This window comes from Mytilus trossulus, unplaced genomic scaffold, assembly GCF_036588685.1.
Source record: "Mytilus trossulus isolate FHL-02 unplaced genomic scaffold, PNRI_Mtr1.1.1.hap1 h1tg000103l__unscaffolded, whole genome shotgun sequence".
In the NCBI taxonomy this organism is placed as follows: Eukaryota; Metazoa; Mollusca; class Bivalvia; order Mytilida; family Mytilidae; genus Mytilus; species Mytilus trossulus.
In genome coordinates this window covers 3,480,472-3,545,137 of record NW_026963296.1, presented here as the reverse complement: position 1 = coordinate 3,545,137, position 64,666 = coordinate 3,480,472, and the positions used below count along the sequence as shown (strand labels likewise).

The following is a 64,666-nucleotide window of genomic DNA, read 5'->3' as shown; positions in this document are numbered from 1 at the left end:
TTTTAAAGGGGAATACAAGTGGTGGGTTAAACCTGGTTTTGTGGCATGCCAAACCTCGCACTTTAATGGCAAAGTTAAATATAACATTGAGATGACAACATAATATTACAGGACTACAATACAAATAAATAGGAGAACATATTAGACAAAGAAAAACATGATTAATAGATAACAAAAAGCATCAGGTTTAAAATTCAATACGCCAAAAACGCGCCTTGTCCACACAAAAATCAACAGTGACAACCAGATATAAAAGATCGAAAGTGAAAAAGGACAAAGTTGTACAGCACTGAAGATCAAAAGTTGAAAAGGTTTCGCCAAATACGGCATTGTTTTTATGCCCCGGATAAAAACATTCTTATTATATAGAACAATTCATGCTATTGCAAACAGTAAATTTGATCAAATGTATATGAAAGAGTTAACATAAAGAAACTGAGGTATTAACTAATTACAGAAAACTAAACCCGAATACATAACGCCAAGATATAAAAGATCGAAAGTGAAAAAGGTACAAAGTTGTACAGCACTGAAGATCAAAAGTTGAAAAGGTTTCGCCAAATACGGCATTGTTTTTATGCCCCGGATAAAAACATTCTTATTATATAGAACAATTCATGCTATTGCAAACAGTAAATTTGATCAAATGTATATGAAAGAGTTAACATAAAGAAACTGAGGTATTAACTAATTACAGAAAACTAAACCCGAATACATAACGCCAAGATATAAAAGATCGAAAGTGAAAAAGGTACAAAGTTGTACAGCACTGAAGATTAAAAGTTGAAAAGGTTTTGCCAAATACGGCATTGTTGGTTGGTTATAAACAAATGAAAATAGAAAGTGAAAGGGTATCCCTCTTGTTTTGGCTTTAATATATATGATTAAAGCCAAGTGTACAGTACAAAACAGTTCGAAGAGCACCTTTTCTGACATTAATGATGTATATTATTTCTTTTATTGAAGTGGTATTTTTTTTATTTTGTTTGTTGAGTGTTGTAAATGGTGATTCTTAAGATGATCGGAGCCTTTAACACGTTACGTGTTGCTGTTTTCTTTAACTTAGCATTTACAACACCTGTTTTCATCCTAAAATCAAAATGTTTTAATTTCCTGTTTCAACAACTCTTTTCTTTCTTTTGTTTTTGCTGACAAAGCTTTATTTCTGGTTTCTTTATCGATGCTGATATGTCTTAATTTGGAATCGAGTTAAAATGTAAATACACGAGTAGTTGACGGAAGTCAAGTTGGTTCAGAATTCAACATTCAACATTCAACATTCATTTTTTTTCTTGCATCCATTTTCAACATTTAACATTCGATTTCAATATTCAACATTCAACATTCATTTTTTTTAGCTCACCTGGCCCGAAGGGCCAAGTGAGCTTTTCTCATCACTCGGCGTCCGTCGTCATTAACGTTTACAAAAATCTCTCCTCTGAAACTACTGGGCCAAATTAAACCAAACTTGACCACAATCATCATTGGGGTATCTAGTTTAAAAAATGTGTGGCGTGACCTGGCCAACCAACCAAGATGGCCGCCATGACTAAAAATAGAACATAGGGGTAAAATGCCATTTTTGGCTTATAACTCAAAACCAAAGCATTTAGAGCAAATCTAACAATGGGGGTAAAATTGTTTATCAGGTCAAGATCTATCTGCCCTGAAATTTTTCGATAAATCCGACAACCCGTTTTTGGGTTGCTGCCCCTGAATTGGTAATTTTAGGGAATTTTGCTGTTTTTGGTTATTACCTTGAATATTATTATAGATAGAGATAAACTGTTAACAGCAATAATGTTCAGCAAAGTAAGATTTACAAATAAGTTAACATGACCAAAATGGTCAGTTGACCCCTTTAGGAGTCATTGCCCTTTATAGTAAATTTTTAACCATTTTTCGTAAATCTTAGTAATCTTTTATAAAAATCTTCTCCTCTGAAACTACTCGGCCAAATTAATCCAAACTTAGCCACAATCATCTTTGGGGTATCTAGTTTGAAAAATGTGTGGCGTGACTTGGCCAACCAACCAAGATGGCCGCATGTTAGGTTGCTGCCCCTGAATTGGTAATTTTAAGGAAATTTTGCCGTTTTTTTGTTATTATTTTGAATATTATTATAGTAAGAGATAAACTGTAATTAGCAATAATAAAGAGCAAAGTAAGACCTAAAAATAAGTCAACATGACCAAAATGGTCAATTGACCCCCTAAGGAGTTATTGCCCTTAATAGTCAATTTTTAACAATTTTCATAAAATTTGTTAATTTTCACTAACATTTTCCACTGAAACTACTGGGCCAAGTTCATTATATATAGAGATAATTGTAAGCAGCAAGAATGTTAAGTAAAGTAAGATCTACAAAGACATCACTATCAATAAAACACAATTTTGTCATGTGTCCTTTAATATTCACATACACCAAGGTGAGCGACACAGGCTCTTTAGGGCCTCTAGTTTTTCTTGTATTCATTTTCAACATTCAACATTCGATTTCAACATTCAACATTCGATTTCAACATTCAACATTCGTTTTCAACATTCGATTTTCAAATTTCAACATTCGTTTTCAACATTCAACATTCGTTTTCAACATTCAACACTCTATTTCAACACTCAATATTCGATTTCAACATTCAACATTCGTTTTTAACATTGGATTTTCAACATTCAACATTCGTTTTCAACATTCAACATTCGATTTTTTAACATTCAAAAGTAAAATCACAAAATTACTGAACTCCAAGGATAATTCAAAAAGGAAAGTCTCCAATCAAATGGCACAATCAAAAGTTCAAACACATCAAACGAATGGATAACAACTGTCATATTCCTGACTTGGTACAGGCATTTTCATATGTAGAAAATGGTGGATTGAACCTGGTTTTAAAGCTAGCTAAACCTCTCACTTGTATGACAGTCGCAATCAAATTCCATTTCAACATTCGTTTTCAACATTCGATTTTCAACATTCAACATTCGTTTTCAACATTCAACATTCTACATTCGTTTTCAACATTCGATTTTCAACTTTCAACATTCGTTTTCAACATTCAACATTCGTTTTCAGCAATCAACATTCGTTTTCAACATATGATTTTCAACTTTCAACATTCGTTTTCAGCATTCAACATTCGATTTTCAACATTCAACATTCGTTTTCAACATTCAACAGTCGTTTTCAACTTTCAACATTCGTTTTCAACATTCGATTTTTAACTTTTATCATTCTACATTCGTTTTCAACATTCAACATTCGTTTTCAAAAGTCAACATGCGTTTTCAACATTTGATTTTCAACTTTCAACATTCGTTTTCAACATTCAACATTCGATTTTCAACATTCAACATTCGTTTTCAACATTGAACAGTCGTTTTCAACATTCAACATTCGTTTTCAACATTTGATTTTCAACTTTTAACATTCGTTTTCAACATTTGATTTTCAACTTCATTATACGTTTTCAGCATTCAACATTCAACTTTCGTTTTCAACATTCGATTTTCAACTTTCAACATTCGTTTTGAACATTCGATTTTCAACTTTCATCATTCGTTTTGAACATTGAACATTCATTTTTAACATTCAACATTCGATTTTCAACTTTCAACATTCGTTTTCAACATTCGATTTCGACATTCAACATTCGTTTTCAACATTCAACATTCAACATTCGATTTCATTATATAATATTCGTTTTCAACATTCGATTTTCAACATTCAATATTCATTTTCAACATTCGTTTTCATGATTCGATTTCGACATTCAACATTCAATATTTGTTTTCAACATTCAACAATCGTTTTCAACATTCGATTTTCAAATTTCAACATTCGTTTTCAACATTCAACATTCGTTTTCAACATTCAACACTCTTTCTCAACACTCAATATTCGATTTCAACATTCAACATTCGTTTTTAACATTGGATTTTCAACTTTCAACATTCGTTTTCAACATTCGATTTTCAACTTTCAACATTCGTTTTTTAACATTCAACATTCGTTTTTTAACATTCAACATTCCTTTTTAACATTCAACATTCGTTTTCATCATTCGATTTTCAACTATTAGTTTTCAGCATTCAATTTTGGTTGTCAACATTCAACATTCATTTTTAACATAGATCATTAGTTTTCAACTCTCGATTTCCAACTTTCAACATTCGTTTTCATCATTCAACATTTGTTTTCAACCTTCGATTTTCAACTTTAAACATTCGTGATCAACACTCAACATTGGTTTAACATTCAACATTCGTTTTCAACATAGAATATTCGTTTTCAACATTCGATTTTCAACTTTCAACATTCGATTTTCAACTTTCAACATTCGTTTTTCAACATTCAACATTCCTTTTTGACATTCAACATTCGTTTTCATCATTCGATTTTCAACTTTTAGTTTTCAGCATTCAACATTCGTTTTTAACATAGATCATTAGTGTTCAACACTCGATTTCCAACTTTCAACATTCGTTTTCATCATTCAACATTCGATTTTTAACTTCCAACGTTGGTTTTCAACATCGAACATTCATTTTCAACATTCAACATCCGTTTTCAACATTCAACATTCGTTTTCAATATTCAAAAAAGTATTACTTAGTCCAAGTAACTGTCATTTTCAAAATATATTTGAAAGAAATCATTATCCTGTGACCATGCAAACCTTCATTATGCATGTGTCTGAACATCCTCTAAGCTGCAGTAGAAGGTTGCTTGACAAACAATGTATCCTTGCCCGGACAAACGGTGGACAGAAGGACGGACGCAATGGGGTAAATTAGTATGCCCCACGACATTCATGCGGGGGCATAACACACAATCTAATCTTGCGGAAGCAAGTTATGATGTTTTAGATCTGAAACGTTCGTTAAAGAAACTTGTAGTAGGCCTGTACACTAGTGTATAACAGAGTAAAAGGTAGAAAAATCGTCGAATTCAACCAAATAGAGATCGGGTATTTGTCAAGTTTGTCTGGGATACAATATAGTATTAGTGGTTTTGATCGGAAAGCGATCAGAAATTGGTAGAGTTAATCTGGATCACAGATCAAACAAGATTTCGATGATCGGTTACCGATCGGATTAGTCGAGCAAAGGTCGAAATAATCGAAAAATGATCGGTAAAATATTTTCATTCCGACCAAACTCGACCTCTACAAGATCCTTTTTCGATCAATTCGATCGCTACTCAACGAATTCCAGATCTCTTTTCGAGTGACTTGCTTCTCGAAACTTTCTAGATTTTTTTATACGACCGCTAACAATTGTGGTCGTTTATTGGTATCACTTCGTCGTCGTCGTCGTCGTCCGGACACTTAGTTTCCGGACAATATCTTTAGTTTAAATGAATGAATATCTTTGAAATTAAAACACAAGGTTTGAAACCACAAAAGGAAGGTTGTGATTGATTTTTGGGTTATAGTATCCGAAAAGATTGCATATCATAAAGGGAATGATGGGATTGAGTTTGGGACCCTGAAGGTTCAGAAATTAAGGGCTTAAAAGTGGCAAAAATCAAGCAATTTTCCAGTTTCCAGACAATAATTTGTGAAGTGTATGGGTCCCTCTAAAATTGTAATGCAAGTTATCCCAACACAAAGGGAAGGTTGGAATTGAATTTTTGGGGGTAAGTGCCCCAAACTTTCAGGAATGAGGGGTCAAAACAAGCATTAATACTGATATGACTCAGGAGATACACGCCAAATATTATGTGTAAATTATTATATAAAGTATTGTGCAATAGCAGGAAATCTTCAATTGCATAGTATTGCGCTATAGGGCAGTATTGCTCATAAGCAATAACTCTCTCAACTGCACAGTATTGTGTGATAGCACAATATTTGCACAAAAGCAAGATGTCTTTAATTGCACAGTATTGCGCAATAGCAATAAATCTTCAATTGAAAATTGATACAAATATTTTAACCCATTTTACAATTTTTTAGACCTTTCACCACATTCGTTTTGTGTCAGAATCCTAAACTACATGTATGTCAAAATTAATCACAATCCAAATGTCTTATCCTAAGCGGATATAACCACTAAAAAATTGAAAATAAAAAAGCGTAAACGTCCCAACACGGACCAACTTTTAGAGTCAGAAAACAATATTTCTTTAACCAATTGATATACTTGCAACTAGTTGAAGTATGTTATTAATTAATAAGAACAGACATTAATGCTTTCATTTTGTTTTTCAAAAATTCTAAATATCTAAATAAGTAGATTTCAAAATAAAACTACTGTATATTCAGTAATTATTGCGTGCATTTATCATTGCGATTTTGTCATTTTAGACTAAAATGCAATTCTAATTTTTAGGATATTGAGAAAAATCCTGTTGAATTCATATTAAAATTTCAAAATGCGAGTTAAATTATTGCGATTATGACCTGTCGTTTTTTCGCAATGATAAAAACATCGCAATAATTTCTGAGTTTACAGTACCTACAGTAGCGTAACTTTTTGTAAGTAAAAGTATATGTGTATCTGTAATGCTTAATGTATCCCTCATGTATATATAATTGCATGTGTACGCATTTGTTTTTAGCTTAGTCAGAAACCTGTAATTCAGTGGTTGTCGATTGTAACATAAAATTGAAAATGGCAATACGGAACATGTCAAAAAGACAACAACCCGACCAAAGAGCGGAAAACAGCCGAAGGCCACCAACGGGTCTTTTCTGCAGCGAGAAACTCTCTCTTCCGCAGGCATTCTTCACCTGGTCATAAACAGAAATGTATACTAGTTTAGTGATAATGGACGTTATAATACACTCCGAAATATATACAAGAATCGTACAAGTCTAACAAAGGCCGGAGGCTCCTGACTTGGGACAGCCGCAAAAATGCTGCGGGGTAAAACATGTTTTTTAGATCTCAACTCTCCACCTTAACATCTAGCACATGTAGGAAAACTAACACACAACAATACATATTTGCTTTTCGTTTATTATTTTCTACATAAATTTAAAGGGTTAGTTTTATCACTTTGATTGTTTTACATTTGTCATTTCGGGATCTTTTATAGCTGACTATGCGGTATGGACTTTCCTCATTGTAGAAGGCCATACCGTGACGTATAGTTGTTGATTTCAGATTCATTTGTTATTCTGTGAAGAATTGCCTCAATGACAATCATACCACATTTTTTTATACTTAAAGGGTTGCTACCTTCAGTTTAAATAAGCATTCTTCGTGTGTATATCGTATGACAATGTTGGGCTTAATCGTGACTGCGCTGACATACAGTAAATTCAGAAATTATTGCGAGGTTTTTATTATTAAGATAAATGCGACAGAGTTGTAACCGTAATAATTTAAACTCGCATTTTAAAATATTTAATATGAATTAAATAGGGACGCTATTTTTACTCAATTGTTCGATCACCTCAGTCTGTTAAGGGAGTTTGCTTCTCAGTTTCAAAATAATAAGCTTTTCAAAACACAAGTTAACATTGATAGATGATAAATAAAGGAATCAAAAGAGCATATATGGTCAATGTGCTTATCTTCGAGATATAAGCTGTTGACATTTTTGCGGGAAAATGTTCTTTCTTAACTTTTCATAGCCTTATCATTGACAAGTTTAAGTTCTCAAAAAGTATTAAAAAATGAATAAAATTTTACGAGCTTTTTACAGATGGCTTATGTAACAATTTTACACTATAAAAAGAAAAATTGCGGTCAATGGGCTAATAGATAAAACTGAATTTTCGGCTCTCCCTTGACACCATTTTCCAATATGGTCCTGAGGAAACGATGATAGTCCGTTGGAGAGGACGACAAATGGCTGACCCATTTAAAGAGAGAGCCATATGTTTTGCACGTTAAAGACACCATTGCAGATTTCGAACAAGATCAGGCTACAAGGCAGCACTCGCACCTGCAAAGTGGGAAGAGAGTAATATAAGTTGTAAAACTTGTTTCCCAATCCACTGTAAATAAATATGTTTAAACTAGATAAAACCAGAGGATTCCGTAAAATCTGACAAAAATGCCATAACATGACAAGCGAACATCTTAGCTATTATATATCTCATTATATCAACTTAAGGAGGCTCGGGGATACAAAAGTTTCAGCAAAAAATTAAACATTTTTTTTCATCATTACAAATTTTATTTACTATGCTATTACTTGTTACTGTATGATATGGTACAAAAATCAACCAACAAAATTGATACGTTTTGGCCCCAGATGAATTTTTAAATGTTTATATCATTTAAAAAGCTCTAAATTATCTGCATTTGGTATTGGAATTGAAGTATCTTTTTTTTTACTCATCGGGTACATATATTTTCTTTATTTATTTAAGCTTAACAATAATGACAAATTTAAGCATTTTCTGTAATTTAGTTCTTTGTAATCTCGATATTACCGCTACTTCTCCTATTAGTTCAACAGATGAAAGAACAAACATGCATGCTCCGTAGACAGCATGGATTGTGAGCTTCAATGAACGGTGACCCCATTTTTTTCTTTTCTTTAATAATAATAATAATAAGTATAATTATGATAAAGTTCATTAATAGAAAAATATACCGAAATCCTACATCTAAAAAAAGGATTTTGTTCTGGAACATTTTTACATGCTTTCCGTAGATACTTTTTATGTGATTATCTTCCTTAATCAACACAACTCGTGTATGCTCACTTGAGAACATTGGATCAATTTTTGTCGTGTTATTGTCAACCACACTGCAAGTTGTGCTATTTTTGTATTATTATGTATATTTTGATATGTTCCGTTGGTTCCATAATGATTTCTATGACGATTTGAAGTAATTTCACGTGAAAGCTTTTGCAAAAATTAGATTTTGATTATCTTACATTGTATCAGTTTTGGGACATTCGCGATTGAATGAGCATGATGTCCAGTTCAAACTGTAATTAAGCCGATTAGGTTCTATTCTCAATCTTTATTTGTATGCTAAATCAAAACTTATGAAGGACGGACAAATAGACTAATATTGCTATAAAGCACTTAGTCGTTGCGGTACTATCAGATCTAATGGATTAAATGAACGATAATAGCCCTATTCACCCCAAAAAAAACCTGAATGGATCATTTTATTAAATGTAATAGAAATGTCGAGTAGCAGTCTGCCTTTTGTAGTTTTGTAAAAAATAAGTTTACTTTTCAACCTTGATTTTTCTTGAATTATTTATCATAATGTTTAACCTTTTGGCAGCCTTTTTTTTTCTTTCTATTATATTAGTTATTGACGTAGCAAATGTCATTTCGATAAGATTTCACCGCAAGATCATATACCAGAGCTTTCACGATACCTGACTACCGTTAGTATGTATAAAAAAAGAAGATGTGGTAAGACAGCCAATGAGACAACACTCCTCAAGAGACCAAATGACACAGAAATTAAAAACTATAGGTCACCGTACGGCTTTCAACGATGAGCAGAGTCCATACAGCATAGTCAACTTAAAAAGGCCACGAAATGACAAATGTAAAAAATATCGAACGAGAAAACTAACGGCCTTATTTCTGCAAAACAAATTAACGAAAACAATAGGTAATACATCAACAAACGACAACAAGTGACTTACAGACCCCTGACTTGGGCAGGCACATACATGTGTTCAATAATGAAAACGAACGTTGGAATTTGAAAATCAAGTGTTGAACGTTCAAAACGAATGTTGAATGTCGAAAACTAATGTTGAAAGTTGAAAATCGAATGCTGAAAACGAATGTTGAATGTTGAAAACGAATGTTGAATGATGAAAACGAATGTTGAATGTTGAAAGTCGAAAATCGAATGTTGAAAACAAATGTTGAATATTGAAAACGAATGTTGAATATTGAAAACGAATGCTGAATGATGAAAACGAATGTTTAGTTGAAAATAGAATATTGAAAACAAATGTTGAATGATGAAAACGAATGTTGAAAGTTGAAAATTGAATGTTGAAAACGAATGTTGAAAGTTGAAAATCGAATGATGAAAACGAATGTTGAATGTTAAAAACGAATGTTGAATGTTGAACACAAAACGAATGATAAATGTTGAAAATCGAATGTTGAAAACGTATGTTGAATGTTTAAAACGAATGTTGAATGTTGAAAACGAATGTTAAAAGTTGAAAATCAAATGTTGTAAACGATTGTTGAAAGTTAAAAATCGAATGTTGTAAATGAACGTTGAAAGTTGAAAATCGAATAATGAAAACGAGAGTTGAATGTTGAAATCGAATGTTGAATGTTGAAAACGAATGTTAAATGTTAAAACAAATGTTAAAAGATGAAAATCGAATGTTGAAAACGAATGTTGAATGTTGAAAGTTGAAAAATCGAATGTTGAAAACGAATGTTGAATGTTGAAAACGAATGTTAAATGTTGAAATGGATGCAAGAAAAAAAAATAATGTTGAATGTTGAATATTGAAAATGGATACAAGAAAACAATAAAAATTTGAATTTTGAATGTTGAAAATGGATACAAGGAAAAAAAAATGAATGTTGAATGTTGAATATTGAAATCGAATGTTGAATACTGAAATCGAATGTTGAATGTTGAAAATGGATACAAGGGGAAATTTAAAAAAAAAAAATGAATGTTGAATGTTGAATATTGAAATCGAATGCGGAATGTTGAAATTGAATGTTAAATATTGAAAATGGATAAAGGAAAAAAAAAATAATTGAATGTTGAATGTTGAATATTGAAATCGAACGTTGACTGTTAAAATCGAATTTTGAATGTTGAAAATGGATACAAGAAAATCTTTTTAAAAAATTTGAATGTTGAATTGTTGGTCCTCAATGCTCTTCAACTTCGTACTTTATTTGGACTTTTTAACTTTTTTGGATTCGAGCGTCACTGATGAGTCTTTTGAAGACGAAACGCGCGTCTGGCGTACATACAAATTTAGTCCTGGTATCTATGATGAGTTTATTGAATATTGAAATCGAATGCTGAATGTTGAAATCGAATGTTGAATGTTGAAAACGAATGTGGAAAGTTGAAAATAGAATATTGAAAAAAAATGTTGAAAGTTGAAAACGAATGTTGAATGATGAAAACGAATGTTGAAAGTTGAAAATTGAATGTTGAAAACGAATGTTGAATGTAAAAAGAATGTTGAATGTTGAAAACGAATGTTGAAAGTTGAAAATCGAATGTTGAAAACAAATGTTGCATGTTAAAAACAAATGTTGAATGTTGAAAACAAAACGAATATTGAATGTTGAAAATCGAATGTTCAAAACGTATGTTGAATGTTCAAAACTAATGTTCAATGTTCAAAACGAATGTTGAATATTCAAAACGATTGAACATTGAACAATAACACAATGACAAGGCGTATAAATATAGAGCCACGTCAAATGAATATCACCAAAACAGACTGAACAGTAAGAGTAATAATCATAAAGACAAATAAACTAATATAAAACAACGTCAATACCCAAAATTTATATGTTAACCATCCTGTATTATTTGTGAAGTTGATACGGAATATTTATCGACATGATCTTGGTACCTTCTGATGAAGCTTTTTAGAAAAAGGACGAGAGAATTTCTTTGACGTAGCCTTGCTTCCTCAATTTCTGCTCAGACAGTGCTCAGGAGTGTCAAGCTCTTGACATCCGAACACAATGGGTAACATATATTTTATATGAAGTTGAAGATGTACTATGCTACTAAGTTATGGGGGAACTTCATAATTTCAAAATTAAAATCGTCTCATTCGTCATAAGTACTGGTACTGAGATGACCGTGTTTGTCAAATTCAAGATGTAAGTCTAAAACGAGGTGGACAAAGCCGTGTCTGCTGTTTCTTTAATTTCTAGTTCTAGGGTTAAATTAATGTAACCCAATCAGAAAAGGTTGCATAGTTAATTGAAAGAACATCATCATTATATCTGAATGTGAAATAAGATGGACGGGCTCCTTTGAATTTCTTGTTTTTTGACAAGAAGTTGAAGAAACTTTGATTTACTAGTATGTGAAAGTAATAATTGTTCGACAAGGAGATGTATGGAATACATTTATAGCGTATGCTACCATTTTTATATTGAATAACATTGTGGATTATTTCTTTTAGACGATTTTCTATTTCATATCGAGACAGCAGGTATACAGGGATAAAAAATCAAAAACTCGGACTTGATATCTCAGTTCTCGCTTATCATTTACGAGATGGTCCCTCAATTATGGTATAAACAGGTTTAAATCCTCGACTCTCATGCAAATATTATTTATGAGATGGTTCCTCTTTCATGTTATTTACAGGTTTAAACCCTCGACTTTCAAACATACGCAAGTAAAACAATTTTGTCGTTAAAAGTATTTGCAAGTTTATAATAGAACAATAACATAATGACATATAATAGAATAATAACATAAAGGCGGTTCTTTAAAAGTACAGAATCACGTCATATGGACCAAATGAACACAAAAATTTACACGTACAAAACACGTGCACCAACAAAAATTAAGATAAAGTCAATACAATCGCATTGACGGGATGTCTAAGTACCGAGCCACGTCAAATGGATATCACCGAAAACAGATCAAACAGTAAACGTAATATTTTAATGGAACAACGACAAATAAAAGAACAATTTATTATAATCCTGGTACTTTTGATAACTATTAACACGTTGTTAAGATGATAAACAACGTCTGTACGCAGAATCTTCGCATCAAGACCACTATGTATTATTTGTAAAGTTGATATGGAATATGTATCAACAAGGTCTTGATACCAACAATATTTTGATATGAGCGTCACTGATGAGTCTTATGTAGACGAAACGCGCGTCTGGCGTACTAAATTATAATTCTGGTACCTTTGATAACTATTTACATCACTGGGTCGATGCCACTGCCGGTGAACGTTTCGTCCCCGAGGGTATCACCAGCCCAGTAGTCAATACTTCGGTGTTGACATGAATATCAATAACGTGCAGGTCATCATCTTGACAAATTTCCTGTTTTCAAAACTTTAAATATTTCGAAAAAGTAAGGATGTCCTTATCCCAGGCATAGATTACCTTAGCCGTATTTGGCACAACTTTGGGGAATTTTGGATCCTCAATACTCTTCAATTTTGTTCTTATTTGGCTTTATAAATATTTTGATATGAGCGTCACTGATGAGTCTTATGTAGACGAAACGCGCGTCTGGCGTACTAAATTATAATCCTGGTACCTTTGATAACTATACTTCATATGAACTTTTGTTAGAAAAATGACGAGTCTTTATTTGACTTATCCCTAGTTCATTAACTTTCTGATCAGTCACATGGTGACGTTTACACAGTCTAAGTAGGAGCTACATGCTCTTTGATATCGAATAAGTTCGGAAATGTATATCCCATAAGCAGTTGATGTTGTTATATGCTACTTACGTGGGAGAAATGCATAATTACAAAATTACTATCGTCTCAATTTTAAACCCGATACCTTTTGTTGGCTATAATACGTGTTTCTCTGTCCTATATCGTTCCCCGTTTATTTGTATTGTAGTCCTGTCATGTAATGTTGTCATTTTAAAGTTATATTTAACATTGCCATTATAGTGGGAGGTTTGGAAAGCCACAAAACCAGGTCCAACCTACCATTTTTCTTCCTAAAATGTCTTTTATCATTTCAAGAAAATTGCCATTGTTACATTATAGTTCGTTTCTGTGTGTGTTACATTGTAATGTTGTGTTTCTGTTGTGTCGTAGTTTTCCTCTTATATTTGATACATTTCCCTCAGTTCTAGTTTGTATCCCGGATTTGTTTTGTTTTTTCTCAATTGATTCATGAATTTCGAACAGCGGTATACTACTGTTGCTTTTATTTGTCATAGCATCTGGTACTGAGATGACTGTATGTCAAATTCGAGGTATCAGTTTAAAAATGAGGCGGAGGAAGCCGTGTATGTTGTTTCTTAAATTTCTAGATCTTTGTGATATATTAATGGAACCCAACCTGAAAAGTTCGAATTGTGTATGGAACGAACATCATCAATATCTCTGACATTCATATGAAATAAGCTGGCTTCTTTGATCTTCTTGTCTTTGACAAGTGTCTGAAGGAACTCCGATTCGTATGAAAATGAGAAAATGACGGCTAGGAGAGGCACATAGTTCGGTCCAATAGGAATGTCGACAATTTGCTATAAAAGTTTACATACAAATTCAACAAATATGTTGTCGATAAAAAAACTCAAGCATTCTGATCACTTGTTCCTCTATGTAGCATGTTTTACCCTTTTGTTCACTATTAAAAAAATATGCCTTAAGCTATCCAAAAGTAATACATTCAGAGCGTATGCTACCATTTTATATAAAAAGACATTGTGGTGATTATTTCTTTTAGACGAATTTTTAATTTCACATGGGGAATGGTGGTTTACAGGGTTGAAAAATCTAAAGTTTTCATGAAACTAATTTCAGAAAAATACCGAGATTTAAAATTATCTAAAAAAATTTTAAATCCACATAATAGATAATACCACTACGCAAGTTAACAGTTTCACAGTATTTTTGACGAACCTCTTTCACTGCGGACAGGCTTTTAGTTTATCTAATGGGCGATTCTGTAGTGGAACATGAAGATGACCCGGCAATGATCCGGTTCTTGTACAGAATTTTGAAGCTTAGGTATCCAATACAAACAAGGATAGTCCTTCGATTTGTAGTTCAATGTATTGTTCATTGAAGCCATGAAGGACTAATGATTTGCTAAAATGTCATCCTTGTCAAATGATATGTCTTTGTCATGTTTGTATGCTTGTGTTACCTGAGTGCTCATTTATTTTTAATTCCTTGACAAGACATTCGTAGTAATACGATTTACATACAACGACACTATTATTTGAAGCTTTGTCCGCAAGAACAACAACATACTTATCATAAAGAAATTATATACATTTCACGACCTCTTTGTCCCTAAACACAGACTTCGATCGATCATTCACATTTCAAATTATGAATGCGACGTTTTATCAAAGACCTAATAGTTTTGATCTATTCTTACAAAGTGTTCAGTTCAACTTCTCATTTAGCCCATACTTGGGCGTATATGTAGTCCTCAATGGAATCCAAAAGTAATTTGAAGTTATGGTTCCAATTGATGTGTTAGGGTTTTTAAGCTTAGAACCATAATTAATCACCTTTTTGAAGATTCTCATTCTGAATTATGTTTAGATCTCCAGTCATTACATGACCAAATGCCTGTTATTATAAGGCAAGTGGGAACAGTCATATTTCAGAAGGTTTTGTATGTATTGTTCCAAGTCAATGTCCTGCAATGCTTGTTTATAGTAAAATACGTTGGGTGCAATGGTTTTGCAAGTGTATCTGTAGGATACAATAATAGAATCATTTTGAAAATAAACAGGAATTTCAGATTTCCTTGTGATATAGAACGTTGCAAATGTTGATTGCATCAATTCCTCTATTGGTAAAAGGAACAAGAAGGAATTTCATCTTTTCCTTATGTAAAGGTGCAAATCTTACTAGTTTGAAAAGACGAAAAAGAGCTACATCACAAATTATCGGTCGTCCCTCTGTCTATATCACTCTGTTCAGCTCTTAATATTATTCCGTATCATGTCTTTGTAACGTCAAATACGTTGACCCGGCCTTAATAACTTTGACCCGGACTTATCAGCGATGTCATAATGTTTGAACCGACGTTAATAACTTTGACCTGAACTTATCAAGTCATCTTTTGTGTGCTGGCGAAACTGGCGAAACAAAGCAAACACTTCCGAAACACGCAAATATAGCCCGATAAATCGATAATCAGATTATCTGCATATTGATATTGTAAAATATCAGCTGCTTGGCATTATATGAAGGCTTTTTGATCTCGTTCGCTACGCTCACTCGACAAAAAGCTTCATATCATGTCTCGCAGCTGATATTTTACGATATCAACATGCAGATAACCTGATAATCGGTACTTATACTGACAAGTCTGTATATTGAAGACACTGTATCGATGCATCATTTGTAAAGTGCATTAGTCCTGGGTTGTACTTGTACCTCTGTTTGGAGAGATTTTTAATTACAGTTGAATGCAAACATTCGAATCGTATTCTTATTTTTTTTAAATTGATTAATTTATAATAGCAAAGATCGGTTGAACTAATAATAGATTACAAAGCTATTTTTAGAATGACATCACAGGTAAAGTTCCCGGATGTCATGCAAGCCATTGTAAACAACGCTTTGCATGAGGCAAATTTCATTGATATATTTTTCTTCTTTCCGACTAATTAAATGGATGAATTACCGCAGCAATCAAAATCTGAAGGAAATAAACATTGTTGCTATGGAACATGTAATAGTGATACTAGGTACAGACATCGAGAAGAAATGAAATATGTGTTTTTTATCCCTTTCCCTAAACCGACGACTCGTAGGGAAACCTGTCTAAAATGGATCAAAGCTTGTGGTCGACCCGGTAATGATTTCAACGTGGATAAAATCAAACGTTCCACATATATATGCAGCAAGCATTTTGTAGGAGAAAGTGGTCCTACGGCTGAAAATCCTGATCCAATCCCAGCACTTTTACACACAGATGAACAGGTTAGTTTTACATCCCCCTTTTCTTCAACATACATGTTCTTTTTATATGGAAAGCTTTTGAAATTATAAGATTCACTCAAAATTAATTCAGATTAAGCTATTCACTGCAAATTTAGCTTATTCATAACAGTGAATGATTCTTTTCCTGTTTATTGTTTAAATTGAATTTAAACCAAAAATATATTTACACTCTAGATCTTTATATTCTACACAGGTTGAAAGGTTTGAACGCAAAAGGAAAGCGCCTACACCAAGGAGAAAGCCAATAAAAATTTCAAAGAAGGATATTAAATCTGCTGCTGAAGGTTTACTTGACCTGTCCAATGATTTAAATAACTTTCCTGAGACAACACATGTACATGTAAGTATTTAGATGTTTTATTGAGCCAGTTGACAGAAAAAAATCATTGAAACACAATCCCTTAAAAACTCAAAATAATTCATGAATTAAGTTTGATTTATTTAAAATGTTTATTACAATAGTGCACGTAATCTTAGAAATGGTAAAATCTCTCCTCTGCACACACTTGTGGCTAGAATTTTGTTTTAAATTAGTTACATACATTGTAATATATTACATGTTAATATCTACATGTGCAAATTAGTGCTTCTCCTTATATTATTGTTTCAATTCCAGTTAACAACAATTATTACAGGAAAATCAGTTATTAAATAAAGCATATAAAATAGTAGGAAATATTTTTTTTCATATACATGTACAATTTTGTAAATTAATTATATATACAAATGTAGAATATTATATTTCAGGAAACATCATTGCTAGTACTTTGCCCTGCTACAGATGCATCGTCACAAACTGTTGATGTACAGACAAATGACAAAGAAGTGCAAACAATATACGAAAAAGAAGTTTTAAACGCCAAAATTGAAAACATGATTTTAAAAAACCAAATGCGAAATTGTGAAAGTAGACAGAATGATCAGCCAAATGAACAAAATGACACCACCCTATCATTAAAGGCAATTAAAGACAATGATGTGAAAACGAAATTATTCACAGGATTAACATATGCTCAGTTTTGCATTCTATTTAACTTTCTTGGCACTAGTGTTTACAATTTAACATACTGGGATGGGAAAAATGATGCAAAAGAAAGTTCAAGGAAAGGAAACAGAAAACTTGAACCGAAAGATGAGTTATTTCTGACTTTAGTAAGAATAAGAAGGGGTTACAGCATCGATACTATTTCACACTTTTTCGGAATTGCATCTTCTACAGTTAGCATAGTTTTTACAACATGGATTCAGCTACTGTATTGTCATTTTAATGAGTTGAGACATGACATGTTTCCAGAACGACAGCATTTTAAAGTTGGATTACCAAAAGTATTTAAAACTTTTAAAAATATACGTTGCACAATAGATTGCACTGAATTCTTTGTACAAATGCCAAGAGATTTCAAGAGACAAGGCAATTTATATTCCTCGTACAAGAACCATCATACCTATAAATGTTTGATTGGTATAGCACCTAACGGATCAATTGTTTATGTCTCAGACTTATTTGAGGGCTCAATAAGTGACCGAGCAATTATTGAGCAAAGTGGTTTTTTAGACTATATCAACCCAGGTGATTTGGTTCTTGCAGATAGGGGATTTACAATAAAGGAGCTGCTTCTCAAACGCCAAGCCTTCTTGAATATACCACCATTTCTAGGAAAAAGAACAAAGTTTACTGCTCAAGAAGAGTTAACTACAAGACGAATAGCCAAAGCTCGTAAACATGTTGAACGTGTCATAGAACGTGTGAAAAAAATTAAGTTATTGAGTGGAAATATACCTTTGTCATTGTCTCCAATTGCCAATCAATTAGTATTTGTTGCAAGTAGCCTAGTTAACTTTCAAGAACCTTTAGTTAAATGATAAAAATACATTGAACACTTTTTACATGTGCATGAGTGTATCCATATAAAATATATAATATAACATAAATAATCTATTTATTGACTTGAAGTATTACTGGTGTATTAATGTCTTTTAAAATAATAGGAAACAGTTTCCTAGGAACCCTCATTTCAAACAGCTCAGGGGCAATAACTCGTCGCCAAAGGGTTGTTATATTTCCTATCATACTAGTTATAAGCTGCTGGTCTCGTCTTATTCTCTCTACATTTGGCTTACCAAGAGATGACCATAACACAAAGTCACACCATTCAAGTCCTGTAACTGCAAGCTGGAGTTGAATTTGATAATAGTATGCATGGTGAGTTTTAAGTTCCAAAGAAGCATTCTCAGAGGTTGGGCGAGAGAAACACGCTGAATATAACTCGCTATTCAATATTTTTTTATCTTTCAGAGCCATAAATAAATCAGAAGGTGCCACTTTGCGAAATAGTTTTGGACATTTTAATTCAAGTAAACCATATTTCATATTTTCTTCTGGATCAAAAACAAGACCATCAGGTGAACATCCTATTTCTGGCCATAGTTTATTTATCCAGAAGCCTGTTTTTATGACTCTGAAATCTTGTATTTTTCCTGCCATATATTTTAAATAATCAGCTCTGGCTTGCTCTTCACTTTCAATACCATATACAGTGTCTGGTGTAGAAAATGTATGTAAAGCCCAGATGTTATATGAAATAAAGTTGAATAGTTTGCGTTTGGTAGAATCGCAATACTGGGTTTCAGTGTTTAAGATATTTCCAAGATTGCTTGCTTGTTTTGATGTTGAGGCAGTGATCCGGAACCATCTATTGGATTTCCAAGTATCAGATTCTGATTGTTGTTCAGTATTTTGTATCATGTAGGCAGCTGTAGGGTACTGTTTACCTTCATCACGTAGATTATCAAACATGATCCAAAATAAACTTTCAAGCTGATCTACTCGTTCTTCTTCTAAACTATAATCTTCATATTGAGAGGAGAGCAAGGTTCCCCACATAGAGGGCTTGCTAGTTCTTAGAGAATTATATTGCATTTCTATTATAAAAGAATTTTTTGTCTCTTTGCTAATGTTTCTTTGGTTCTGTGGCCTAGGATCAAAAGTGCTCAGCTTTGTTGGTCTAGATTTATAGTATGAATATGCTGCTTCTGTTATTTTTGAAGGATTCTTGTTTGATTTTTTCCCCTGGTTCCATTCACATGGCTTACTTGTACACGCAGTTGCATCATAGCCTGATTCTTTACAGTGCTTATTCAACATTAACAGCAGTGCTGCTACATGGTTGCATCGTCCTAGGCAAGATGCTGGACAGGTACAACTTGCATCTAAAACAGCTCCACTAATTGATGACAATGTTATGTGCACAATTCTGTGCTCTTTTCTCATAGATGCATCAACTTTCCCCTTTATAAAATATAAGTCTGAACCCTTTGAATTGTCCATTATATTTGTCACACTTCCACTTTTGACATATTGTTCTCCTTTTGTGAGAGGCTTGGAAGTCATGTGTGACAAGTCCGTATCCTCCTGCTTCCCGTCTTCTCCTAAAAGGACAACGCTCTCCAGTAAATAATGGTATATGTGCCCATAATTAAAATTGACCGGTATGGGTCTAGACGGAAAAGTTTTCCATCCTAATACTGGTGGGATAGCAGGTTGATTTTTTTTTACACTTTCTGGTTTGACCTTTCCAAGTTTTATATCGTACCACTTCCCTTGATCAATGTTGATATCAATTTGATCTACCCTGCCGGAATTGATTACATCATTGCATCTGAAAACAAATAATTTACAATTTGAACCGTTTTATTTATATCAAACATGTCAAAGATAGAAAACAAATATTCTATTGATAGCTCGGCTTAAAATAGCTCACTTCATTCGGGGAAAAAAACATTTGTAAATAAAATTATAATGGGCGTAAATAACTTCTTGTCAATATTATTAGTCCTCCAATGAAATTTGATACACAAAAACGTTTGTCACCCGGTGAATCAATCATAAACTGTCATTGGCTCAGGTAAAGTGGTTTGTCAAATGACAAAAGAAATAGGCGTTGTTATTGAGGTCACTCACCTTTTAAGTAGTTCAGTTCGGTTTCCTGATGATTTAATACCTCTGCATTCTAACCATCGTTTAAGCTGCATATTGCTATAATCTTCTAATTTATTTATGTCAAGTTTAGCCCCTGGAATATCTTCAGCAGTCAGATAATTTTTTATAAGATCTCGTGTAGAAGCCATTATTATTGTTGATTGTTTGCATGAGCATCGACCACGTGACAGATATATACATATTCATTACCAATTAGTGACGTAGCGCACGATCTTTGCTATTTCCCGGGAGGTGCTCTCAATAATTGATTGTAAGAAAGCAACAACTTTCTATCAGGAAACCGATTAGTCGAGTATCATTGTGGTTATCAATACTCGGTACTACCGAGCGATACTCGAGTACTTGTTGACATCCCTAAATAGAATTATCACTACAAATGATAAAACATATAACAATATCCGACCAGAATTATAAATACAGCATCACATCTTAATACATGAATGTCAGATACACAAACACTGTGACACGGCTTATAGCAATGTGTATTCACATTCAGCAAAACAGTCATATTCGGGAAAAGGTCATGTTCGGTACTTAATAGACCACAAATTTACGACGTGGTAAAAATTTCTCTAGTAAGTTTAGACACTTCGTATGAATCAACCAATTCGTGATGATGTCCATTTTTATATTAAGTGATAATATATGCATCATCAATGTATCTGAAAGTAAAATTGAAGAATTTCACAAGGTGCTTTTTTGTTTTGTCGTTTAGAAGGTTCAAAGACATTGGACTAAATATAAAACGGAAAGAAGACATGGTAGGATTGCCAATGAGTCAACTCTTTACCAGAAGGAAAACTACGTAAAAACGCCAACCATAGGCCACCTTACGGCCTTCAAATATTAGTAAAGCCCATACCACATAATCAGCTATAAAAAGCGCAGAAATGACAAATGGCAGTTAATACAAAATATGTACAAAGACAATAATCGACAAAAAAATATGTAACGCAGTAACAAACAAAAAAGTTATCAAAGGTACAATGATTATAATTTAGTACGTCAGACGCGCGTTTCGTCTTCATGAGACTCATCAGTGACCCTCATATCAAAATAGCATATCATAACAAACGAGAATCAAAGAATTACAGACTCCTGAATTTGGAAGGTCACATACATACAGATTGTGGCGGACTACGCCTTGCTTTTTATAAATACAGTTGAAAGTAACTGAAAACCAGAACCAATATACCTATAAATATAAATATATGTCGACAATACGTTACTTATTCAAATGTAACAGACATAGGTGTTTATTGAATTACAAACAGGAATATACTGAAACAAAAAACTATGGATTTTCATTTCAAGCTGATAAGATAACGGGAAGTTCTTCCTTTGATATACTTTGATACAAGTGCGACTCAACAAAGATTACAAAATAGATAAAGGTGTGTTGTTGCACAACTGATCCAGGTGATGAGAGGGTAATACATATTCATGTGTAACCAAACCACATTAGTGTGTAATTGTGTCAATACGTCAGGAGCTTTTTTTTCAAATGTTATACTTGGTTGTTGATGGCTTATTTATTTTTCGTTTGTAATTTAATTAATCATTCATGCAGTTTATTTCTCGTATGAATTATGTCAAATTATTATTTTGTCATGCGTTAGTGTCTTTTACGGCTTACAAAAGATATCACACATCTCTAGCTGTTAAAATTCTATGTATAAATTAAAATAACAAAAACACTAAACTCCGAGGAAAATTAAGAAAAACGGAAAATCCCTTTTCAGAGTATGTTTCAGATTTAAGTGTGGCGTTTATTTCCTTGAACTATTTTACATTATTGTATAATGACAAGCTAAATTCCGCTTCCCATGTACAGGATTTTCTAGCTGTATCATAGACCCATTACATGTAGGTGGCCTTATGTCGATTTCTGCTATTTGGTCGGTATGTTGTTTCTATAACATATTCAACTTTTTCATGCTCTTTTATTTGTTGTTTTTTTTTGGTGAAAATTTGTCTTACTATATCCATACTTCACCTCATATTGTGTACATGTATACATTTTCTGCTAATCTAGAAGTAAAATAAAATGTTGAATCAATCTAAAGTCTCGGATTTTCTTCCCCAAATGCACGAACTGCATTTGCCTTATTATGCTTATTAAACACAACTTCTCTGGGTTTTTTTGTTTTGTTGATATGCTTTAATTTCGAATTTACGTTGACCCTTTAATCGGTTTGATGCGGCACAAAATTGCAAATGTGGAAGCTTAATATTTTCGATGAGTTGACATTTTCAATTTGGGTTGGGAATATATTTGATAATCTTAAAAAGCGACAATTAATAATCTCTAAATACTGGACATTTAAAATTTAGCTTCAATGCTCTATTTTCAAAGCAAAAGTCCAAATAAAGGGGGTGGATATTTATCATGAAAATCAAAAATAACTGGAAAACTAAACTTTTTATTGTTATAAAAGGACATCTATAATTTTGTGCTGGTTACTTGATAAAATAGTTATATTCCAAATGGACTTGAAAGACAAGGGACGATAATTCACTCAATATTTGTTTATTTACCTGACATGAACCGGTCTACATACACATGAAAAATGTTGACAAAACACACCGACGAAAAGATTTCTGCATGCTTGGAACATAAGTATATTTAATGTTGGCTGAAGATATTAAGGAATAAAAGATCTACTGATTAAACAAGTAGCATAGTCGAATATAATGTAGGTAGAGATAACTTTATATAATTTACATTTGATGAAAGTACAATACACTATTCATTTGCCAAAACACAATGAGATTAAATGATTATAGTAATATCAAAAACAAACAATTAAACAATTGCATAATAATAATGCAGTGACACTGTCTTTCCTATTTAAATTAAAATACAATAAAAATGGATGACTGCAAAATAAAAGTGCATTCTTAAATTATCATTTATGTCAATGAACAAACATGCAACCATTATTGCCATTAAGGTTGATGTCCTTGAATTCAGGCAATCATTCACATATTTTTATAATGGAGAATCGCTGCTCAACAAAGTGTACAATACCCTCAATAATATTGAATGTAATCTGACACATTTTAAATGTATGTTTATTTTCTAAAGATAGGTTTCCCTACAAAGGTTATTTAATATATACTAATGTGTATTTTTCGTGTTCAGTAGTGTATAACACAGTTTGTGAAATTATACTGATAGAACATTAATTTATTATACTGAGTGCCAATGAAAACGCAACGCTTGGTTTTTCAAAAATAAAATTGTATCAGAAATGATAATCTTTCAAAATAAATTGTTCTTGAAGATTAACAATTTTAATAATAGATCAATATCAAACAAAAATGTGTCCTTGTCATCTTTCGTGCGCAATAGGTAAACGAAACATGCAATGTCGAATCATCAACTCACAGTGGTAACAAAATATGTTACAACTCCGTGGTGTAGCGCAATCTCGACAGCGCCATGGAATTGATCACCCCAGACGTTTAATGTGATCCCGATGAATGTTATTCCACTTGTCTCTCAAAGCAAACTCAAGCTGACTTTATGATATTGGTGGTGGTTTTCATCGTCTAAACAATCTCAAAATTGATGCAAAAATGTTCTCGATCGGTCAAAATCCGGGGAAAAGCATGACTTTTGGCCAAGGCAGGTGTCAAATGTCTATGTAACCACCACCGACGGTTTTTGTTACAAAATGAATCCTTTTTGGTTTAAAGAATTCGATGTTTACGCCAAACGGCCCTTTAGATGTCACTAAGGAAAGACTGTGGTGCTCTTCGACAATTTATGCGCAAATGGAGCTTACTGAAATTGCTCCAAAAGTTCTCCCACGATCACCATTGAACTCTCGTGACCTTTGGACAGCCATCAGAGTCGATTTTGAATATGTGAAAGACCAAATGTATCGGTCTTGCTGAGCATTTCTTGCGTTTTGTACCCAAGGATGTGGCTTATCATTAAATGATCCATTTTGGTTGAATTTGTGGATGATTTGAGTTATTGTAGATGCTACAACTTCAGTCTTTTCGTAATTGTATGCAGTGAAAGGCTTCATTGAATCATGCCAAAAACTGCATTTCGCTGGTTGTCAGAAAGTGCTGACATTTTCCTAGATGTTAATTGCAGGTTCTTCACAATAAGGGCGGGAAAATTCATGACATTACCTCAGGTTCAAATGACAAAATCGTAAAAATGGTGCGTATGTTCAAAAGCTGTGAACTCGGTTTATGGCAGTTCAAAATTCCTTACTTCGCATTTGTTCCAAAAAAATCACTCAACCGTAAAGTTGTCGAAAATTGTCTTAAAAGTCATTTTTATACAACTATACAAAGTTTTAATATAAATGAAATAAAAATAAAATTTTTTTTTTGAAAAAAACAAAAGTGTTGCGTTTTTATTGGCACTCAGTATATATTCACTTAAACAGACATGTGCGATAATATCCAGCCTTTTAGACCAACAAAACTGAAGATCTGACATTATGGTTATAATTATGGTCTGATTTATAATTGTTTATTTTGTAACAACAATTCTAAAATGCCTGTATCAAGTCAGGAATATGACAGTTGTCGTTTGATATTTTTTGTCATATGCAATTTCGATTAGGGACTTTCCTTTTTGAATTTTCCACGAAGATCATTATTTTTGTGATTTTACCTTTTTGTGTATATTAAATTGACCACAAGGCTAGACGAGTATATTGTTAGTGTTTGATGCTTGATATTACCATTTACATAGTATTGATAGATATAAGGGAAGACAATCAGTCAATATATGAGTTAACAAACCTCTAATTCAAGGTACAAGGTTTTGTATTGATATCAAGTAATGTCGATATTTGTTATTTGATAGGTTTTCATAATATATAAACCACAAATCATTTTAACTGCTATTTAAACATTGTTGTGACGTAATTATATTGATGTACCCGTTCTTTTTGTCAGTGATTGGACTATCATTTCGCTGTAAGAAACCATTATGTTACCTTAAACCGTCCAATATTTTGAAGAGAATAACTGCTCTTTCTTATAAATATTGGACAGCTGAAGCTTAAGATAGCATAACAGGTAAATGATAGTCGAATCACTTGGAAAAAAAAACTATCAATTCCGCCAATTGTTTTCGACATGTTTAAAAAAAGTACAACCAAAAAAAACCAAATGACAATTTCAAAAAACATTTGATTAAAGTCACCTTCCAATACAATAATTTTTGTCACTCATTAAAACGGTTTCTTGAAAAAGAAATCACTTTCAAATTGTGTAACACTGCCAATAATAACATCACAGCCATTTTTCTCATGTTTTGGGATTTTTCCTTTAGCAATGATCAATCGGTTGATAATGCTCGTTTTAAGTATTGTTTGTGTTGCTTTTATGCATTTCGTTTTTCAAAAGAGTTATCCTCGTCCGTCTTTTGATATCAAAATTGACCTCTGTTGTTTCTCTTATTTCTAAAAGAGGGACGACAAATACCAAAGGGACAGTCAAACTCATAACTCTAAAATAAACTGAAAACGCCATGGCTAAAAATGAAAAGACAAACAGACAAACAATAGTACACATGCAACAATATAGAATACTAAAGAATAAACAACACGAACCCCACCAAAAACTAGGGGTTATCTGAGCTCGAGGTGCCCCTAACATTATACAGATTATGCCGCAATACAAGGGCCATACACAACATAAACTTCACCCTGTGTACAAAGTGCAAATTTTTTCAAGTCTGATAGTATTGCTTGATTATGAATATAATACAACACTTCGCTGATAAACGACAATGAATATAGGAAGTAGAATAATGGAGGCCATTACCGAATGTTATCTGTGAAAAAATTACAGCCGTGTGTCCGAGTCGCATTTTGTTCGTAGTGATATGTTTTATGTTAAAAGAAAATAAGAAAGATGGTTTTTGTCGAGCCAGCAACTTTTGTTGCAGAAAGCACGACATAGGGATAGTGATCCGGCGGCGGCGGTGGCGTTAGCTTACTTCTTAAAATTTGTATATATTTTAAAAAGTTGAAGACCTGAATGCTTCATACTTTGTATATAGATGCCTCATGATACGAACTTTCCGTCAGTAACATGTCCAATGTCCTTGACCTCTTTTTTATGGTTGAGTGACCACTTGAAAAATATTTCTTGTAATGTTGAATTATTATAAGTAGTATAATAACTATATAGGTATGTGCGTACCTTGAAAGGTCCTCATGCCCGTCAGACAGTTTTCACTTGACCTCGACCTAATTTCATGGATCATTGAACAAGGTTAAGTTTTGGTGGTCACGTCCATATCTCAGATACTATAAGCAGTAGGGCTAGTATATTTGGTCTATGGAAGGACCGTAAGGTGTCCATGTCAAACTGACAGGTGTCATCTGACCTTGACCTCATTTTCATGATTCAGTGGTTATAGTTAAGTTTTTGTGTTTTGGTCTGTTTTTCTTATACTTTATGCAAAAAGTAAAAACACAAAAATACCGAACTCCGAGGAAAATTCAAAAAGGAAAATCAAAAATCAAAAAAGCAAAATCAAAAGTCAAAACACATCAAACGAATGGATAACAACTGTCATATTCCTGACTTGGTACAGGCATTTTCTAATGTAGAAAATGGTGGATTGAACCTGGTTTTATAGCTAGCTTAACCTCTCACTTGTATGACAGTCGAATGAAATTCCATTACATTGTCAACGATCTATGAACAAAACAAACATACTCAAAGAGTAAAAATGTATGACGTGGTTATCTAGTATATGTGTTGTATGGAATCATTGTTAGGTGTACATGTCTAGCGGGCAGATGTCATCTGACCTTGACCTCATTTTCATGTTAGTGGTCAAATTAATTTTTTTATTTAATACTATATGCCATAGGTCAACTATATTTGGTGTATGGAAATATTTTATGATCTATATGTAAGTCGCTCAGGTTTTATTTGACCTTGACCTCGTTTTCACGGTTCATTGCTCAGTGTTAAAATTTCGGTTTTTGTCGGTTTTTCTTAAGCTATAAGCAATAGGTCAACTAATTTGTTGTATGGAAGAATTGTTAGCTGTACATGCCTGCGTGATATGACCTCATTTTCATGGTTCATTGGTCAATGTTTAGTTTTGTTGGTTACTGTTAAATTTATGAGACAGTTGTACTAAAGTTTTTAATTTAGGACTTTCAACATAATATCAATGATAAAGAAGGCGAGTCATTTCAGCGTTTGCACTCTTGTTTTTGCAATAGAATTGCGAGATAAAAAATTATGTTTCTGTAACATTAAAAAAACCACAAGGGACATCAATACACAAACTGCAAGGAAAAAAAACAGAGAAAGGGGAGTATATTGAGTTGGTACAGTTTTGGTAAACAATAACAGTCAGTCGAAAATTCAGATGAACAACAACAGAATTCAAAATGATTGCAAGTTGTTATCCCTTCATTTGTGCATATTAATTTTATATTTGAAATTAAAAAAAAAAACTGCGGTGCACTCGGTATGGTTTAAACGTGAAACAATGTGTAAAGTAAGATATAAGCCTCTAACAGTCCATTTTGTAAAATATTAAACAGGTATTCGGTCTGCTGCCTCAAACCTGTCCAATATTTTAACGAAATGGACAGTTATCGGCTTATATCCTTTACCTACATAAATAAATGCAACAGTAGTATGACGAAAAGCACAAAAAACTAAACTATGGGTAAAATTTTAAACGGAAAGTCCCTAATCAGATGGCAAAATCATAAGCCCAAATACATCAAACGAATTGATAACAACTGGCTCTTCCGGACTTTGTAGAGCGTTTTCTTAGTTTACCGCTGTTCAAGAGATCATAGGACGATCATATATATATATAAAAAAAAAACAATTGTAGTAACATCTAATGGTTGGCCTGATTCTGTAACCATTAACTGATATTTGATTCATGTTCAGATGGACGAATCTTCAATGATGACACAAATGTTGATATCATACACATGTAAGCGAATTATTTTCATATAATCATCCAGAAGGATCGCTCACTTAGTTAAAAAAAGTTTTAAAAAAAAAAAATTGATAGAGGACTTATGATTTCTGTTCTATTCATTTTTTAGGTTGTTACAAATTTGTTATGTTTTAAACAAAAAAATAAACTTAAGTCAAATTTGATAACTGAATATTTTCTGCTTGTTTGATTTTTTTTTAATGATTCCAATCTCGTTAAAAATATTATCGTCGAAAATAACATGAGATGATTAAGCTTCATCAGAATTATAAAATAATGAGGACACATTGTAAAAAAAGAAAAGCTAAACATGAATGAATACTGAATTATAAAACAAAAATGTGCCAATATGCATATAACACACAATAGCTTTTTGTTTATTTTTTTTTCAGATTGAAGTGATTCCTTTATCTTTGTATGATGAAATCAGCAGTACTACTTTGGTTTCTTCAAGTAAGTACATTTCAGTGTTTTATCAAATAAGTACATTTTTATTATGTGGAATACGTACACTTTTGTTCACACCTCACCGGAGTTTTGACCTTGTAGAACTGGATTGTGCAGATTGATACTCAAAATTGATCAACTGAAGACTTAATTTGAAAATAAGGAGATTTGATGTAATGTGGTTGTAAATGATATAAGAGGACCACACAAAAATATATGCGGACTACGGCTCAGACACAACTATAACTATTTGCAAAATATATAAAACTGCAAGGCAAGAGACTAGCTGAAAGATATTTTCCAATCCGACCAGCATTTGTAAGGACTGTTGTTGTACACATCTGAATATCGCTAAGACTATTGTTATACTCTTTGTAGTATCTGTTGCCTCTATCTTACCATTCGTTGACCGATTCACCGAACTTTTAATATTTTCAAGGTTATTGCTGTTACGTTTGTATATGAGTTAAAATGTCCAGCGCCAGGACATTGGCGTCTCAGAGCAAGAAAGTTTTATTGCGGTCAAAGCTATGTGTGTTTGTTGCGTTCTCCAGAGAATTCGTATCGAGAGACATGTGATGGACTGGATTATAGTAGCACAGGTAATACTGTAAAATGAAATATTTGATATATTCCCCCTATCGTGACGGACTTTTCAATGAAACAAAATTCTGCCTTGATCAATTGCTTCCTGTTTCGATTTTAAGTAACCAAGCCAATAAATTTAGTCATACGGAGGGGGAAAGTAATACTGTATCTTTCATATTTTTTTTACAATTTTTTCCAGCAATATTACCAATATATAAAAAATGGGACAATATCAAACACATTCCACATTAGTAGTCATTTTATAGTTACCTCTGATAATTTCCTTTAGTTTGGACAGGCACATGCAAATGTCGCGAGGCTAGGTATTTATAGATATAATGCATCAACCCTTTCAAACCGCAGCAGTCAACAAAATAGGGCAAACGATACCACAGGAATAGTCAATCTCATGAATCGAAAAAACAGACATTGCCATGGCTAAAAAAGAAAAGACAAACCACAATATAGAAAACTTAAGATTAGCAACACAAATCCCTTCAAGAATGGGTGCTCCGGAAAGATAATCAGACCCTGCTCCACATGTGGCATCGGTAAGAAGACAGTAAATGTTTATTTAAATCAAAAGTCTGTACTCATTCAATACTCCTATAGATAGAGGAGGAAAGTTATAGTGTAGAAGATATTTACTTGGCTGGTAAGCCGGAGTCTGGGGTATCCCTGTCCGACTTATTGTTTTTTTGCAGGGTGCTAAAACGATTTGAAAATAATATTGTATTGGCCAATGCATTTACATAGAATTACATAGATATTAACACTATTACAAATTTAAAGTTTTTCCCCTTTTCGTTGACAGTTGTGTTCATTTGACTTCTGCGTTCGATGCTTAAATTTATCACCTGATTTGTGATATTGTTGTTTTTTAAAAGTATATACAACATAAACATAGTTTACACAATTACAATCTTAGTATCTTACGGAGTTTATATATCTCAACTTGTACGATTCGCTCGTGTTTGTAACAATGTTTTAGATTTCAACGAGAGAAATTTATGTATTACTGAAAAATTATTACACCAGGGTTTTCGATATCACAAACTAGTCAAAACTTTTACTAAATTTTATCATCGGTATAAAGACATCATTCGTAAATATAGCTCAACATGCAGACTTTTTATACGTTCAGGTATTTCACATCCAATTTTGTATGGGAAATATTCTTTATAAAGCACAAAGGTGTCAGTATTCACATCAGAAACTTACAAAACCTTCAAATAGACTGATCAAGAAGGGATATAATTACGATACTGTTGTCAAGTCATTAAAGATTGCATATTTTGGCGTTAACATTGAGTCACTGATAAGGTCTTTGCGTCGGAACTAAAGACATTTATTCTAAAAACAGTTGTTGGCACGACACGGGTTATGTTCTTCTCATATATGTTATGATGGTATGATACTAAACCCCTAACGGAACGGGAAGGATTGTGCCTGATGTTCATATGATGAAATCATAATCTTTCAGTCAGTTTAATTGAAGTCTGGAGCTGGCATGTCAGTTAACTGCTAGTAGTCTGTTGTTATTTATGTATTTTTGTCATTTTGTTTATTTTCTTTGGTTACATCTTCTGCCATCAGACTCGGACTTCTCTTGAACTGAATTTTAATGTGCGTATTGTTATGCGTTAATTTTTCTACATTGGTTAGAGGTATAGGGGGAGGATTGAGATCTCACAAACATGTTTAACCCCGCCGCATTTTTGCGCCTGTCCCAAGTCAGGAGCCTCTGGCCTTTGTTAGTCTTGCATTATTTTTATATTAGTTTCTTGTGTACAATTTGGAAATTAGTATGGCGTTCATTATCACTGAACTAGTATATATTTGTTTAGGGGCCAGCTGAAGGACGCCTCCGGGTGCGGGAATTGCTCGCTACATTGAAGACCTGTTGGTGACCTTCTGCTATTGTTTTTTATTTGGTCGGGTTGTTGTCTCTTTGACACATTCCCCATTTCCATTCTCAATTTTATCTATGATGATTTTATCTACCAGTAAGTAAGATTTTGCTACAATAATTAACCGCGCTATATTACAACATATTCCTCTTCTCATTTCTTTTATATCAACTATAGGCAGCAAACTTATATTTGAACCGTATTTCAACAAAGCAGGATGCAGCTCTAAAAGATATCAGCCTTTCCCATTTTCAACAGATGGCAACAATAAGTGTGTGTATCAAACGTCTTTTTGTAATGAAGAGGGTCAAATCGTCCACCGTGAAGGAAGTATGATAAATGATACAACATGTGGATGTGATTCTTCACAAGGGTACACATTTATAACCACGCCAAAACACATCTGCTATTGTATTCCCTCAGAGGAAGACTGTTCATGTTACAAACTCATTTGTGACAATGAAGGTAAATGTGAGCAAACATTTTACTTAACACCAATAATGTATACCCTTATAGAATAATGATGTAAAAATTAAATAACAAAACTACAGAACTCAAGGAAAATTAAATACGCAAAGTCCCTTATCAAGTTGAAAATCAAAAGCTGAAACGATTGAAATGAATGGCAAATAACTGTCATATTCCTGACTTTGTACATTATACTTAATGCTAATGCTACTGATGTATCTGTATTGATTTCCTTTTTTTGAAAAATAAAAATAAAAAAACTGAATATTTTGGTTAAACTCAAGAACAAACCGATGTTGATAATTTTCCTTTACATTTTAGTTGATTACTGTGTATGCACTTGTTAGTCTGCATCTAGCTATATTATGGAACAGTTGGGTATTATAATTCATGAAAAACAAAAACCCTTATGCCAATGATAAACTATAGCCGAAAACAAAGAGAATATTTTTTACTGATATTTGTCTTGTGGAAAATAATATATTTACATTCATTACCGACACCCATGTAATCCTATCAACATTTTAATATAACATCTTAACTTTCTATTAACGAAATTGTTGCTTAATCTTAGTTGATTTCACTATCGTATGGTATATATGAATGTGCATGTCAATTATTAAAAAAACTTAAAACAATCAACTGATGTTACTTGTGTCATTACAGATAACCCGTGTCCCTTTAATCATGTTATTGGTACTGCTGTTCGGAATAAATCATGTCAAGAAATTATCGTCAGACCGTAAGTAATTTGCCACTTTGAAACTCTTTCAGTTTTCTTAACAACCCTATCGACTTCAGTACGACTTCTGTTTTATTGAAAGAAAGTTATGAAAGATGTACATTGTATGTTGTCATTCTGCTGTTTAAAGGATGTAATGCAATGCACTGTAATATTATATTATTTATCAATGCGTTTCCTGTACTTGTTCGTGTGATTGTTTGTACTATTTTCCTGTTATATAGTGTTGTCATTTTTTGGCTTTAATAATATTTTGATATGAGAGTCACTGATGAGTCTTATGTAGACGAAACGCGCGTCTGGCGTGCTAAATTATAATTCTGGTACTTTTGATAACTATTACCGTTATTTTTTAGCGGGAGGTTTGGCTAGCCCTAGCCACAAAACCAGGTTTAACCTACCATTTTTTCTTAAAAATGTCATATACATAGTCAGGAACATGGTCATTGTTATATCATAGTTCGTTTCTGTGTGTGTTACAAGTAAGTAATCTGATGTACAGTAGTTGTCGTTTGTTTATGTAATATATACGTGTTTCTCGTTTCTCGTTTTGTTTATATAGATTAGACCGTTGGTTTTCCCGTTTGAATGGTTTTACACTAGTAATTTTGGGGCCCTTTATAGCTTGTTGTTCGGTGTGAGCCAAGGCTCCGTGTTGAAGGCCGTACTTTAACCTATAATGGTTTAATTTTTAAATTGTTATTTGGATGGAGAGTTGTCTCATTGGCACTCACACCACATCTTCCTATATCTATTGTATTTTTGTTGTTTCCTAGTTTTCCCCTTATATTTGATGTATTTCCTCAGTTTAAGTTGTAACCCAGATGTGTTTTTTTCTCGATCGATTTATGAATTTCGAACAGCGGTATACTACTGTTGCCCGTTGTATGATTACCTTATAAGCTGGAGGTAAGGCTAGACATAATACAAGGTTCAATCCACAAGTTTTTCTTGTACCATGTCAGAATTTGCAGGTGTAATCAAATAGTTCGCATTTTTGCGTTTGTTTTTCTTTTCCGTTGTTTTCCTCTTATAGTTGGTGACTTTAGTTTAAGAAATCAATCTGGATTTATTTTTCTCAATCGATCAATGACCTCTCGAACAACACTTCTGTTTTTCTACCTCAGAAATAGATTAACTAAGCTGTAATTTTTAGGAACCTTTGGTTCTCAATGCTGTTCAACTTTTTCTTTGTTTGGCATTTTTACTTTTCTATGATTCGAGCGTAACTGATGAGTCTAACATGTATGTAGACGAAACGTGCATCTTGTGAGAATATGAAATTTGTAACTCTGGTAAGAGTGTCGAGTTCTTACATGTTAGATACTACTGTTGCACACATAAATGACAGCAATGCTTAACAATTAGCTAAAATAGTTTAGAGCATAAACATAAAGTTTGAAAATAGAAATATCTGGAAATCGTTTTGTTTGCAGGTAGTTTTTATAAGCAAGACATGAAGTGCTCAGTTCTGTTGGCAAATTTCAAAATGTGATATTATTTTTACAACTTGAAATATTTTTTTAACACTATTAACGTTATGATCAGTTGTGCGGATCTATGAAAAGTTACCCATTATGTAATGTGTCTGCTAATTCATACGGTAAATAACGTATTGCTGTACGTACTGTGATGGCAAAACAAGGAAATATGTCGCATAAACTTCGATCTGATTCACCTTAATTCGAAACACAAAATAAAATGTTTAAAGAGTTTAATGGTTAAGACACAAGGATCAAAAGCCTGTTTGTGACATTTCGGGAGCCTTAAACTACTGACACAAAGTTAGTTGTCGGACTTTTCTCTGAATATATTATTATATTATAAACATGTTGATGTAATAGCTCAATACATGAAATATGTTTCTACTTATCATTAATACCTCACTGTTGCTGACATGCGTAATATGCATCACTCTTAACTAACTACCAGTATTTATCTATTAAGGCTTCCGAGTTCATTACGTGTCAAGATATAATGTAGAAATATCAAACTAGACTCTTAGAATTTATGGTTGTTAAGTTAAGAAACCATCAGATTTCCCGTAATTTTTTACTGTGTTGGCTCTTAAGAATGCAACGGTTTTATTGTCAGATTAAACAGATTATCACTAGTACAAGTCTATATGGGAAGACTCATCTATCTGCATCTTAATAAAACGTTCTGTTCATTATTGCCTGTATGATTGGAAGCTATTTATACTTTTTAAATGGTCATTCATTTGTGTATCCTGTTGAATTCGTAATTGTCTTGTTGATATATTTTTTAATATCCTATACAGGTCACAACATATAAACTTCTCCTCGCTATTTGAACATAGATTTAAAGACGTAAGAAATGATTATATCGAAGGTATGTTTGCATTTGTGAAGAAAGTATCATATGTTAGCCTCCAAAAAAATAAAACAAAGATACCACATTAATTCAAATTAAACGAAAAACCAGGAAATAACTATCATATTTCTCCTAATTTAAATCTTAAAAACTGATTACTGCTAAATGAGAGCAACATATATCGAAGGGACATTCAAACACATAAATTGAAAAAAGCTGACAACGCCATGGCGTAAAAAGAAAAAAAAACCCAGAGAATACAATCAATGAACCAACAACAGCTGGAACAATTTCATGAACTCGACAACCGGGATTGTCAGTGTAAGCAGCTAATGCTATACATGCTCCACTCATCCTGTGCGTTCAATGAAGGAAACACACATATCATTTCCATCAGAAGACAAGAATAATCTTCCAGCGAACACTTTTAAAAAAATAAGTGTACGATCAGCAGTGTACTGTTGTTTTATTTAAGTTTTGCTGAATATGTTTTGTATTTGCTTGGGTAAGGTATAGCTTAGATTTAGCAAAATCATCTAACTGTGTTAACTGAACATTGTACACATAAAGCATAATATAAAAAAATATAAGGGTATTGATTAAAATTGAGAAAGGAATCCATGATGAAATCTTTTAATTTTATAGAAGAGAAATACGTGTGTCTGAAATAATTTAGTTTTATCTGGAAACACTACATTTCTCATGCAAGTATTTAATTCAAAAATGAAAAGTTCAACTATATGTCAGTGAAATCTTTACCCGTCCTAAGAGGATAAATGTGTTACTATCATTATATAACCCTTCCACCAACAGTGAGATATAATCCCCAAGTTTGCCCAAACCATCAAGATGAATGAGCTAGGAAACGAAGAAGTCTGTTACAAATTAGTTACTAGTGTATAGAGTTTTCAGTTGGTCGGTAGGGAAAAATATATTTTACAAGACATAAATATGTGCAAATCATATTCAAGCTTCGTTTATTATATGGTTCAAATGATTTTCTCGTTTGATTATTTTACAATTTTTCAATTCGATGATTTCCATCATCTTTCGCTGTGGTATTGGTTTTGCTCATTATTAAAGACCTATGTTGGCCTATAACATGTATAATTGTTAACCTCTACGTCATTTGGTTTATGGTAGAGAGTTGTCTCATTGAAAATCATATCATATTTTGTTATTTTTATATCGTGTACTGTTTAACTTAAACATACATTTCTGTTTACAGGTAGAACTAACAAATTAAACTGTATTTACTTTGCCGTAGCAGTGGTGATTGTTTTGGCCATATGTTTACCATCATACGGTAGGTGTACAAATAAAGTCAGATGAAAACTAGATGTCATGCAATCACCAGTTATTCTTATTCTTTAGTTTTCTATTTTGTGTCGTGTGTACTATTGCTTGTCATTATCAGCCATGCCGTTGTCAGTTGATTTTCCATTTATGAGTTTGACTGTCCCTCTGGTATCTTTCGTCCCTCTTTTAGAAAGTGACACACGTAACAAAAAAACAAGTTATCTTGCTTGAAACATGCACAATCTGCCTTCCTAAAATTGATACGAAAGTTCCCAAACGGACATTCAAACTTGTAAGTTGTTTAAAATACAGACTAAGCCATGTCAAACACTAAAACATGATCAAAGACAAACAACAAAATAACACAAGCCTCAACAGAACCAGGATGAAGGCAAGGTGCTCCAGATGGGTACTCGCTTACTTTTCCCCGTGAAGTATGCCCTCCTGTCCAATGTAGTTTTATTGATCATGTTGATAGTAATGTTATTGCAAAACAGTTTTATCACCCAAAATGTATTAAAGTTATCATCAATATGATATTACACTCTATCTATTTAAAGCCTTTTTGGTTATACACGTTACCGAAGAAATTTCTGTAAAATTTACATGCTTGATTTTTGATAAAATATATTGCACTGTTTTTCGAGTTTAATGCATCAACATTTAAATAATGGTGACGGCATAATCTAGCGAACAAAACAATATCTAACTGTCACTCATTTCCTTCTAAATCTTGAACGAATCTAGAAAATATAACATCTCACAATAAAAAATAGTAATGTGTGTACTCATATTCAACAAAGGCATACATTAGACAAATAAACACACCCACATTTAACATACATGTAAGTGGTCAAGTCTCTTGCCTATATATTGTATACTGTCTGGTCCAGACATGTTTGACAGTGTATTCTGAACACTTTAAGAATAGAAATACAAATTGAAAGTACATACATAAAAGGATAAATAGCAACATGAAAATTATATTTTACGTTCAGTCATTTTTGTGTTCCTTCTTGTTATTTTTAAAATTCAATAACTCGGTTAGCTATGTATGTTTTTTGTCTTTCCGTTATTCGATTCGATGATATAAACAGTGATTTTTCTGCTGACGTGAAACCTGTTTTTTATGTGATATTATGATTGTGATAAATGATTAAGACAAAACTGAGAATGGAAATGGGGAATGTTCCAAAGAGACAACAACCCGACCATAGAAAAACACAACAGCAGAAGGTCACTAATAGGTCTTCAATGAAGCGAGAAATTCCCGCACCCGAAGGCGTCCTTCGGCTGGCCCCTTAACAAATATATACTAGTTCAGTGATAATGAACGCCATACTAATTTCCAAATTGTACACAAGAAACTAAAATTAAAATAATAAAAGATTAATAATGTATTCTTGTAGCTTTATCACAGTGGCCTGATTCAGTCTACGAAGTTCGTTCGTTTGAATGTATAGTAGATCACCTAAAGTTTATTAAAGTGTTGACAGATGATGAAAGTGCTGAGATTCAAATTCTGACATCAGATAAGGAAAAGAACAGGAAACTAATGGAAATACTTTTGAGTGGAGGAGAAGACCTTTATAATAAATTCCTCGATGCCTTAAACGCATTTAAAAAATACAAAGACCTCGCAAAACGAATAAAAAACACTGGAGTTACACCTGATGATAAAAAATGCTTTCAAAATTGCATAGAAAGTAGTGATAAAAACGTGTCGAAGGTCAATACAAACAAATGACCAGTAACACAGATTGAAAAGTACATGTATATCGAATTAATTAAAAATACAAAAATTAACTAGTAGCCTGACACCCTCATCTGAAAATTGTTTCTTCAAAAGTGTTTTATGTTTCAAATCTTGCAGAGTCTTATCATAGAACAGTTGTCTTTGGTCGTAGGGTTTTATTCTACTTATTGTGTTAGACTGTATATTCCTCTCTTGATGTCTAAAACATCTGTACTATGTCAGAAATTTGACAGTTATTATCCATTTATTTGATATGTTTGAGCTTTTTAGTTTTGCCATTTGTTAAGGACTTCCCGTTTTGAGTTTTGCTTAAAGTTCTTTATTTCTATAATTGCACATTTAGAATATTTTTGTTTATATTCCTTTCATACTATTTATGCAAAAACAATCAATCATGATGTACAAAAATTACTAAATATCCACTCTTTTTTTTGGGGGGGGGGGGTTCATCGTATATCCAGATAACATTTAGTTATACGAATATGAAAGGAATACGATGACGTAGATAGAGAAGATAAACTGCTTTCATTAACATATTATTTCGCATGTACATGCAATATTATGTCAAAGTGTAATATCGTCTTTTAATTTGTGTTAATACAAAACGAACCAAAAGATCAAACTTAAAATAAATGATACTTAGTTGACATCAATGAGAGGAGACTCCGATCAAATAGACGTCATACTGAACGTCAGTTAGAGGATTGAATCATTGGACATAAATCGGAGAAAAAAGCCCCACATTGGATCTTGATTTAAGGAACAGACGTGGATCCAAGAACAACATGTAAATTATAAGTAAAAAGATCAGGATTCAAATTTTTTTTTTGTGTAAGCGTAGTATGAATCAATTTGTAATTAATAAAAACAAATAAAGCAGGTTTTAAAATGTTTGATCTCTTCGAACACACGTAGAGCTCATTTTGATTAGGGACTGACATTGATGAAGACCAATGATTGTGCCGAAATAGGAATTGTCGGTCAGAACAAGTTAATTTTATCTTGTTTCTATATTGTTATCTTAAATAAGTATCGTTGAATAAATCTGAAACCACATGATTTTGTTAGTGTGTTAACTGTTTTGGTTTTGTTAAGACTACTCGTTGTGTTTTAACTTTGCTTCTTTAGACGTTGTATTTAAGCATATGTGTACATTGATAAATAAATGTGTGTTTATCAATCTATTTTCATTAAATTGATCTTATATATCTTCCTTCTTCTTTCGATTTATTGCCTGTATATTCATACAATTAATCTGATATCCTCTTTCTTTGTTCGATATATTGCATGTTGAAATCGATCTGATGCTTGGTTCATTAGACAGTGTAAAACAAATCGAGTACGCTTTCGTGCAACTTAACTGTACTCAAGTGTACTCGACTTTTACTAATTGAGTCTGATTGTGTAGTTAATGATATTGGTATAGTCTGAAATTGGGATCGACTAAGTCTCGACCAGACTTGATTAGTGTTGACAAGTCTCGACTTTGAGATTAAGTCGTGACTTGTATGAGTCAGCCAATCTATTTCAATTATATAGGTATAGGAAGAAATGGTTTGAGTGCCAATGAGAGAACTCTCCATCCAAATAACATTTTTAAAAGTAAACAATTATAGGTCAAGGTACGGCCTTCAACACTTAGCCTTGTCTCACACTAAAAAACAAGCTATAAAGGGCCTCAACATTACAAGTGGAAAACTTTTCAATCGGGAAAAACTACTGTCTAATAATATATATACAAAAATGAGAAATATTTACAAAATTGCATTCGGTAGCTTGATTCGTTGCTGTCAAAGGACAAGATGTGAAAAGGCCCGTTTTGCCCCCCCCCCCTCTATTTTCTCATTTACATTCTTAATTTTGTTTTGGAAAGCTACTTATTACGTTAAAATATTCCATTAGGTTTGCAGTTTGTTAGGGCGAACTTGAAAATCATAAATTTCAGAAAATAAGTGATGTAAGGGATAAAAGGGCACACAAAATGCCAAAAGAAGTAAACATTACTTATTTTTGGCCTTTGTTTCTTCAAATTTCATAGCGTGCGCCTACCTGACCCAGGGGAAATTATGGCGATTTAGACAGCAAAAACAGTTTTCATGACATTGGAATAAACAAATTCAAGGGGCACGTTGACGCAGGAACTTAAAAACTAAAATGTATTTGTAATGAACACCTGAAAAGTGAATAATAATTTCAATATTTGAATAATAACAGAAAGTCTCCCTCATCTCACCCAGTTGCAAAAATAAATCGATTTGAAGTTCATCCAAGCATACATTAAACCTTAGGTAATATTTGAACATAATGAGTAGCTTTCCAGAACAGAATTTGAAAAATGAGAACATAGGGGGGCCAGCAACGGGCCTTATCGTACATTGTCCTTTGAAGATTTAATTGATTTTTAAATGTAAAAAAGCTAGAATAATAAAGTCACCTATCAAATTTCTATATCTTTTTTCCTTTTCAGCTCTGTCAATTATAAATCGATAAATAATATTCTCGGTCATTTGATAGTTTGGTTTATTGGTGTCGAATTAAATGAGATAATCTAGATTTTTCATTTTGTATAACACTCTGACAGTAATCATTAAACCCTTTATAACTTGTTTTCAAATCAAGTTGAAATTTCATAAATTGGTTTATTTCTGTCAAATTCTTTGGTTTAACTAATAGGTAAAAAAACACCTAGAAATATAGTTCTAAACTAAATTAAGATATTAACCCTTACAACTTTTTATATCTTTCTTATTGAAGAAAATTTGTCAAGTACGATCTGTGGTCGACCAGTAACAACACATGATCTTTTTATAGCAGTTTGTAATGTGATCGATCACTGTTCATGGGTTGCACAAATTGTAGGCCGGAAATATGCATATTTTAACCAAATAAATTAAAGGGGGCACTAGCTGCCAAATTCATGTTCAACGATTTGACTCAAATTCTCATATTTTATTTCAAACAATGTTAAACATTTTTCAAAACTATCAAATAAACAATTTTCAGGACATGGTCGCAATATGATGTAGCTTCGTTTCATGTGAAATTTAGCTTAGACGCCATCTAATTAACTGTCGAGTTGACCTTTCCTATGACCATATCAGCGATGTAAACATGAACACAGATATAAATAGATTAGGCAACTCGTGCAATTGGATTTGTATTGGTCTGTTAAATTTTGTATTATAGATTAAAAATTAATGATTATCGTCGTTTTCACTAGTAGCCCGATTTGAGTCTGAAACGGTCATTTTGGTCTGATCACATCTTGATTGACTGGATTTACCGCTAGAGAAATTCGTCACGATATTTAAGTTCGTTAAGTCGCCGTTCAGATCGATAGCCTCATCAGGTAAATCAGTTCGTTAAGACATGTCAAGACGGAAAAGACTGAATCGTCTAGCGGGTTGTTTAGACCCGTTAAGACCGTGTCAGACCAAAACAGACCATGTATACAAAATTACGTTCAAAAGGTTCAGACCCTATTTAGATCCGTTCAGTATACCGGTTTGATAACACGAGTTGCGCCCCTTCTACTCGATAATGCATTTTAGATTAATATGTATATATGTTTTTTTAATATTAGGATTTGTTTGAAGTATATTTTGATTAATTAATAAAGATTAAATCTTCTGTTGATTCTTTATTTCTTTCTTGTTTTGTCGAGGAACTAATAAATTATTCGTCTATATATGTTGTTTATTTTTTTAATAAATGTTAGTTTATATAAATATATATTGGTAATTAAATGCAAGGACGTATGTTAATTGTATACACACCAGAATGTATGCCATAAACCTTAAAATGTTGTGAACACCGGTGAAAATGTTTTTCGTATTTGAAGTTTAGTAACGGAAAATCCTAAACGTAACCTTAAAAAGTTAAGGATCCACAGAACTGCAGCGGAGGCAAATTAACACATGCATATTTTTGTTTTATGTATGACATTTGCTTTAATTCGTTTTATGTTGATATATGTCCTAGTTAACCATTGAAGCTGTTGCATTTTGTTTGCATGTTTATTTTTTTAGTGCGATTTACTCTATTTAAGTTGGAAAAAAATATTCCCGACATCCGGAAATTCGAAAAAAGACTTCTCGGATCCCGAAACCTGATCATCATAATGCATTCATTCAGTCTCTGTCGGGACGGTGTTAAAGTATCACCGTATAGAAATTTTCATTCAAACGATGTATCCTTATAATATTTATTTTCTAATCCATATGATAGGTATATTGTACTTAGAATATATATACATATGGCGTTAATTCAAACAAAATCTGTCAGTTAAGTTAAAATGGTCGAGTTCGATGGCACGTGCTAGTAATCAACCGGGTCAACAGGTAACAAAATCAATGATCCGTAACGTAAGAAAGTACATGCCTATTATATATTACAATTACTCCCATCAAAATTCTTAATAGAATGGTGCCGTAGGGCTAAACGTTAATAGAGAAATAATGAATTTGTGTATACACGTATTAGTGATGTCTGGTCGTTTGTTTTTAATGTACATGCTTATGTTTTCAAGTTTTTGAATTGAGCAAAATTGAACTGTTCGGAAGCCGTTTGTTAAGTATTCAAAAGAAACTTTACGCTTCTCTACTTATATAGTTTAGAGAGTATTCCTTTAAATTGTGTCAGTTAAATAAAGTAGCGTGTATTTGTATTCTATTTATTTTGCTAATTGTATCATTATAATATACATTTTGTATTTCACTACTATATATACTATAAGTTGTAGTGTGATTGATTGTTGGTTGTTTTAAGTCCAGTGGCAAATATTTCATGCATTTTCAGGACCAGCTGTAAGTTAAAGACATATATGGAACTCACCGGTGTATTTTTCACGTGTTATAATAGATAAAAGAATAATTAATTTTTAAAATATCGAAACATAAAGGAAGCAAGGCGCATGGATTACCCGCACTTATCAGTTCTTTTTTCTGTTTTGTCTTAAAAAAAATAATGTTATTTTTTTTGTATATGTTTATATAATTTACGATAACTGCGGTGTATACGTGCTGTTAGACGAAAGATAAATATGTGCCCTTTGATATTCGTCACCAATTTGTCAATTTTTACATAGATGACAAACACGGTTTTCTCTCAGTACATTTTGCCATCTTCTTGTTTCAATAGGCAATTTGTTATTGGTCGTTCGAAATCGACAAAGAACAACGGCGTCTTTAAAGTTCAAAAATATTCCTCAAATTCCCAGTGTTTCTTACAAGTTTTGTAGTTATTAGCTTTTGGCGAATTTTCACTTCATGAATTTCAATTCTGAAGAAACTGGTCTAACAGTCTTTGCTTTATTACAGTTTTTAACCAATCTTTATCTATATAATTTTGTAGAGAATGAAGGATGCAAGTCTAAGCTTTGAATTAAAATGGTCATTAAATAGATACACAAATGAAAGAACAAGAGTAAGTGTTGGAATGACATATACAATATATCACAATGTGCATTGTCGAAGAAGTTAAAGGAGTAGGTCCGGTAAGGACCGATTTTGGCCTCAAATTTAAGGTTCATCTGACGAAGGATGGTGACCACTTTTTAAACACTTAAGTGTCTATTTCATTTGATTCAATTAATTTATGTGGAAGATTTTAATTAATTTAGTCATTAAAAACGCTCCGATTCGAGCTAAAATATGAAAAATCTACCAAATATGCCGAAAAATATCACTTTTAATATGGTTTTTGTCAAAAATTAAAGTGGCCGCATCCGTGTTCATCCTCAACCTTTATATATGTTATGTATTATCATGAAATACAACTTACATTTCAATATTTTAGATGAACACGAATGCGGCCACTTTCGTTTTACACGGAAACCGTGTGAAATTTAACCAAAATGCTAGAATTGTGAAGATTTCACTAATTTAGCATGACTTAATGATGCTAGTACCCGATATATGTACATCGTATTGTCAAAAAACAGCCCATATTATGTAGCAGAAGCACTCTACTATCCAATGAATAACTAAAAGTATACATTTTAACAATTTTGTAAAATTGCTATATTTTGGGGCCAAAAAAGTGTCTTACTGGACCTACTCCTTTGATTTAACTGGACAAAATTGAAGAGAGGCAGCCCAATCTTTTCTCCTTTTTATTACGAGTACAAATAAACATTTGGGTTATTGTACACGAAATGCATGCTACAATTCATTTTTGTGGATTTTAGACACTTTGGAACTCTATGTGGGCTATTTCAGCAACTACGCAAAAAATCCCAAAACTAGATACACGGTTAGATTCAGAATGTCAACGAATTCCAAATATCTATATTAAAGGACTATTGTCTATAAATTTGGACCCCACAAAATTGAAAAAGGGACCAAAAATATAAAAAAAAATGCATGCATCGGATACATTTGTTATTGAAGGCATGATTGTAACAATAGGATGAATATACAAAAATATCTTATTCTGGAGACTCATTGGGGGGTTCTGATCCCGGATCCCGCTTACTGTTTTGGCAGATTTCCGTATTCTGCTTATTGTTTTGGCAGATTCCCGTATCCCTCTTATACTATGCAGTTCTATATACTTATACCCAAATGCGACCCACTATTTTACTCTATTTTGACTCATATTAAGCCCATTATAAATATATTAAAAAAGTAGCGTGGATTTTTTTTGTCCCTTTTTATCCCGTCTCGTTTCGTTTTTTAGCCATATATAGATGTCGTATGTGACAATGAGACAACTCTCCATCCGAGTCACAATTTATAAAAGTAGACCATTATACGTCAAAATACGGTCTTCAACATGGAGTCTTGGCTCACACCGAACAGCAAGTTATAAAGGGCTCCAGTGTAAAACCTTTTAAACGGGAAAACAAAGGTGCAATATATATCAAGATGTACGTAATTAGTGGTGAAGTGTCGTGGAAATGGATAAAAAAAATAAGGATAAAGATCCCTATACGCTTTATAAGAAACTAAATGGAATACATTTGAAATAAATGTTATTTCTATTTAATTTATTAGAGTGTTTTAAAACCAAACTTTCCTCCGTAAGTTAAAATTATCAAATCTTTTTCTTACTTTATCTATTGTTTGAGCAAGTCGGCTAAATTAAGGCTTTACAGCTAATTTCCTAATGCATGTAAAGCAAAACTTTGGTTGGCTTGCTTGCTTTGTTTGTAAAATTGTTTATACAATCTTTGTAAATAAGATTGACATTTTTAAACAATATGAATAGGCATAGTTTAACCTGTAATTTTAATATTTGAATTAAATTGGGTGTTATCATAATAATTATCCATTAAAAAAAAAGCAAGCAAATCAACTAAAGTCTTGCTCTACATGCTTAAAGAAATTAGCTGTAATAGATAAAAAAAATTATACAGTGAAAATGCACCGCATATACAATACTAATGATTTGCTTCACAGTGAAAAAGAAAGAATAGTATTATTATTCGACAGTAAACATGACTAGAAAGCTGCATTACGAAATCATCATAGTGGAATTTAGTTAAATATGAAGAAACTGAGTGACAAAACATATTCTACGTTACACAACTTTAATAATTGCATTAAAATAAATATGTTTTACTGCAACAACATCTTACATGTTAGTTATAAAGCACCTGCACGATCTGTTCGTGAAATGTCCTAAATATTCACCTATTTTGGTATATATTTCACAGCTGGATGGCTTTAGGCGCGATAAAACCCCGCTCGCATCTCATACTTTGTTTTATTAGTACATGTATTATGTATTTCTGAACATATACATTTTAACTAATTTTCTTCATTTTCTTCAAAAATTAAAAAAAGTTCGTCTGTTTATTTATCATTCTACATTAGACATTTATGACATATACAGTAAAAATGATATTTTAGGATCCGCACTTTACATACGTATACACTGTGACATATATAGGAAGAAATTTGAAAGATTAAAGCCTGTATTATACACTAACAACTACCAAAGGCTGATAATTATGGCATCGAATCATTTGTCACTCATACACAAAATATTCACACTGTCGTTTGCTAAATATGGACTATGGTATATAAAAGCGACGTAATCGTAAAGATAGATATAAGAAGATGTGCATTGCATATGTGGTATGCGTGCCAATGAGTCAAAAATATTATTTAGTTGTACAATAATTGGCTGTTTGGCAACAAAATAGTTCCATGTTTTTTAAATCAAAGGTTTTGGCATCTTCGCTAGTCAAAGGTTACGATCCACTCTGGAGAGTGGGCGTTGATCGTGACCCATAGCTAACGAAGATGAGGTTTTGGATGTCTTCGATTTCACCGTACCTGGTGTAAAATTGTCCCCGACTATACCGAACGTTGACTTATTATACGAGCTATATTTCACCGTACCTGGTGTAAAATTGTCCCTGACTATACCGAACGTTGACTTATTATACGAGCTAACCACTATCACACGTACAGTACTTACAAGCATGGCCCGCGTTATTACTTATAATGACATACAGCTAGTTTTGTTTTATCTACAATTATGTATCTTGTATTCGTTATATTTTTTTATCTTCACCGTATTTAGTTATTGCTTGACCCACTCAGAGTTCTGGGTCGCGAACAAGCTTTCCCTGAACTAATCTATTGGGAAACTTTTAGGTATGTTGGTACTTAATGCTCTTCAACTTCGTACTTTATTTGGCCTTCTTTGAATTTTTGATTCGGGCGCCGTGACTAATGAGTCTTTTTTTTTAAACGAAACGCACGTCTTCCGCGCGAAAATATATGATGAGTTTATATACCATTGTGTCAATAGAGAGAAAATTCTTTGATTAAAACACACTCGGGAATAGCAAGACAATTTACCAAAAGAGTAGTGGGAACTTCACTGATTTTTCTTATCATATACTAGTATATTTCTGATAGTTTTCCCGACCTCTCCACCTATTTTCAAACTTGAAAGGAGACCTCTTTCAGCGGCACGAGTCTGAAACATGTACACATGGCAGTTGCAAGTAATAGCTATATAAATATAAAAGAGAAGATGTGGTATGATTGCGAATGAGACAATTGTCCACAAGAAACCAAAATTACACAGACATTAAAACAACTATATGTCACCGTACGGCCGTCAACAATGAGCAAAGCCCATACCGCATAGTCAGCTATAAAATGCATTTCAAAGATACTATAATTAGAATAAAAGGTTATAGAGTATAACGTACTTACAAAATATGTCATCTTGTAGAATGTGATTTCACAAATATATTTTTTTCAAATTCGCAGTCCAAGTCAACGTAAAATCGGTTACACACATTTTTTATGCTATAAATCCATTTCAAAAATATCATTTCAAACACACACTAGTTTGCCTTTTCATTAATTTAAATAATACAAATTCAGCTAAATTTTGTTTATTCCCATCAACAGAGAAATCTCACACTTATCCTAGACGTTAATAATACTCATGCACTTCAAATATTAATTTTATTAAACAATTTATTGATACGGATGACAACGTTTTAAAAATACGGTTACATCAGGGTGTAAAAAATGTGAATTTGTTTTAATTTGAATTCAAAGATAGATTAAACGGTAGCTTTAATAGTGAAATGTACTATTTTTTGAAGACTCGCCTAAATGTATGTTGCATAGATGTATTTGACCCCAACAATTTTATTTAGATCATGCTGTAAATTATATTTATAAAACCATTCATTTGTAAATACCGCCAGAGACATGTGTATATATGTCTCTGATACCGCATATATCTGCTCACTGTTTGAATATAGAAACTTGTCGATTTTATAATATTGAGACATATCCGAGATTTTGTAATATGTGTGATAAACAAGTAATTGAAGATGGATATCATTTTATTTTAGTATGTGAAAAGTATAATGAATTTCGAAAGAAAATTATCAAACCATATTGTTGGAGGAAACCGTCGAATCATAAACTTTTAAAAAGATCAATGCATTTGAATGGGGACATATAGTTGGAACTCGCCCCTTTTTGTTGTGCTCGGTTGGGACCCCAATACAGGCTCATAGTATTTCAAAGCATTTTTGAAGTGTTCAAATATTATAAACCAGAGACATATATAACTTGTAATTCATGTCTCTAAATGAATGAATGATAATTTTTATGAATAGAAAGAAAAAAGCAAGTCTGTCCGAAAGGTGATTGTCTATTTGATATTTAAAAGGAAAATGTATAACTATAGTGTGTTCATTGTAAACTTAAACCATAATGCATAGAATTGTCTCTGCATGTTTATAACAGTCACAAGTCACTTCTAGAATTAAAGGTCAGCGATCGATTAAAAATTCGTGCAATTATATTTTGTCAAAAGTGATCGAGATGCCTTTATCAGGTAATTCAAATAATCGCACCCATATATTTTTTTCCAGAACACGTTAAAGTTAATATCAGAGCCATATAATACATGTTTTATATCTTTGACTATTATCCTAGTAGACTAGTTTAGTTTTCTCAGGTTATATTCTCCGTTGATATGTATCTTTCCTATAAAGTCTTGTTTTTTCTCTAACACTTTAGAATAGTATATAGGGACCACTTCCGAAAATAATCTTTTAAAATGCAAATTTAAGTTTTAGCCTTTAAAACTTGTATGTCAAATAATTTGACCACATGACAAAAATTTCTACCATTAACATTAGTCACGCTCGACAGATTTCGATGTGAGACAGTCACACGTGCCGTTATAATAGCCAGTGCACACATGTATGTCAAATAGGTCAGTTGATTGGAGGAATATTTCCGAAAACACGCCTACCTCAAACTAATACCCAATCAAACGCTTATATAGCTATCTAGTGATGAAATAAAAAAAAAATAAAAAAAAATAAAAAATACAAATTAAAAGTTTTTCGAATTATAAAACTATAAGTCTTTTATCTGGCAAGAACACCCCAATTTAGCGGACAAGCAGTCAAGTTATTCTTTTTGTTGTTACTGAATATACCAAGAAAGACAATAAATCCCGATATTAATTTGAAACTTTGTTACTGAATACTTTTCCAAGAAAATATTCACATCTCTTGGTAACATGCATGTCGGAACAGAAAATTTGGCATACAGTACTTCAGAACGATGTTCACATTATAATACCCAACAATTGTGATGACGAATTCCTTCCTTTGTTCGAGAACAATTTTATTTAAATAGAAATCTGTGATTGTAATTTGTCCATTACTTCGACGAACTAGAGCAGGTTAATTATCAACCTGTTTTTAATTCAAATTGGTTCTCTTCTTCTTCTTTTAGTATACAATAGTCCATCGACATCCCATGATAACATACTGAGTGGCGGATCCAGGAATTTTCGTAAGTGGGGGCCCACTGACTGACCTAAGAGGGGGCCCGCTCCAGTTACGGTTCAGTGATTCCCTATATAAGCAACCAATTTTTTCCCAAAAAGGGAGGGGGCAAAATGCATGTTTATTTATGTAAAATTGTCATTTTGCTTATTTTCTTTGGTTACATCTTTTGACATCAGACTCGGACTTTTCTTGAATTGAATTTTAAATGTACGTATTGTTGTGCGTTTACTTTTCTACATTGGCTAGAGGTATAGGAGAGGGTTGAGATCTCATAAACATGTTTAACCCCGCCGCATTTTTTTGCGCCTGTCCCAAGTCAGAAGCCTCTGGTCTTTGTTAGTCTTGTATTATTAAATTTTAGTTTCTCGTGTACAATTTGGAAATTGGTATGGTGTTCATTATCACTGAACTTGTATATTTGTTTAGGGGCCAGCTAAAGGACACCTCCAGGAGCGGGAATTTCTCGTTACATTGAAGACCTGTTGGTGACCTTCCGCTGTTGTTTTTTCTATGGTCGGGTTGATGTCTCTTCGATACATTCCCCATTTCCATTCTCAATTTTATTCTTTCTTATGTTCAATGTAAAAATGTATATAACTTTAAATTGCAACTATCTATAGTTCCGTAACTTTCTATCAAGGCGTATAAAAGAATGGTCGTTAAGTGCGTATATGTTTGTTAAATCAATTTTTCTTGTATGTTTCAAACTGTGCTACACTTTTGACAACGAGTAGTTATATTTCCCCAAATTTACCATTGGAAAAAATGTGTAAGCTAATTTTTATTTTATCAAATCTCTTTTTTGGAATTATTTTAATTTTTATGAATAATATTCTTTACACCAGAAATGTTATTTATAAACAGTAATGACTAGTGTATCACTATCGGACACGCAGGACAGAGATGTATATTATCAAATGATTACCTATGCACCTGAATGTTTAAAATGGAAAGATTGAAGTTTTCGGTCGTGTACACTGACAGAAGTGAAATGATGCACGAACTTGCAAGTCCGACAGGAAATCGCTTGAATACCTGGAGGTGTCACCTGCCAATACACCTGGAAGTAATACCTTTAGCCATGCTGGTGATCAGACAAGGGAAGGTCTGAATTTATTTAAATAAGTTTACTACATAAAAGAATTATGGACAAATTAGATTTTTGAAAACAATTTTCACGTAACGTCAGGGGTAATACTTGTATAAGACATTAGTTAATTTTTTTAACTTTACATTAAAGTAAATAAACCCAATTTAGGAGCCTGTTATTCAGTGGTTGTCGTTTGTTTATGTGTTACATATTTGTTTTTATTCATTTATTTTCATAAATAAGGCCGTCAGTTTTCTCGTTTGAATCGTTTTACTATGTCTTATCGGGGCCTTTTAAAGCTGACTAGGCGGTATGGGCTTTGCTCATTGTTGAAAGCTGTACAGTGACCTATAATTGTTAAGGTTTGTGTCGTTTTGGTCTTTTTTGGAGAGTTGTCTCATTGGCAATCATACCACATCTTCTTTTTTATATTTAAATAGTCTCCCCTTAATTTTTTGTCTGTAGTGTTTTTGTTGATTGCTGTTTATAAAATATTTGTTTGTTTGTAGCTCATGTATACTAGTATAAATCAAGTTGTCATCACTGTTGGGTTTCTCGTCTGAATTTTGCACATTAACTCTGTTAGATGCCTAGCTCTTTCCAAGCAGAGCCATTTATAGGGTGTTTATTATGAAGTTTAAGTTTTTGGTCATTGCTGAAGGGTGTACAGTGACTTATGATATAGTGACTGAAAAGAAAATCACTTGGTCTACATGGTTTATGGTTTATAGTTTAAGATATGAAAGTCGTCTCATCAAAATTCATACCCAGTGGTGGATCCAGGGGGATGGTTCAGGGGTTGGAATCCCCCTTTTTTGGACGATCATGGAATGGGGACATATAGTTGGAACACCCCTTTTTTAAATGGCTGGATTCACCCCTGATACCATATCTCCTTAGGCAAGAATAAAAATCATGTTTGTTTCCAACATGTACAATGTAGCTTACAGCTTCTTAGAAACAATTCAAACATTGATGACCTTCTGCTGTTGTCTGCTCTGTAGTCGGGTTGTTGTCTTGTTGGCACATTTCCCATTTCCAGTCTTTAATTTCATTACGAAGTATCTGAGATACAAACCTAACCATTTTAACATTGTATTAACTGAAATAACCTAAATCACTTAAATTATCCATGAAATAAAATTAAGGTCAGGTCAACCTAACCTGATAGACAAGAAGACCTTGCAAGGTACTCATATACAATAAAATGTATCCAATTTCATGTAATAAAATGTAACAGTATATTTTACACTCAGTCACTGAACCACACGTCCAGCTCTTTTGGCTTTTATAAATGTAAAGCTCTATTAAAAATAGCTTACATCATCACCCAAAGACTGTAATACATATTTCTTGCATATATACAACCAACTTTCATGACTTTCATGTAAGGCGAGACAAAATAAAATGATACTTTGAAGTACATGTATTGTTTAATATGTTCGACTACTACATGTATTGTTTAATATGTTCGACTACTACATGTACAAGTATAAAATGCCAGTTTCAGAATGAACAGTAATTTAGAAGATTGTCAAAATACATGTAGACTACAGTATTTGAACTACAAATGTATACAGCAAGCTGTCATTTGACTCTTAGTCCAACCAACAACTGTGCCAGGGCTGTAAAGCTTGTCTAGGTTGGTGAAACTTCCATCATCATGCATATATGACACTAACCAATAGTGACAGACCGTGCCAGACCCTCATGAAAGGTCAAAAAGGTTTAACACTCCCTGGTGGTACATGAAGCCAACAGTCAGCAACGCCAGCATAGAAATTCTTATTATATCCAAATTCTTATTTTAAAGGAATAATTATCCAAGGTGAATTCAGATATATATGATCATGATGATGCACTTGTAGTATTGACAATGATCATGATGATTGTAAGGTAATCACTGAAATTATGAATTTTCATTATTCCAATTTCCTACTTTTTTTCCTATGAATTTTAAGTTTGCTTTTTGTTCAATTCACAATTTCCTTTTGTCCAATCAGAACATCCCATCAACATCATGGCATAATGCTGTTAGCTTTATCAACGGTATTTCCAATTGCAATAAGTAACTCAAAATTATGAATGAATCCACCGTTTCACAATTTACAGCTACAGGTACAAATGAGGTACCGTATGAGAGTAATTTGGTGACACTATATATTTCCTATGTATATATGATATATATGCCCCTTCATAATCTTGCTGGGAATCATGCTCAAACCAATGTGATATCTTATCTACAAAAATATATACATTAATTTATAAGATGTATTATATAACATGTATAAAATTAAATAAGTCAATAGCATTTATACTATTTTATATACTACTGTCAATTCAGAAATTAATGTGAGGTTTTTATTATTGCGAAAAATGCGACTGAGTTTTAAACGCGCATTTAGTGATATTTTCTATGAATTAAACAGAATTTTTCACAAAATCGTAAAAATTAAAATCGCATTTAAGTCTAAAATGACAAATTCGCAATAATAAATGCAAGCAATAATTTCTGAATTTACAGTAACTACATGTATTTGATTTGTCATATTTGTAGTAATTAAATAATTCAACAAATTCTTTTAATAATACTTTTTTATTTCAAAATAGAATTTGTAGAATATTACTACATACATGACAAAGCAATGCCGGGCGATGGTATGTATAGATTATAACATGTTATAATATATGCATATATCTAAGTTCTACAAAATTTAGAGCAAAACAAATCATTGATAACAATTCAGAGGAGGGTCCAGCCATTTTGAAAACCAGGACAAAGGGGGGTTCCAATTACATGTCCCCATTCAAATGCATTGATCCTCAAAAAGAGAAAGGGGTTCCAATCCCTGGAACTCCCCTCTGGATCCGCGCCTGCAATTTAATGAAACATGCCTGGAAAATTATCTTAAATTTCTTATCACAAAAGTGTAAAAAATTGTCGTTAAGGACGCAATGCTGTCACATCATTTGGAATCAGGGCACAATATCAATATACTCTTTTTTTTTGCCCCAGGCAATTTTGAGGTTATTGCATATGCAAACCCAAGCCTTGAAGGTTACTTCATAACAAATATGTGATAAATTATAATTATTGTACATCACCCATCAGTGGCTATATAAATAGGTACATCATCAGTGTAACATACATGTGAAGATTGGTTGGTTATGAGTTATAAAAAATCCAGTGACAAATATTTCATGCAAATTTTAGGACGTGACAGTTATCAATACATTATTAAACATACAATACATATGAATATGTAGGGTTACTCCATCAGGGGGTTAGGTCTTGTAATAGCCCCCCCCCCCCCCCCCAACCAAACCATTGTGAATACCCAAAATGGTTTAGGCAATAAACAGGTGTGTATCCAGCTTTTTTAAAAGGGGGGATTTAAACCATAGTTTATATGTACCTTTTTCAAATCATGCATTGATCTTCCAAAAAAAAAAGGGGGGGGGTCCAATCACAGGAACAATTTTTTTACAAGCCCAATTTCTTACTTTGCCTTTGAACAAGTTACTGTGTAAGAATGTTGGGTATTAGAACGTCGATACATACCTGTATGCACAAATGTAACAAATGTAAACATTTTTCCTTCAAACTCTTGGCCGGATCGATGATTATTCTCATGTCTGATAGGCATGTTTTAAAATATTATTCATATCTACTCACCAATTGTAATTACCAGCTCAGCTTATATTGTGCTGTAGTGTCCATCTACCATGTCAACGATTTTGTGTAAAATAAATTTGCCATTTGAAGATGCCGACATCCGACAAGTTGGGTACAGTAACGTTAAATCGTTTACGGGCGTATTTTCCGTTTTTAATCAAGCTTGTCAGATTTGATTAATTATCGTCGGAAAATGTCCCTAACGGATATAGTAATTCAAATTAAACCAGCTTTACTATGCTGTATTTATGTAATATATATAACCTGGTCTTTGAATGTACTTCAGGTACACTGGCCTTTTCTGCTATAATATTCAAACTTTATCTTTTAACGAAGTCTTCTAGTAGATCTATGTAATATTTTTTTTATAAAAGGCTCTCGAATTATAGACTAATTAAAAATAAAGATGGAAAGTCAAACGCATGAGTGACAGTCTGGCAAAAATGAACGGACAATGGCATGACAGTAAACGGAAAACGAGAAAAGACATAGATTCTAGTTATATATATATATATTTATTCCCTGCCTAAAATATACTCAAATGCAATTTATAGAGCCAACATTAAAAGTTAAATGAGAATGCATTCATTTACAATATTAAAAAATGTTACATCTTAAATTTAATTAAACATAATTATTAAGATCACGCGTTTTCAAGTGTTCACGGCCGACGGTGATCCGTAATTATTTAATAAGGGTGTAAAATGATCTGTATTGTAATCACTTGTAAACCTTTAATATAAAGGTTCAGGTGCTTACATTCAATGAATAAATGTTATTTCGGCAATCTGTTGAATTTTTTTAGTCAATTCGCGGCGGTTTGTTCAGCAGTATGACTTTAAGCTACTTTTTAAAATATACAAAACATGTTAAATAGGATGAAGTAAGAATTCAAATTGAATATTTTTTTATTTAATTAACATGATTAAAGGGACGTGGTAGACTTTCAGTTAACATAAACCGTCTTCTTTCTAATTTTTATTTTATTTTTAAAAGGGGAGCAACCCCTGATAAACAATGGGAAAGTTTCACTCGTTTTGTGTCCAAATGATTAAAATCTGAACACGACTGGACACGGTCTGACAACATCTTGACGTTACTTTGTATCCATGGTCTGTTTTGGTCTGACATGGTCTTAACGGGTCCAAACAACCCGCTAGACGATTCAGTCTTTTCCGTCTTGACACGTCTTAACGAACTGATTTACCTGATGAGGCTATCGATCTGAACGGCGACTTAACGAACTTAAATATCGTGACGAATTTCTCTAGCGGTAAATCCAGTCAATCAAGATGTGATCAGACCAAAATGACCGTTTCAGACTGAAATCGGGCTACTAGTGTTTTACCTTTATAAAAATAATTTTGTGTGGATTGAATCAGTTAATTAAATTATTTACCTTTGTTTCACTTTCAATGTTGACATTCTGTTCCTTTAAATACCCCTACACGGACAATGCATGCGTTATTCTATCACTTTCTACGGGGTTAAATTGGAATTCACATGAATATGGATATAATGAGGTCAAATTATTCACTTGCAAGTGAATAATTCATTATCAATGTTTATAAGCTTACTTTAACCAAATTGTAACATTTTAGCTGATAAAACCAAATTATTATTTCACTTTTTCACTTTCTTTAATGACTGAACAAAAAAAATCATACTTTTGATTTTTTTATATATCTCGTAACTAGTGCCCCTTTAACATGTTTAAGTAAATAACACTTCTTATGTATAAAGTGAAGATTTTAACATGTTTAAGTAAATAACACTTATTATGTATAAAGTGAAGATTACAATCGCCGTATCTTGCACAGGTTTTCGGAAATGGTCTTTAAATTTGCTATTGATTTCGTTTTTCTAACTCTTTTTAAATCAGGTTCACAAATGAGACTTCAGATCTGTAAAATATTAAAAATACCGAACAACAAAAGAAATTCAAGCCGGTAAGTCCGTTATAAAATGTCAAAATAAAAGGAATGCGAATTACTGTGACACATTCCTGACGTGGTATACTCATTTCATTGTGTAGAAAATGGTAGATATAACTTGGTGTTATAGCTAGCTAAACCTAGTACTTGAATGACAATCTCGTTATCTTTTCTTTGGTCGTCACATCATCAAATGAATTTTATGAATGACAAATCTTACCATCTACACTTGCAAAACATAAAAAGGAAGGAGGAGCACATGTACTACTATTTAATAAACAATTTTTAGGACATGGTCTCAATAAGATGTTGCTTCGTTTCATGTGAAATTTAGCTAAGACGCCATCTAATTAACTATCGAGTTGACCTTCTTTGACCATATAAGCCATTTAACATCATACCTCTTTTTGGATCTGCCATACTTACACCATACCAACTACAATCTTTTCATTCTAGAGTCAATTTTTACAATTATAACAGTGAGTAGATTTACAGAGCTACCTAAATGAGCTAAACCTAGTCAGCCAAAACATACTAATAGACTTATTACAGGATTACTCAAGTTGTAAATATTTGCTAAATTGGATAGTGTATAGAAAGGTTGCTATGAAAGTAAGAGCTTGGGGCAAGCCCCTCGCTCTAATTTTCATAGTATATACCTTTCTATACACTTACCGACACGTATTCACGTGCATGATTGTGTTCTTGATTATCCCATAGTAATCCTAGCTTTAATGCAAGTGCATGTAAAAATTCATTCATTTCATAATCTTAAAACAGTTTTCACGTTGAAAAATTTAATTAAACTGTCTCCACTCAGTTGGTCCTGAATTAAGAGATCTACCATTTTATTTTGATGGGGGGGGGGGGGTGTACTTGAATATTTTTTTATTTTTTTTTAGTTGTAGACTCTGTCTTTTTATTTTTCAGTCTATTCGGTACGCCTTTTTTATTAGTTTGTCCGAATATCTATTTACATAAACCGTCATTCTGTCTTTTTTGACAAATTGCTCATCCTGCCTTTTTATTTATTTCTATTTTTTTAGGAATTCGACTAAGGATAGAGTGATTTTTTTCATTTAAATTGGTTTTGTAAAGATTCTAAGTAAATTAATTACATATAACCAACCATAATTTGTTTAGAGAAAAATAAAGATGGCAAACCAAGGAAAAGTGGAAGGAAATGTACTTTACAAACTCCAGCGGTATACTTCATAAATTTTGTAATTAACTGTTTTGCTATTCGTGTTTGAAAAACGTACGTAAATTATATAACGGAAATATTTAAATAGTTACATAGAAAACAATCAATTTTTAAAAGCGTGTTTATTCATTCAAATGTATTGATAAAAAGGTGAGCCCCTTCTTAATCAGTCATCGTTATTAATCATTTCTTAATATTTCGTTGATCAGTTTATCTTATACCTGTATGATTTTGTATTACATTTTGAATACGCATGCATACTACACGTAACTTCGGCGGATACTTCAACAATGTTATGCAAATCGCTATTCTTACGGTATGAAATTTAAAGATTAGTTTTCATCCAATTAAAATCGGAATCAGTACATTTATATTGTTCCTTATAAACTACGATATTGATTTGTTTAGTTCCACACAAGTAAAAGGGAAAAAAATATTCATCGATCTAACGTTTCAATCCGTTTTAAACCAACATGCCTTCAATAAATACATTTGAATTTCGTGGTGATCATGATAGTACATTGCATACTACGTCTTCATTCACGTGCATAAATGATACGAATGTTGTTGTTTTTTCTATATTTTGGGGACAATTTGCTCCGTTTATGATACGTAATTTCGGAATGACTAAACGCTTAGCTACTGTGTAACGTTCTGTGTGTTCGATATTTATAGCATGAAAACACTTATAGAGGAATGTGCAGCCCATCATAAAATATTGTAATATTATATATTATATCCATAAGTTTAATGGATCAGAATTATGAGATCCTTATCATATGTAACTACGACATTGAAAGAAATTAAAAGTGGTTCCTTAATAATCATTCGTATAAAAGCGGCACATGTATTTTTTTTTATTGTATCCTTATATTTCTCATAATGTGGTACAGGATAATTTGTTGCTATTCTGTTGACCAAAGATTTGTAAACTATAAAAATCCTTGTTCGTACGTTTGTAGTACATGTAACATAGTAGATTCCATTGTAAGTCACTTGTGTCAATTCACGTGCACACTACGATTTTTGTTGTATCGGCCAATGAAATGAGACATTGTGAAGTTGTTTGTAATGCGCCACAATGTTTCAATGAACAATCGATCGCTTACTTTGACTGCATTTCAGTGTATCATCATCTAGGGTTACATTACATTAAATTAGTCTATAACTATTAATTCTTCAGTGCCTGTTAATATAAGACTTGTCATTATAATTTGATATATAGCTCTTTTCCGTCTTATTAAACCTATTTTTACTGTAAGATCGAAACAATTACATGATGAAAGTATTCGACGTTTTCTTTTTTTTATCAAAGACCTGATTGCATTTACTCATTTCTGGAAAATTCGACTTCACGTTTGACCCATGTAGAGTTAAAAAAAATCGTCCAAAAAGAATAAAACACAATGCTTTCAAATTTATGGTAGTATACATTTAACATTTTCATTACTAAAAGATATTAGACGGCATACTATCTGAATATTGAGCAGAAAGTTGAAACAGTCTTCACAGAGGACCAAGTTAGCAGAATGCAAGTTTCATTGACAACATATTTGTTGAGTTTGGAGACATACTTTTTCAACAAATTACCGGCGTTCCTATGGGAAGGAACTATGTGCCTCTCCTTGTCGACATCTTCTTATTGTCCTATGAGTCAGAGTTCTTCCATATACTTGTAATAAACAAGACCATCAATGAAGCCAGATCATTTAATTTCACATTCAAATATATTGATTGTGTTCTTTCCATTAACAATCCATCCCAGCGTACCAGTAACATATTGTAAACATGTAGTAAGCAAATGGCATAATGTTATATTTGATTGTCGAGAACAGAGGTTTAATGTGCAGACATAATGTTTACTTTCGGCCGTTGCAACATGTGCAAGACTGGCTTATTTATTTCGCACTTCTCTTTTTTTATATTCGTTTCAGTTTTTACACACACACCATTTCATTCGAACATATATCTTAACATGTCATGAACACAATTATTTATTAATTTTCAGTACCAAAATAAAAGAAATAGGTGATGTGGTATGAATGCTAATGAAACAACAAAGTGAAAAAAAAAGTGAAAGTAAGCATTTATTGGCGAGTGTGTGGGTTTTAACAACAAGAAAACCCCGGACCCTATTTTCGGCTATAAAACATCCTGACATGAAAAATATGAAAGTATTCAATTGCGAAAACTAATTATAATCATTTACGAAACACATATGACAAACATGGATAACGACAGGCTGTAGTCTTGTGAAAATACATACAGAATGTGGCAGGGTTTAATTTGTGTGAATGCAAAACTTTCGTCCTAGCATTGGACAGTTGAGTATCACATAACAAAAGAACAAACTATGAAACTCAGTTATAATAGACGTAACTTATCTCATCTGTACAGGTTTGATTGTTTTTGTAATTACTGATAGTTAAATCAAAACCACATTAGTTATAAAAACATCATGTATCTAAGACTTAAATACCAATCAGCATACAGTAACAACAGTTTTCATTCAACCCAAACCCCTGGTTTTCCACAAACTGAGAAAATGTTTTCAACAGTATCACTAGGGGGCAGGTATTAATTTAATGTACCAGAACATGTTTCCCACGCAGACATTTTGTAATAGTTATGCATTGACGTATGCGTCTGTATCATATGAACTGAAATAATAAATGAGTGTAAATTATTGACTATTATACTACACAAGTTAGAAGTTGCATACACAGGTTTCGGATTTCCGTCACATATGGATCTAATCAGATTTAAAAAATAAAGTGGTATCCTCATTTGACGGCATCCAATCAAGCGGGGAAAATAGTAAACTGTAAACACAAATATCTTCAGATTTTGATGGTAAGGGTAGGTTCTCGCGAGGTACTAATTCACTATATTTCATTTATCTCTTGAATTGTCTCTAAAAATCTTCAATTGGAGGACTCTGAAGATGAGAATAAGATTTGTATCAGGGCATCACATGGTTTGCCCTATTTGCAATGCATTTATAACTTTTAAATAAGCAGACAATTAAAGGTTTTTTTTATTCATTCACATTAACAATCACATATCTAAGTTACTTGAAACCATATATTTTATTTGTATAAAAGCTTGAATGATTGTTTCTGAAAATCAAATCATAAATTCATGAAATTCTAAAAATAAGTGGTTTCTTCCACGTAATGTAATATATCTGCTTTTCGAGGACCTGTATTGCTATTTATAATACCTTGTAGATCACTCAACTGCCGGTAAGACAACTCCTAATATCGGATCACCAGTAGGCGATATAGTGTGAGCCAAAATTTGTTTCTGTGAAAAAAGTTCCTAGAGGAACTAATTTCAAATGAAATATGTTCTATGAGAACTTTTTTCATAGACAATTTCCATATCGTTTGTTCCATCTCTATTAAATAAGTTCCACACTTTACCTGGTAAAATAAATTCTGGGTTAGTGAAATTTGTTCCTTACCTACTGAAATAAGTTCCATGTTAGTGAGGTGTGTTCCTTACTTGGTAAAACAAGTTCTGGATTTGTGAAATTTGTTCCTCACCTGGTGAAATACGTTCCACTGGTTAAACAAGTTATCTTATATACTGAGCACTTGTCATCAGTGAGTTTAAAGTCATTATAAAACATGTATTATATTGATAATGTTATAAATTATAAGTGTAAACATTCAATTTGGATCCTTTTGAGTAAATCAAAAGTCTAATAACGTTCTCAATTAATAAGACTAAAAATGACACTTATGAACCAGGAAAGAATAAGAAATAGTAATAAAAGTAATTTCGAAAAAAAATTAATATAGTTAAAGTTGAACATTTGTACTAATTTGAATAGGACAATGTAACTGATAAATTGATTTAAAGGCATAAAGAAACAAAAGACATACTCTTTTAGAACTGTGCAATGACTATAGCTAGGTACATGTATGATTAAAACACCCATGACAGATCAGAAGGAAACAAGGAGGTTGAATACTACATAACTTATAAAACATATATTGTAGATACAACTAATGATACATTATCATCCCTTTTATTTCTTATCTTCATCCTACAGTCATGCCGTAATTGTAAACGTACCCCATGCAAGCATAGTATAGCATCTAGCTCTCATTATATTTTTTTTAGTGTAACAAGCAAATATTTCGCTGTGCAAAAGGTTAAAGGTACTTATTTTCTGTGAAATAGGTCCGAGCAGACCATTTTCATTGATTCGTGAAAAATAATTTTGATCAAAACTAATATCACAGGAACTTATTTCACTTTTTTTTCAAGTTTTATTATTGGAACAAAACTCAGGGAACTTTTTTTACATTTAATTGAAAAAATAGTTCCGAAACAAATTTTATAGTGCTGGAACAAATTTTCTGTGATATAAGTTCCGATTGAACATATTTCATATGAAACGTGTTTTCTTTTAATTTGAGTGTTTTTCATCGCACATCAAGACAATTTCATTGGAACCACCTTTGTCAGGGATATTCGATACACAATTTGTTTTGGAATAATCGAGACAGACGTGCTGTTCATAATAACTTTCACTATTACCCGAATGTGTAACCTTCAACTTTGACCCTCGAGTCATGGTGTTATTTGTTCAGCAGGACTATCGAGAGTAGATGTCTTTACATGATGTTTGAATTTTTGTTTACCAGAGACCATTGTGGCTCAATATTTTGATTAACTCTCAAGCATTTTCCAAGGAACATCATTCAACGTTTTGTCATTATTTTAATTTTTATAAAGGCCAACAGACAAATGAAACAACCTTTAACATGACACAATGATGCAATACACAAGTACAAAGCTACTTCACATGCAATAAAGAAACACAAACATGAACACAAACAAGAACGTCATAAAATAGACAATACAGTGACTAACATAGAACTATAACACAAGACTATATATAATCAAGAAACACAATATGCAGGAAAAAACATTTTAGCAAAAAGGTACGACAAAAATACAAAAATTATTATGGAAAGTACAGAGCCATGCAAAATTGATACCAACAAACGAACAGACTAAACATTAAAAGGAATATTTAAAAAGACAAATCAAAGGATATCATAACCTGTTTGTATAGACAACGTCAATACCAATAATCGATACGTCAAAACTAGCGTGTATTATTTGTGAAGTTGACATATTAGTGATGTTCTTTCCATTAACAATCCAAACTTTTTTTTTATTGTATTTCGTTAATTTATTTTATGGGAGACTAAATAGAAATAATCGAAAAGTATACACAATTGCTGATTACCTTAGAGGATGTAGTTGTGGCGTGACTGATGCTATCTCTGTTTTGATTCAATCCTGGTTTGATCTCATACCTAATTGGCAGCTAAAATAATATTAAAAAAGAAGAAATGTATGCGTACTACTATAAGATGTGTGCTACAGTTAATTGTTAGTGGGATTCATGTTGCTCAGTCTTTTGTTTATAAGCTGTGTTTTGTGTGCTGCTGTTTGTCTCTTGTGTCTTTTTTTTCTTTTTTGACAGTGCATTGTTATATTATTTCAGACTGATGATTTTATGCGTCCCTATGACATCTGATATCTTTTGCCTGCTATTTGATAATCAATTAAAAATATTATAGTAATGAAACAGCCTTTGTCTCTAGTAGAATTTTTTTTAAAATAGGTAAAGAAAACGTTATCTTAAATATGTTAACAAATGTTTATACGGGCTGAAACATACATTACGTCCTTTAAAAGTCATAGAGTAAAGACATACGAATATTATATAATTAGGCAAATTAATTCAAAGGATTATTATACATTGAAGATAAAAGTATAATTATTTACTAGATCAGAATGGACTATTTCTAACAGACATTTCTAAGATGTTCCAGATTGCAAAATATGTCTACAGAAGAATTCCTTAGAAATAATCAAGTCGTTAAAACACAACCTACACAACGACCAGTAGAATGTCAAATGATTATGCATAGGCACATGTGAAAAAAGACAGACACTTTTTCGTAAAGGATAAAAAATTAACTTACTTTTCAAAATCTACACAAATGCATATTGTATATAATGGACCTGACAGACTATATAGAAAATAAATTTTTTTATCACAAACAGCAATGTATCTATTAAACATTCAGACAATATTCGTGATATCCTGAAAAAAATAATCAATCTTGATTGCCGGAGAGTGAATGCCCTAGAAATAGCAGATCTAATATTCCATAAATTTATTTTGATGTAAACTGATATCAGGTGATGACCAACGGACGATAATGGAAGGGCATTATGTTTTCAGTATGTGCGTCAGTCCGTTCGTTTGTCCGTCCGTCTGTCATGCTTCAGGTTTTCAGTTTTTGGTCTAGGCAGTTTTTGAAGAAATTGAAATTTTATCAACTTGAAACTTAGTACACATGGTCCCTATGCTATTATCTGTCTCGTTGTAATGCCAATTAAAGCTTTGATCCAAAGTTACTTGACCACTAAACATGGCAAGAGCGATTTGGGCATCCAAACACTTTTTTTTAGATCGAACCACTTCATCTTTATAGAAAGTATGAAAAAAAGTTTAACTCTGGAACTGTGATTTTTTTTCACAATATATATTTTGTAAAAGTCGTATAAACCAAAAAAATCAGGTTAAGCACAAAGGTTAATTCTTGACTTTTGGGGCTTCTTAGGGGTGTATATCCTGAAAATGCGTTGACGAGTGATAAGTAAGAAAGATATTATTTGAATTCAAAATAAAATAAATAATTCACAATTAAGGGCAGCCAACAGGACAAACCGGTTAAAACTTTCTTATGATTTCTGGGAGTAAGTATATAATCTTTTAAAAATCCAATATCAAATTTATTTTTAAACAATTACCTTTCGAATACAAAATATTAAGTAAGGGGTATTATGTGTTTAACGTTTTTATGGTTTAAGTTTGATAAACTGTATTTATTGACGAAATTACTTTATTTACGGTAGTTATTAAATTGAAAAAAGGACGTAAATTGATTGCAAGCGACTAAGCACTGCGAAAAATACGCTTAACATAACTTTATGGAACAATTAAATGACAAAATTAGCTTCGATTTATAGTTCTCAAGAAAACCAAACGTTGATTTATTTACGACGCTTCACTTTTACAGAACTAAAAATAATTACCTAAAACAAGACTTGTCAGAGATGCAATTCGTAGAGTTTGATTCGACAGATACGTGGTTTGTCCATATATTTCCTTAGAGATAAGCCCAAACACGACATATTACCTATTATATTTTAGACAGTAACTCGAGACGTACATCAGATGCGCGTTTCGTTAAAGAAAGACGCACAAATTAGATATAAAGTAAAAAGACCAAACATTATATGCCATTGAAGTGAAATTCTTAAAATTTTTCCAAATTA

At 32.4% G+C, this 64,666-nt stretch overlaps 2 protein-coding genes across 2 annotated transcripts; both read left to right on the top strand.

Annotated features, from left to right (window-relative positions):
• The first annotated feature begins 16,108 nt into the window (after nt 1-16,108).
• LOC134699926 (uncharacterized) lies at nt 16,109-18,448 on the top strand. The gene is made up of 3 exons (XM_063561320.1): nt 16,109-16,564; nt 16,779-16,925; nt 17,333-18,448. Exons 1-3 carry the CDS (start codon nt 16,253-16,255, stop codon nt 18,446-18,448), a joined length of 1,575 nt encoding a protein of 524 aa, XP_063417390.1. The 5' UTR covers nt 16,109-16,252.
• Nucleotides 18,449-23,137: 4,689 nt separating this feature from the next.
• On the top strand, nt 23,138-38,083 carry LOC134699924 (uncharacterized). The gene is made up of 8 exons (XM_063561319.1): nt 23,138-23,281; nt 28,941-29,001; nt 29,435-29,597; nt 31,671-31,958; nt 32,628-32,703; nt 34,985-35,055; nt 36,266-36,343; nt 37,746-38,083. The coding sequence occupies exons 2-8, from the start codon at nt 28,966-28,968 to the stop codon at nt 38,081-38,083; spliced, it is 1,050 nt and encodes a 349-aa protein (XP_063417389.1). The 5' UTR covers nt 23,138-23,281; nt 28,941-28,965.
• Nucleotides 38,084-64,666: the final 26,583 nt, after the last annotated feature.

Excerpts from the sequence above, each read along its gene's own strand:
- LOC134699926 (XM_063561320.1), top strand. The coding sequence starts at position 16,253 with ATGGATGAATTACCGCAGCAATCAAAATCTGAAGGAAATAAACATTGT. Across the intron at positions 16,565-16,778 it reads TTTTACACACAGATGAACAG|GTTGAAAGGTTTGAACGCAA; the intron begins GTTAGTTTTACA and ends TATTCTACACAG. Across the intron at positions 16,926-17,332 it reads CTGAGACAACACATGTACAT|GAAACATCATTGCTAGTACT; the intron begins GTAAGTATTTAG and ends ATTATATTTCAG.
- LOC134699924 (XM_063561319.1), top strand. The coding sequence starts at position 28,966 with ATGATGAAATCAGCAGTACTACTTTGGTTTCTTCAA. Across the intron at positions 29,598-31,670 it reads ACTGGATTATAGTAGCACAG|GCAGCAAACTTATATTTGAA; the intron begins GTAATACTGTAA and ends TATCAACTATAG. Across the intron at positions 36,344-37,745 it reads CATATGTTTACCATCATACG|CTTTATCACAGTGGCCTGAT; the intron begins GTAGGTGTACAA and ends GTATTCTTGTAG.